The sequence below is a fragment of the Lichenostomus cassidix genome, chromosome 1, assembly GCF_008360975.1.
Source record: "Lichenostomus cassidix isolate B80296 chromosome 1, HeHo_3.0, whole genome shotgun sequence".
NCBI lineage: Eukaryota > Metazoa > Chordata > Aves > Passeriformes > Meliphagidae > Lichenostomus > Lichenostomus cassidix.
In genome coordinates this window covers 62,727,906-62,788,853 of record NC_139479.1, presented here as the reverse complement: position 1 = coordinate 62,788,853, position 60,948 = coordinate 62,727,906, and the positions used below count along the sequence as shown (strand labels likewise).

Here is a 60,948-nt window from a genome sequence, read left to right as displayed (position 1 = left end):
GTAAAAAGTTACACAAATATCACATCATTCTCTTCACCTCCACTCTCCTCATCCCACCATCACTCAGAGATTCACCACCATGTTCATGAAAATTAAAACATCCAGAGTACATAGGCCAACAACTGTACTTACACAGAGGTGAGTTCTCTTTAGAACAACTGTACAGTAAGATCCTCAAGGATTAGCCTAATTGCATCGCTGCCTCTGTCTTAATCAACTTTTATATTTGAATTTATATCAGGATTCATTATTTCCTTCAACTCAGTCCAAGAATTACTGAGTACCCTGTGGAGGGTAACAGCATCAGTAGCCTGACTACACCACATTTTTCTTTGTGTTTCTCTGTGATACTAGTGAAGAAATAATCAACAAATTATTCCAAAGGCATTTATTTCTTTCTTGTACATGAATTAAAAATAAAATCTTACAAAAATATGGAACCACATACTGAAATATATAATCTTAATTCATAAATCAAGCATTTTTTAATGCAAGCTAGAAAAATAGAAATTTCACTTTGGACCCATATAATATTCTTGCAATATTCCTAAAAATGATGTTAAAATAAATATTTTTACTTTAAAAAGGGAAAGTGCACTTTGCTTAATCAGACTAACAAAAATAATTCAGTGCAAATTCCTAAAATAGGCATTCAGATTGCATTTCCTTTCATTTATGATTTCTAGATAGTTAACAGTTCGGGTTTTTCATATTCTGAAACAGCTGAACAGAATCAGCTGAAAAGAAAGTTAAGCTACTGTCTCTGTCTTAGAATTTAGTTTTCAGCAAGGGCTTAATAAACTCTTCTTGGAGCTCTTCTTTACCTGAAGTAGGCAAAATTTGCCAGAGTTGATGTAAAATATTTCTTTACTTTTCACCTGAAACACTTCAAATACATTCAAGCTTTACTGAATATTTTGGTCATTTGCTGTAGGTATCTGTGAACTAGGGTCACAGTTGGAATTTACAGAAGTAAACATTCATTCTGTTCAAAATCCTGTCAATTATTAATTTAAAAAGTTAGCAAAGAGTTACATATTAATGGTAGTTTGATAAACAGGTATTTAAGTTAAGAACATCAGACTGCATCAGACACAAATCACTTCAGGAGCTCATTAGCATCCACTTTCTGCGTAGTTTATGTAGACTCAGGCTGACATCTTGGTTGAAGCTCACTCCACAGAAAGCATCACATTAATAAAAAAAAAGGATAATTAGGCCTTTTTTTTTTTTTTGCCTGAAGGATTACATAGGTTTTGGTTTAGTTCTTAACACAAGATGCACATGTTAATTTATACATATTTGTAAGTTTTCAATCCCTTAGAATAAAAGAAATAAAAAATACAGCTTTTCCATTTGCCCTTGTGAACACACAACCGACCCAAAGCGTCACACTTGTGTCACACTGTCCACACAACCCAAGCAAGATGACAACTTCTGTATAACAGGTCAGCGTTGGACAAAATCATGTAAATCAAACTCAGTGAAATGATTTTGAAAAATGTAAATGTCCTAAAAAGAGTTAATTTTGTTTTTTCATTTTGGTTGATTTTATATCTGGATTTTATATTGGACTTCTAGTCTAAAAAGGCCACTTATCTGAATTTGGATAGATTTTGAAAAAGAAAGAAGGAAATTGCATACAACATATTTTGCTATACAGCTTCTACTACTTGTAATTATGGTCACTAAAAGCATACATCCTATTAAAAAAATGAGTACCAAAAAAAAAAAATTATAGAAAATCAAGAATTTAAGACTTGGTCAAGGATGCAGTTGGTCTGACCTTGCAAAATACTTAGGCAGGTGCTTAATTTTAAGCATATGAGCCATTGTGCCAAGAGAGATTTTATGGTGAACACTAATGCACAAATATTAGACTGGCTCCTCCACTTCAAGATAAGCATGGAAGTAAGTGCTTTGCTGGATATGGATCAGGATGCTCAGCACCTAACAGGACTTCAGGCGCCGATCCAGCAAAGCACTTACCCACACGAACAACACGGCTGACTTTAGGATCACTGCTCATGTGCTTAACATTAGGCATGCTTGTAAGTGCTTTCCTGGAAGGGCCCGATAGACCAATCGTGTGCAAGCTATAAAATTTGAAGCAGTGTATGTTTAACACACCGCATATTTAACAATGTTAATCTGCTGAGATTTGCTTTTTCTTGGAACAGGGCATGTCCAATGTCAAGCATTTATTTTTCAGAAAGTGTGTAAAAAAAGCCTTTAAAAGCAGTTTTGTGATTATGGCAAGTTAAAATAATATTAGTGAGTCTCCTTATGCTCCTTTCATTTCTTCTTTGCACGTCTTTTCTCAGGCATCTACAAAGGAAAGAGAAAACCCTAGTCAAAAATATTACTCTATTCAAATAAGCATCCATGCTTTTAATTTTCCTCCAATAAGCATCACGTCAGATGCAACTGAGCACCTGAAAACAAGCACACTGAACCCTGCCAGATTTCAGATCTGAATGCGAATCCTGCCAACTATGCCACCTTTTCCACTGAAAATATTCAACTGACCAATTGTCACTTCTACAAATAGAACTAAGTTTATTACTCAAGGCTGAAAATGATGTGCCAGCTCAACCCTTACATATCCCTAAGTCAGTGCTTGTATTTCCGTATGTTTTCCATGCCCACTGATGTCAATCCTTTTGCTATGCAAAGTCTAAAAAAGAGAAAATGTGAGAGCTGTTTAATCCCAAATAAACAATTATAACAGCATCACAACTTATCAGATATTTACATGAACATGTAGACGTCATGTTAACCCAGAAAAACAAATAAAGTAAGACCACATTTCTATACTAGTGCTGGCATATTGTTCCATACTATGCTAACCAAGGAAGAAATAGCAAAGCAGCACTTCATAATGACCTACTGCTACTGCCAGCCAGGCAGAGCAACTATATTTAAAACCTTATTGTGGTAGGAAATATTGTTTTATGCACTTGGCACCATATGCTCTTCGTAACTTCTTACAGCTACATGTTGAGGAAGTTTCAAAGTTACTAAATGTATTTCATGCTTTCCTAAAGGGAAAAGAGTTTTTGTTTTCACGTGAAAGCTCTAATGGCTTTTGGAAATGGCTTATTTATTTTTTGTCATGCACGAATTCCTGCTCAACCAAAAGCACAGTCACTACTAAAATTACTATTGTGGTAAGTTACAGCATAGCTGACAGCTGAAGTTGAGATGTGGCACTAAAGCACAATGCATCCCTGCACAGAGGAAGAACTCTAGACTTCGTCCTTGAGCACAACAGCAGATGTAAAAGTCATGTACAGAGCAAGAAAAAATAGCAATTGGTACCCCAGATCAGAAGTCAGCACAAAGGTCTCTCATCTCTAACAGATTTGTTCTCTGTGTGTCCCAAATTCTGACCAGAGAAACTGGGACTTTTTCATAGACGGTTCTTGAACAGTTCAGTCAATGAAAAGGCACATTTGCAAAATTTGTATCACAAAACCTTTGAACTGTTAAAACCCAAACCTCTGCAACTAGCATATTTAAATATCCACAAGAGCTTCTACCATGTATCTGTTCTGCCTCATAGTTCCTGTTTCTAACATAATTCTCTCCCATTCTTGGTTTTCCAGCCAACACTCATCCCATGCTTGTCTACTTCTCAGTATCTTCCAGTCCTCAGAACTGGCTTTCCATTAATAGACACACAACTCCTTTCTTCTACCAAAACACTCCCAAACGTGTTGCTTAGTGCACAAGACTTCTCCGTTAACATGACAGAATGTGCCTGTTCTTTTTCCTTTTCCCCCATAGCATTATCCTGCATTTTTGAGTGGCATTTTTCAAAAGCTACCATCACTTCTGCACCCCTTCTACTCACATGAATTTGGGAGGTTGAATGTTTTCCAAAATTTAACCCTTCCAGTTCACAACCAGAATTGCTCATTCTCAGCTCCCCAAATACTAGTTATTACCAGAGATAATAATTCTACAGATTTTCAAGTATTTTCCTCTGTCTGGGACTCCAGCTATGCTGATCCTCTGCATTTACAAACTACATCCAAAACTTTGTAAAAAACACCAGTCTGAAAGGCATACAAAACCCAACAACCCCTACAAAACTGCACAGAACACACAGCGAGGCTTCTCTTTCATTTCTGGTTGGAAGAGAGTGCCACGAAGCTTTTTAACTTAACAGACACCATTGTAATCCAAGGGTTGTAAATGGCAGCAAGTAAGCCTGAAGTGGAAAAATGTCAAAGCTACTCAAAAAGGGGGAATTCCTAATTTGTCTGAAATTCACATTATCAAGGGATGCAAGCAGATTCTCTACTGAGCTGAAGTAGCAAAGACTGATGTGTTTTAAGAGTGTCTTTCAAAAACACACATTGTAGCTGAGCCACAGTAATGACTCAGTACAACAACTGGTGGGTGACACTGAGTATTGTGCAGAACTGACTAGATCTGTAAAAATAATCCTTGTGACTATCTCGTTTTCAATTCTGTGAATCAGGGAAGCTGCAACATCAGCTATTTCTATAAATATACAGGAACACTCTGTAATGACGAAAGAACACAGAAAAGAGCGGGCAGTGCATTTTAAGTAACAGTCCTACCTGGTGCAAAACTTCATAAAACTAAACCTTATCTAAGACACTCATACTTAAGCTTTTGAATCCAGCTCCAAACAGGCTTCTTAAAAAAAGCCCCACCCATTCTTGCCTTTAAATCAATGTTTCCCTGATTATTTTCCTAAGGACCTCTTGATCTTGGAACTAAACATAAAAATACCCCTATATTGCTATGTGCTAAGAGATTTATCACAAAAGCCAAAGAGACGCCGTAACTCTTTAAGGATTGAAATTTATACACAGGAAAATACCAAAACTGCTTAAAAATGTGCTGAAAGCCAACCTAATTCTCGAAACATACAGCAAATACGGCAAGCACAAGTTTGTTACACAAAGCACTTTATTGCATTACATGTACATTGACATTCATTGCCATTTATTTCCAGCATATTAAAAATAACCCAAATCCCAATACAGACAGTATTTTTGTCTCGATAAAATGCCACCAATGGCAACACTTACATCAGGACTGATACTTGGGTCAAAATAAAAACACAATGATGCCATCCTACTGTCGTGTAATACTGGGTAAAAAAATCTTCAGAAAGTCTCAAAAAATAAGGCTCCTTATGAACTAAAAAAAAAAATCATCAAAGAAGGGCATGTTTTCAGCCCAGAATGAAGTGCAATGGAGAAAACTCTGCAGTGGCCTTGACTGGGAATGCTCTAGACGGAGCCGCAGCACAGTATGGTATCCTGCAAAGCCCTGCTTCTCAGCTCACAGCATCATGTTAATGCAGCTGGGCAATCTTCCCAATCCAGGCTGGAATACCTGATATCATGGTACTCCCTGATCCCATTAAGGCCCAACAGCTCTGTGCCCTGCCAGCTCACAGACCTCTCCATCACACCCCATCACATACCCAGACATGCCCTGCATACACTATACTAACAAAAAACTCAAGGAGACATCTTTAGCTTAACATAAAAATAACCACTGTATAAAATTCTTAAAGAACAAGTCTTTATTTTGATGCTTTAGGTTTGGAACTGAAAAAAGCAGAAATGGATTTCATTCCACTCTTATCAACTTTGGCGAGAGCCTTCTGTGCTGCAGACATCTTGATGTTTGCCTGTGAGTGAAATGATAAACAGAAACAGTTAAGCAGCATCTCCACAGGGGGGAACATATGCTACAAACTCCTAAATACAGAAGAGTCAAGTAATAAGTTGAATTGCTTTTTTAATATACAGCAGTAAAGATAATGATACGTAGGCTTTGAATTGTAGGAGAAAAACCTTAAAAAACAAATTTGAGATTATTCAAATTGAAGAATAATTATCATTAATTACTTAACCTCAAAGATAGAAAACCAACTACAAGAACAAAGAGGTGAAGCATCTTTCCTTTCCGCACAATGAGGCATCCCAAATCAAACGTTTACTTTGGGATAATCCCTGAGTGTACATTAAGAGGAATAATGCATGCAATGTAACAGATGCATTCTGTACCCTCTGATTCAATCTCATGATTATGCTGTCAGCAGGCTGAATTACAGACTTGCATCACAGATGATGAATAATTCACACTGATTTACTATCAAAGACTCTATGCACAGTGAAATAAATGGAAAAGAGATGGAAAAACTAGGAATGAAGAAGGTAACTAAAATTTGCAAAGCACTTTTGAAGCCACTGGGACAACTTTCCAGACTTCTACACCTCAAACACATTTTATGAGCCACATTTTATAGAGCTGACCTATTTTCTTTCTTATATTTTAAAGTGTTATGTTTTACATCTCTAGCTGCTTTCCCTATTAAGAAAACGTTGTATTGACCTTTCTTTATGATACTCCTCAGTCTGCAGGACTTCACAATTACAATACTTGGGATCAGCTAGATAGTTATGGATAGGATGGATATAGGCAAAAACAGTATGATGGTCTGTGTAACTCTACAAACAAAACCACGGCCAAAGTATTTAAAAAATAGTAGTATACTGTACAGAGTCCAAGGGCTATCTTTTCTTTCCCAGATTCTCTCATCAGTGTGCTCCATTATTTCAAAAGTAAATCATATTTAATGTTAAAATGAATAATCTCTCCTCAGTTTATTTCTATCTTAATGCTAAGTTCAAAAGCCATAGATATATAATGGGGGAAAGGAGAGAAACATGCATATTTTAAACTATTTATCACCTTCACTTAGGGAGCAATCCTCTTACTTCAAAACTAGAATGTGCACTTAGTACAAAAAAAATCTGGGGGTTTGGGGGGAGGAAGGAATGCATCTGTCACCAGCTGCTTCTCTTTGCAAAGGATAACGAGTAGTCAGCATTAGACTGAAGGTCACAAGACCAGCACAGCAGGCCTTTTTGGTTCCCCATGGATTGGAAGAAGATTCATTTTCTTTCAATGTTCAGAGAAATAAGCCAGTACAAGCCTCACAACTTTGGCACACACAGAAAGGATCTATTTCTTTTCACATCTCTGTTGCTCTCCCAGGAATAGTACAGTGGCAGGCACCGCTGGACTCAGATTTGGATTGGCCTCCAAACATGCGTTGGAGCTGGCAATCAGTAAGTTCTGTGTTGATTTAACTTCATTAAGTTGACATAAGTAAGTGCACAAGCAATATTTCTAGGTAAAAATAAAGCCTGTCCATACTAGTATCCCTTGGAATTTAAGTAAATGCTGCCATCTTCGTTTCTTTTTCAAGTAACTGAAATTTAACAGTTGCTATCACTAAGCCATAGGATTTCTCATCTAAAGATCTCAAAGAGCTTTGCAAACATTAGCTGAGTGTCTTAACTAGTGTGTCTGAGTCTGCAAAGCTCACTGGGACATTCACTGGTCAAATACAGCCCAGCAGTAACAGCACAGAACAGTTCAGAGTAGGAAATTAAAACTGTCAAAGTCACATTAAACCTGAAAGAAAAGTTCAAGAAGATATAACTACAGATATCATATAATTTTGTATTAGTTTTTGTGATATGTTTTGAAGGAGAAAGTTAAGCACTCTGTGCTAATACTGGATATTAATCTATGCTTTAGCAAAACATGTATGAATGCAAGGCTTGCTTACCTTTTTGGTTTTCAGATTGTCGCTGTTAAATTTAGTATAGTCTTCTTCTGGTTCCACAGGGACATCTGACAATTTCCTTTTCTGAAATGTTAGAGTGAGGAAGTTGCTCTGTCAACCACTTTTACGATGTACACACATGGAAGTTCAAAGCTTTGGCTTTAAAATGTAACCATAGAACCAAAAAAAGGACTGGCAATCAACTGAAGAATCTGCAGCAAGAGTGGAAGATTTCTCTCTGCAATCATCTTCTTTACGTGTGAATATATACCATCTTTACAGCATTCAGAAGAGATCATTCAGTGTCATGGGAAGCATTTTCTTCCTAGACTTCTGAAGAATGACTGTTAGAAACCAGCTATGATTGTGACTTTGGTGTCATTCTATTTAGAGAACTTTATGGAAGCAGCTGTTGGAAGTTAGTGCCTAACAGTCAAGGAACTCTGGTGCTCCTGATATCATGGACCTGTGCAGCAACTCCAGTGTTGCAGCTACCTGCCAACACAAGTGGATCATCATCTAGTCTGTTGTCTGTTCATCCACAGCCTTTAGAATTAATTAGTTTTACAGGCTGGCAATGGAGAAACACTGCCATAGCTCCACTGACTGCTTTGTCACTTGAATCTAACAGTGTATTAAGAAGTTTGACTCTGCATGTGCTGTGTGCCTTCTAACTTCAGAAATAATGCAAGTGAACGGTTCTCGGCTCTTCACATGATCAGGCCATAAAAATGAATATTTCTTTCCATAAACTGTGAGCATGTGTTTAGTTTAAAGGTGAAAACTTTCTGGTATGTTTCCAAAAGAGAAAAAAAGTATGTAGTATTTTACAACACTGTATTTTTATTATTATTATATATCTGATATTACTACCCTGTCCGTAATATCCTGTGAAATCTAGACCGTGGCCTTCCCAGCTTTTTTGCCAAAGAGAGTGATTTTGCAAGCAACTTGGATGGTACCATACATTTTAAGATCCTGTTTTATTCATTTTGTTTATGGTGCTTGTGATATCTCTCTCTTTCCCCTTCCCTCTCTTTCTTTGGCACAGAAGCCAGGTCTGCAGCTTAGATTTCTCAGCTCTTAGAACCAGATCCAACTGCAGCCTTTTCTTTTGATTTCAATGGAATCTGGATCAGCCTCCTTAGGAGGCTGTTTACTGTGCTGTGATTACATTTTCAAATGACAATCTAATGAATAATTACTTTTCTCCTCTTTTTGGAACCTGATAAACAAGTTTTTAAAACTTACAACAAAAATGTTTGCATTTCAGCAAAACATTCACTGTTTAGTTGTAGCAAAGCTTTCATATTCTCTGTAAATGTCTCTCATCATCTGCCAATGGCCAGAGTCCCTGTGCTGACAAACTGGACAGTGCGATGATTACAACACAAGATCAACAGCTTAGAATTAATACAAAGAACATGCAATTTTGATTTAATCATTAAATCACAAAGTCCAAGCTGTACCCACTTTGTTTTTGTTCAAGAGAGAGAATATTTCGTTGCTTTTCTACTAATCGCTGAAGTTTCTACATCTCTCCTCTCTTCAGAGTTTAATGTAATTTCTAAACATGCAATTACTTTTCCAAAACAGGAAATACATGTTAGAACTTTCATATTTTGCAATAATCATCTTATGACTGTTAATACACCTTGCCCTCATGAAGAGAAATGTCAACACAAGTGATTAAAAAGGGTCTGAAGGAGACTCAAAGTTTCTGTGTATAAGCCTACCTTGCTCCTCTGAGATTGTGAAATAAAGGAGTGTTTTAATCTCTGAAGCTGCAAAGACTTAAACACAGAAACACCATACACACCCTGGTCAGTGCTCTGGAAATTAATCAGATCCTCAGCAAGATCTCACTGCCCAACAACTGAACAGCTCTAAGCCTCATTTCCTCCATAACCAAACTGCTGAAATAAAACTGTTTTTAAAAATAGATTCTCAGAACTATCCCAAAGGTATAAAAGCTGTTCGTACACAATATGGAATGTACATCACATGCAGTTTAATACAGTTGTTTTAACATGCTTATATAGCTAATGACTATCAGTTGGCTCCTGATGTGTGCTTAGTATTTCTTACAATGCATAAAGATAATTCTTAACTGAATCAAAGGGCCAAGTAACTGTGCAGCCAGAACAACTATCCAGCCACATGGAAATAACATATCTATGGATATCCATTGGAGAACAAATGCTATTAATAACAGTAGGGCTCAATTATTCCTCTATGTGCTAGCTGACATGCTGCTTAACAGAACAGTCACTGATCCAGCCAGAAATGAGGTTATTTTAGACTTTGTTTCAGTAAGTAGCAGCGACATTGCAGGAAAGGCCAGGGTGGTAAGTAATCTCATTTCAGTAGACATAGGGTGCCTCAGTTCAAAATAAATGGAAAGGATAATCAAAAGTGGGGTTACTGGTTCTAAAAGGGCAAACTTTTCATATCATATGCCTTACTTGTCTAAGGCAAAGCAAAGGGACTTGATGTGTGAGGAAGATACTTGGAATGCAAAAGAAAAAGACCCAAGAAGTGATTTTGGATCTTATACTTTAAACAAGGTGAAAAATCTTGGAGGAAAGATCATCTCAGACTAAACACTATAAATGTGGCTCCTTGCTCACACAGATCCACACATATTCCACCACCCCCCACCCACCCCCCAAAAAATTCAGCTGATACTAGGTGTAAACAGGATTCTGCAATAGATGGGGGAAAAACAGACAGGGGAAAAAATTTAAGGGTCAGGTAATACTGGGATTAAGTGAGAACTGCCAACAAGTCAAACTGAGTTGGACCTTGGAAAGGAAATTAAAACAAACACTGCAAGGTTGTTTAGCCACAAAGGCGAAAAGGGAAGTAAAAAAGAGCAAGTGAAGCTGCTATAGGACTGGATTGCTTCAAGGATTGGATAGATATTAATGTATGTGTGGACAAAAAATGGAAGAAATCTTTTGCCTCGGTAAATATTTTTCAATAAAGATGATGAGGTTAAGCACAGGGGCAGAAAAGAGAACAGAAATCACTCCATTCAAGATACAAGTAAAACTCAATATGCTGACCCAGTTGGAAGACCTCAGCAGAAATCACAGGATGAGAGGCAGAACCTGGCAAATGCTCTGCAGGCACCATATTACTGCAGAATAGCCAAAGGCCCATCTCTGTGTAAGACAAAAGAAAAAGTGATAGTAGGACTCAGAACAACAGAGTGGGGAAAATGTGAAAGAAAGAAGAATAATTAAAGATAAAGAGTAAATGAGTGGTTTGGGTTTGAAGGGACCTTAAAGATCATCTAGTTCCAACCCTCCTGCTAAGGGCAGGGATACCTTCCACTAGACCAGGTGGCTCAGAGCCCCATCCAGCCTGGCCTGGTACACTTACAGGGATAAGGAGTTCACAACATCTCTGGGCAACCTCTTCCAGTGCCTCACCACCCTCACACCTAATTTAAACCTATCCTCTCTTTCAGCTTTCCATAGTCCCTTGTCCTGTCACTACATGCCCTTGTACAAAGTTTCTTGCCTGCTCTCTTGCAGCCCCCTTTAGGCACTGGAAGGTGCTGTAAGATCTCCCTGGAGCCTTCTCTTCTCCAGAATGAGCAACCCCAACTCTCTCAGCATGTCTCAGCCTAAGAACTAAACACAGGTAATGCCTACTAACTGGTCTTTGTTTTCTCAAATACACTTTCTGGTGACATCATGTGAAGGATTGCCAGAGGACTTGACATGGTGCCACTGAAACAGCTGAAATTATAGAAAACAAATATTGCGTAAGAAGTCTAAGGTAGATGAGAAAGTTGGAAAAAGGGAAACAAAGGCAAATAAAGCAGAAAGGGATGTCATTGGATCAGATAGAGGTTACTAGTTAATTGCTAATTAGAGATAATAGAATGTTAACATTTGCTGAATGTACACCACTGAGTAGGATTATGAATACCAAAAGAGCTTTTAACACTGAAAAAAAGCCAGGGAACCTTCAAGACTGGAGACATTAAAACCAGATTAAATGTACAGAAGAAGTAAAAGGTAATGAACACAGCAACTAAGTGCATGAATTTCTTGTATATTTGAGAACTGATCAAGTAAAACTGCAGTGGAAAAGAAAAAGCCAAACCAACTATGTGTCTTAGCCATTCACAGCACAACTGAGAGCTATCTGGTACACCACACATCAAAATAGGCAAATGGGATTCTAATCTGTAATGGGGCAAAGTATTTCTAGTTAAGACAAGAAGGGAAGAATGCCATCATACGAGTAAAGGTTTCATCAGAAATAATTACACATTTTTCTGGTCACCTATATTGAAACAATTGAATTCATCTTGGAATAGGTGTAAAGAAATGTTTCCACAATGAGGGAATGGAGAGCCCATCTCACACAACCAAGTTGTCTTCCCAAAATGAAAACACAAAGCATATATGTTTTCCCTTTACACATTGAAAAAAATAATGTTAGGGAGGGAAAAGAGCCATTTCAATTAAAAAAAAAACCCAATGATAAAGTTAGCACAAAAGGGCAGGGGAATAAACTGGCCATGAATAAATTCAAGGTGGAATTTACAGAAAAGTTTCTGAGAATCAGAGGAATGAGGTTATAGAACACTCTTCCAAGAGAAGTAATGGAAATAAAAAGTCCTAATGAGACTTACAGTAAAGAATGGTCAGTGTATGAGAGATTATCCAATATGGTTGTCTGGGAATCCATGACCCAGGAGGTCCCTTTCAGGGTCCTCATAAATTATATATGAAAGAAAACCTATGAGGTCATATTGTCCCATCAACCTCAATAAAACTAAATAAGCAAAACACGAATGAAAAGACTGCTGACCAAAACCATAAAATATGCCTCTCTTTTTCCCTCCCCTTTTTTAAACAGGAAAACCAACCAAAATATTCCTTATTAAAAAATATGAGTTACCCGGTAAATTTCTTGTGTTGTTTTAGACTGGCTTTTTACAAGGCCACACTACTTATTGTACTGCATTGTACCCAGTGCTTGGTCTGGTCTAGTTTCAATAATAATTCAGAAAAATTAACTTACAACACAATGTATCTATCAATATCTTAATGTTCTCCTACCTTCAGTGGTGGCTCTGGTGCTGGGTTTTTAAGTTCTGGGAGCCTGCAGAACAAAAGATTTTAAATTATAAATTAAGACATGAATTGCACAACCTAAAGTTTGTAATTCCCTCTTCACAAAGGCTGCTTTGGTTTTCAGCTACCTACATGGGGCAAGCACTTGCAAAAAAAAAAAGCAGCTCATGGACTCTGTATTCTGACTTATGGAACTGTTCAGCTGTGGGCTTCAAGCTGCATATTGCACACTTTTCCAGAGGCAACCATAACAGAAGCCTCTGAACAAAACTGAACTGATGAGTAGATGCAGAGTCCCAGTGATGCTCTAAGCCAAGTCTGCTGCTGGCAGGGAACACCAGGATGAAGACATTGGCTCACCTTCCAGATATAAACTAACACAGGTTAGATAAGTAAAGTCAAACCCCAGCAGCACTGAGTGAGTAGTGAAAAGGAAAGAGGACTAGGGATGAGGACTCTACTCCTGGCTCTGCTGTTCGTGCTTGACAGTTCTGGACAAACTGTTTTAACTCTTTGGATTTTCTTCCCGCCTGCTTTAAAATAGGATACATTACTCAGGGTTTCATCATGCAATGGTGCTAACAGACATATCTGACTTTAAAATTACATCTCCCCCAGCTCACAGTCCTTAAAAACATAGGAAAGCCAGAAAGACATTATCTACATTGGAAAAATCCCATTGAAAGTGTGGCAAGTACAATCTCATTGTGTCATTCACTGCAACCTTGATGAACAAATCTCAGTATATAACAGAAATGACCAAACAGACATTAATGCATGCCATGTAAAGCTATCTACAGGCTGATAAAATACTTACCCTAAGTATTTTAACAACTCCTTACTCAGATCTTCAGGAATATATTCTGATATTAACCCATGGGCATACCGTACATAGTCTTCAGGAAGAGGTCAAGGAGTGGGAAGGAGAAGAAAAAGAACATTCATGTTATACAGTCACGTTGCTTCAGCCATGTTGCATATGCTCCCATAAAGCATAAGGTTGAATTAATAGTAAGAGACTTCTAATGGATACACTGTGATGCTTCTCTGTGTAGAGTAGTTTATGTTATATGACACTTGTAGGTTTATTTAAAAAGTAAAGACTTACTACGTTCACTTTGTCAGCACATGTTATTAATATCTGCTGCATGTACTTTACAAAAGCTGTTCACTTTCTGAGAATACTGGATATCATGTATTTTTCCTGAAGAAATGAAATTTTAAAAACCTGCAAAAGTAAAAAGCTGACTCAACAGAACATGCAATCATTAATTTTAAAGCATCTGGATCTTACAATTATTTGGCAAGGGCTTCAGTACTAAAGAACATTTTCTGGCTTCAACTGAAAACAATTAGATGAGACAATGAGTCTATTTCAAAGTCTTGTACTTAATTTTCAGTACTTTATAGAAAATGCCAAGGCCTATCTAAACATCACTGGCAAGACAGGATAATTATCTGTGGAAATATGAACTACTAGAAGCTGTTTTCAGTACAGGGCACTCCTGCTATAAATGTTTTTCTGAGACTGGGAAAAAAAAAGTGACCCTTTTATAACATGAAGTTCTAAAGCAGATCTTTTCCGGTCACGTTCTACACAAGCACTTACTGATCGTGGGCTGGATTTTTGAAATCTGCTGTTGTTGAGGCTGCTAGGGAGTAACTGCACCCATGCACAGGAAGCATTTGCCAGACAGATATTAAGTTAAAATTTCACCTCTGAATTCCAACTCCAACAGGCCAGTTTATCTGCTCTAAGTGTGTATGCCTACACACTTAGAAAATTCAGAAGCACATGGTATATAGCATGTGCTTAAGGTGGCAAAGGCCTATTTCTTTAATTCCAGAGATAAATTTCCCATTTTTTTCCCCTTTTCTTTTTTTGGGCTAAAAACCCCAATGCAAACTGGCATTGAAGGAGAAGGCATTGACAAACTGACACCAGCAGCATACGCATTTCAACTATATTGATAATAAATTCTAACTATTACCTATCTGCACTTCTCCTTCCTCCACTACCTAGATTCATCAAGGCTTTGTCACTCTCTAAGCCCACTTTAGGTTCGGGAAGGAACAAGAAATAATTTCAACCCAAGACAATTTCACCTCAGCACTTAGTATGTTCAATTTATTGCTTAAGAAAAACATTCCCATCATTTCACTCTTTGCATTGTGACACTGAATGGTGAGTCCAAGTCAACTGCTACTATTTCATACTAAATAAAAATCCATTCCTTTTGCATTTCTGACTCAAAGCAATCTTTACTGACTTCTTTTACCAATTTAAAAATACCATTATTTGCCTCCTAGGGAGTCTATGTTCTCACCCTAGCCTAGCTTTGTTATTAACCTTTTGTCAAACATCGGGAACACTTGCACACCTCCCCTCTTTGTCTTCTGAATGAAATATTCAAGTCTCACATGATAAACCTCCCCTACTTCACTATTTGCTCTCCTTATATCCTCCCATATTTTTTGCTCTACAACATCTGTAGATATTAACTACATATATCCACCTATTTTTAAGGGACTGAAATATCCCTGTGAAAGCAATTCTGTACAGAAATAAATGGCACTGTCACAGCAATGAAAGGATCAGACAAGAAAATGAGTCTTATTAGAAATTAGTGTTGGGTAACATCCATTTGACTTCCTGTCATTCACCTTGCCACATATAGTGGGACTACCTCCAAAACTCACCTATACTTTAAACCCCAAGTATTCCCCATTTCAATGCTGCTCTCTTAAATATGAAAACCCAAGGTTTTTAAGAAGACTGTTATAACCATGTCACTGTAAATTAAGAGCAAGGTGGAAAAAAAGCACTGCACATGAAATATTTAATTACAAATTTCAGAGAAGAAATATTTAAGCATAGTCAAGATGGCTGTTTCCAGGGCATTTTTCCATTTCTTTAAACAATAAGAGTTGGGAAAGGATGAAATGCTACTGTAAAGTTAAAATCACAAGTTTTACAACTTTGTCTCTTTTTAGAAACCATATATTACAATCTCTGTTCTATAAAAGTGTCTATTTGCTTCTTATATCTCATCTATGTTGTTTCTGTGATATCATTACTTGGTAGCTCATTTTCCACTTTGTCAGCAAGCTGCTTTGTTTCTCCTTAATTTTCAACAGCGTGAGGACTTCTGAATGTCTTTGTAATAAGAAACAATTTGCTTCGGTTTATGTTGCTCTAAATGTTTCTTAATTTTCATTAACATCTGAAGACTTTATTCTGAGTCCATTTTAAGGTTTCTCTACAGAGTTTCATATCCCAGTAACACTCAGGACATTGCCTGCCCCAGCAAAATACTGCATAGAAGCAAACAGAATCACACCAGACTTTTTGATAACAGAATTGTCCATTTCAAGGCAATTTAATATGCAAATATTAATGAAGTTCTGCCCTTTATAATTACACACTGTATTCTATACATTTGTCACACAAAGTAATGTTTGGACCAGGAGCTTTTTCTCTGTGACTATGACTTCTGAAGATTCCTTCACCATTTTGAAGAATTCTATGAATGCTAATTTGCTAATATTTCATTCATCCTAATAAAAATAATAATAAAAAGAAGCATGTTCTAATGCAGAGACACTTACTGGGGGGGTACTGATATATAATATAAATATGTGTCCTATTGCTTAAGACAGTCTCAGGTCAGTGAAGCACTTCAGCATAAATTTCACTGAGAAAAATGTTTTCTCCTTGAACTATGGAGAAGTTAAGAGAACCCCAGCTGAGACCTACTGTTAATGAAAATGTCATCTGATGAAGATACCAAGGAACTTGGAAAAGCCAAGGCACACAGTCACAACTTAAACGGAATTTTCTGTACAGGGAATAAATTTACTGCAAAGGCCAATTTCAATATATTTTAGTTTCTAATCATGTGTTTTATCTGTACTTATGCGACTTCACAAAAATGGAATTCATTACCATGTTTAATTTTCTTACCTTCCTGAGTATCTGTGATCTGTTTATTGTTGATAAATGTACTTGCAAGCACTCTCTCACCTACCGATATATTGCTGCTTTTAAGTGCTTTCACTGTTTGATTAACCTACAGAAAATCAAAGAAAGAAACGTCTGTGTCAGTATTGTTATGCACATGTTAATGCAGTGACAAAGCTCTTGTAATTTTGTTTCGAGCATATAAAACACTCAAGTTATGGACTGTGGTGAAATTTAATACACATTTGTAATGACTAGCATATGAGCTCAAAAAACCCAAAGAAACTATCATGACTATGAACATGTTGCCTTGGCAACACAGCACCAGTTTTGCAGCACCCCAAGATGAGCTGAGCTGCTTGGATCCAACAGCCACGATTACACAGGTGAGAAATGCACCTGCTCAGAGAACAGAGAATGCCTGAGCTCAGCAGGATGGCAAAGGCAGTCCTGGTGGAAATCAAAGATTAATTTACAGGGCACTGCTGTGCTGGATCCAACAGAGGGAGAGCTGTCAGAAGAAGGTGTTTTAAACGACACAAAGAGATACCTGTTCACATGTAAATATCCAGGTAATCATTGCAAAACAGGTATTCCCATGCCTCATCACTGCAGAAAGCAGACCAGATTTTGTGCTTGTATTGATTAATTTAAATGACAAGACCTCCTCCTCAGGTGATGCATACCATCTTTTTCTACAGAGTGTCATCACATTAAGGACACATGTGCGTGAGTACCATGAAATTCACCTTCTTTATACCAAAACAAAGACCCCATCAAGCTTAGCTTTAACACTAGTTTATTTCTGGCAAATTGTACAGACCTCTTGAACAGCATGATTGGATCAGGATAATAGCAACCAAACCAAGACCATTCTGAGTGAACTCTGCCAAAACTTCAGGAAACACATTTGTAGCACAAAACCAAGGCACTTCTGTCCAGCTTCAAAACGTGGCAGAATTTAAAAGCTGTAACAACCAAAGCTTTCCTCTAGCCCATGTATGAAAGGGAGAAAGCAGAAAGTAAGCCTCTCACCTTATGCAAAGCCTACAGCAATAAGCTGACAGCTTCTGCTTCTGCCTACCCACACCCCACGAGCCCCCTTCATGGCCAGTCCCGTCAAAAAGAGAAATGCAACAAGCTTGTTAATATCTCTAACACCTGATCACATTCCCAAGTCCAGAAACTTTACTGTGATGTCTGTCCTTCTTGGACAGGACATGTACCTTGAACTGAGGCACAGCATATGGCTCAAAACCAGATATGGACAAGCTAATAAGCATTTTCATTTTAAATGTACAGCAATTTTAAAGCAAAAGAGAAACACAATACCTTTTTCTTTAACCACTTCAGTGTCTTCTCTTGGCTGTATTTGTGGAATTTCTGACTGCCAATCTCTGAGAAAAAACAAGCAAGTGGAAAAAAGTCATGTCTGGTTTAGATTGCATTTTCAATATATTTTAAATCTTCTAACTTGTAGATACAATATAAAAGTTAATTTGTGTCTTGCATATGTTTGATATCAGGGCAATAAGTTTCAAAAGTATTGGAAACATAAAAAAATAAACAGACTGAGCTGATATGAACAAGTCTGAACAATCTGACAGTTCTTTAATTAGGACCTAATCCAGCAAAGCACATATTTTTTTTATTTATGTATAATCTTGGGCTGCCTGAATTCACTAAGACTCTTCTCAAGCCCTTGTAGTTTTACTTCACCTTCACTGCCCTGTGTCAACAGACCAGTGATTTTAACTACATAGTTCACAACACAAAATGTTGGTTCCACAATTGCTTTTTTTTTTCTTTTTTTTTTTTAACAACATATTATTTTAAATATTTACGTACTGAATTCTAGCTCTTAGTAAGGGGCTAGGACAAAGAGTTGGTTACTTAAGATAAACCATTCACCTCTTCAGTAAACCCTTTTTCTATCAGTTCTCTCTCATACCACAGAGTGACTAAGGCAGAATTTTTACTTCTATCCCCCTTTTACATAATTCAATATAATGTCAAAAGAAAATACAGAATTCAAAATAGTGAAACACACTCCTTGTGGGAGGAAGTACATGATTCACTCCTGATTTATGGAGCAACACAAATTAACTCGATGATATAAGACTTTGAGAGAGTGCTTCCCCTGTGGCAACGAGGGTATCATGAACACTTGCTATTCACATGTGATTAGTTATCTGGAGTTACGTGAGTTCAAAACACTCAGGCAAAAGAGAGAGAAAATGACAAAGGCTCAGGGAAATTTCAGTATAAAAATTCAGTATTAACTCACAGAAAGCTACATTTGGGAAACAGAATGAGATGCCTAATAAGATTTCACAGGAGATTTTGGAGCCTGCTGCTTCAGTCTTTAACAGGTATTTCAATAAGTTTTAATCTCCTGTATACCATTCCCATAAATACCTACATCTGTTTCATGTCATTTACTGAATACAATGTCATATTCCAACACTCATTTCATGGATTTTCCTTCTCCCCTGGCAAACAACAACATATTATTTATGATTCCTTCAGCATTTCCTTCTTTGGGGTTTATCTTGGCTCTTTCAAATTGCACACAAATAGTGAACTATTATGTGCTCTTTCTGTATGCACGGTTGGGGGTATGGAGAGGTCGAGGAAAGCAGTTTGCAAGATAAAAGTTTAAATCTGTCTCAACAGTTGTACAATAGGAAAATGCAAAAATTCTTCAGAGCAAAAATGTAAAATACACTAATATACACTTTGCTTTATGATGAGTTGCAGGTAAAGTAATTAGCTGTGACATTGTTGGCTGCAGCCTTTAGGACTTAGAGGTCTAAGTGGCTCTAAAAGAAAAGAAGCAGAAAATGGAGAAATGCTCTGGATACATGAACCTGCTTCTCAAAGGGCTAATGTGGTTTAGGTTCAAGTACAGTGAGCACAATTCATGGATTCCTCTCTTATCTAAGCAAGTTCGAGGAAGGGACATCCTCTGAGCACCATCCCCCAGCCCATGCTGAAAAGTAATTCTGGTCTGGATTCCCAGGCAGACGCCCCCACAACAGCATGATTCAGAGTGACTCAGTTAGGGAAAGGAAACGTAGAACTGTGAAGCCATTTTCATTAAAACATGTGAAAAATAATTACACTGAACCCTTCAGAGATCACTTTGTTTGAAAATATTTTGTGTGCTTGACAGTTTTGACTATTAAACTCTAGAAACTGACAATATTTGAGACCTCTTAAGAATTAAAGTGAGTTATGAAAGTCACAAACTGCTGACAAAAGGATTCAATATTGGAACGTGGATTTAACATGTGATGCACATTTGATATTGGTGAGAGTTAGCGACTATGTTTGATAATATGAGTATATATTGGAAAGCCTTTTGTTCCCTAATGTGTCTGGTGCCTATAAAACTGGTCTGAGACATCTGGAAAGATTGGGTTTGAGAAATACAGATGGAATATAAGTGGTTCTACAATTAAATAATATGTTCAGTGATCGGGTAATCGCTATGTAGACTTGGAAGTTTCCCTGATGTATTGTTGAGCAAACTGCCTAAAGCACATTTTAACATCCATTTTCTCAGTGTTTTCCATAACTCTGAAACTCATATGGCCCCTTTTTTCCTACCTTCTGGGAATACAAGCTTGGCAATATTATTTAGTTATTCTAATCAGGTAAGTTTTCTTGGCTCTTCATGTTAATCACATCAGACAAGATCACAGTGCAGCTTTTGCCTTGCAAAATGAAACAAAGAGTAACACTCTAGAACTGGAATTCATAACCCTTTCTTAAACCTTCTCTACTGTACTTTCTATCCAATGTCGGAATTTATTAGCAAACAACCTGCCTCACCCCGATTTAGTGAGCTGTAACACACACTTTCCCCAACTACTAAAGCAGGTTATTCAGAATTTAATTCAGCTAAATGAATTTTCAGTGCCCTTCAACAATGAGGCCAGGGAAGGTGGATTTTCTGCTAATTCAGTAAGTGTAAACTGTGAGTGCTCTGGGGTAAGAATTTGTTAGACAGATGTTAAATGTCTTAAGACTAAATGAAGAGTGAAATAATTATGTTGTTAGGTTCTGTCAAGCAGAACAGAGCTGCAGAAGCCTCAACACAATGGATATTTCTCGCCCTAATGCTCTACTCTTTAAACAAGAAAGGCTACAAAGTGCACAACAGATCTTAAGAGCTAGAAAAGAGTGAGTACCTTAAGTCATAATGCTGGTATTTTTTACAGGCAATAAAAGACATGAGAATATGAAACACATAGAAGTGGATTAAACTGAAAGGTGATGTGTGCACGATAGGCAAGCAAGTGCCAATGGGTTTGTTGCATAACAGTACTCTTGGTGTTCTAAAAAAAGAGAGAAATCCTCTGAACAAGCCCCACTGTTACTGTGAGCCCAATCCAAACCTGAGCAAGAAAAAAAGCAGCATGTACATGCCTGGGAAGATCCAAAAACATCACATAAAGCTGGTGTGTGCATGTGTGTACAGCTTTTATGACAAAAGCAATTTTCACCTTACATTTCAAAACAAAACCGAAGAAGTGAACACAACTTCTTTAACAGCTAATATAATTTGTCGGCAAAATGACACGAATTTATAGTTGTACATAATACATTACTGAAAATGCAAAAAAAACCCCAAGCAGTAAAGCATCTTCACTATTGTCTAACAGAATACAGTCTATGGGAGGATGCTCTGACAGATAACAAATTCAGTATCAGAATGGATACAGAAGTCAGATCAAGACACAAGATCTCATCTATAGCAAATACTTTTTTAAAAATTTTTATTTTGCCTTCCATAAGGGAACATAAATACTCCTCAAAGGCTCTACTGCTGTTGGAGGAAGTGCCCCTTCAAAAAAATAATCCAGATCTTGTCCTAAGGTTCCTATATAGACTTAGGTTTGACAGCCAAAAGGATCTGGCACTGTTTTTCATCTTCTCAGATGAGTGACTAACTTGTCCTCCTTTAAGACAATGTGATCCACTTAATGGATGACGGAAAGGCTGCAGACTTTCTCTATCCACACTTTGGGAAAGCATTTGACACTGTGTCCCACAGCACTGTCCTGGAGAAGCTGGCAGCTCCTGGCTTAGACAGGTGCACTCATCTCTGGATAAGAACCTGTCTGGATGGCCAGGGCCAGAGAGTGGTGGTCAATGGAGTCACACTCAGCAAACCTGTGAAAATTATGTCATGTTCCTTTCCCTTACCTAGGAAGCATATATTGTCCTCAAATAAAATGAAAGCCTCCACACCAAAGGGAATTCTGAGCAAAGGCTGAAGAAACTATGTACAGAATTGATAGCTTGCTAACTTTTTCCATTTGGGCTTTCTCTCATATACTTATGCATCCAAATCAACTTTTGCATTTTGAAACAATTAAGTCTTTAAGCTCAAACTCACAATACTAAATTAGGCAAAGCCAGAAAACTTGTGTTCTCCTTTCTCAGCAGTGTATTTGCTCTTCTGTAGCTTTTTTCTATTTATTGTTTCAATGCTTTGGGACAAAGGGTGAAAAAAAGTCAAATGGACCGACCGCTTCTTCCACACCAGACCATCCTACACTAAATAAAGAATTTAGAGAGATTTAAAATTCTGATCCAAGCCAAAGAAAGTTCACAGCATACACAATAATGTCAAGAAGCCAGCTTTGATCAGTTAATCATTTGTATGACACCTAACAACAAGACTGCATGAGTTTTACAGAGTTTCAGCAGATAATCTGAGATCCACACATTTCACAAGACTGCAACGACAAGCTCTAAGCCTAAGCTTCTGTTTTTAAAGTACAGCTGTGTCAGGCACTTCAGTTGTTTGGTAAAGGAAAAAACAATATTTAAATCTATCTTGTAATGAGGTGACACTAACAAATGGAGTATTTTTTTTTGTTCACCCTCCCCCCTGCCCCTTTTTTTCACCTTTTTCTTCTGTTACATGCTGTATGTACTGTTTAACATCTGCACACTTCAGCAGCAATGGGCAGCTAGGGCATTCTGAGTCTAGCACAACTTGATCAAGTGGCTGGAACTTGCCTTGCTGCTGAAAATACATCAAAGGGATTACAAAAGCATTACTAAAATGTTAAGACACATATACACACACTACACATACATATATAAATATATATGCATGCAATGGCCATAGTTTTAAAATAAAGGACTTAAAGAAGATCGTATTTTGAATGGTAACACATGACACATTCAGAAACTGATTACAAAGCAAGCTATAAATATTTATTTCAGACCAGTAAATACCTGCAAAATGCTGAACTCTTCAAACACTGCACTTTAAAGGCGAAATTTAAAACAACACGGGGAGAAACTAATGTGAAGTACAGCGGGATTTTTTGGAAGATGACATAAGACAGTAGTTAGAGTGTGCCAATAGTGTTTTAGACCAAAACCTGTTGGATTAAACCCAGTGTCATAACTTCCATTCAAATTTTGCCTTTCCTTCCACAAAGATAAATCTCAAAGGAGCAGGGCAGCTTCTGGAACACAGTATTAACCTTTCACCTCTGCAAAGTCAATTCCAGTTTGGCCAGAGCAGGGATATAAAGTGATTTTGGCACAACTTAAATAGCCCCACACATGACAGAACCATCAAACAAATTTTGCCATTGCCAAACAATGCACAATCATTCAGCATGGTTTGGCACAACTGGCAACCTTCCCTTTGGAAAGATCCTTTAGCACATCAGTACAAAGACACTGTGAGCTTCTCATGTTCAGAGAGTGCATGGTCTCTGCAGACAAGGCTGAACTCATTATACTGGTCAGCATGAAAAAACCCACGTGGGTATACTGCTTTCATTATTAATTAATTCTCTTGCTAGACAGTCAGAGGCTTCATAAAAATAACCATCTATTGTTAAATCACAATAAAAACAAGAAAAAATTCCCAAACAAACACACAAAAAACAAAGCCAGAGAGCACTTAGAGGGTTTTTTCTCCTTAAAAAGGAAAAGGTACAATAACTGTGGCAAAAAGAAGATTATGAGAAACAAAAATAAAGCTGCCATAAACTCTTTGTTATTGATAACTTACCTGTTTGTGTCTCAAAGCAAGACAGCTGCATTTACATTGTGCATGGGCACAGAGCCTAAGCCAAGAAAAGTGCTGTATAGGAGAAGGCTCTGCTCAGAGACACACTAAGCAATCCTGCATCACACTATCAAAACCCATGGAGGATGCAAAGGATAATCCTAAATTATCCATTGATAATCCAGTGATATCCATTAGTTCAAGATCAAAGTGACTGTGGTGCATTCAAACTAACCTTATAAACAAGACGTTCTTTTACTGTTAGAATACACTAACTTAGGCAAGGTGCTACAGGAGCGCATTTGCTCTTTTTTAAAACCCAAAGCAGCTCTGTGCATTTATGTGGCATCATGCCTGGCCTAGAAAACCAGAAACTCTAGAAAACAATGTACTGAAAAAGTGAAGGGCAGCACAGGACTCTTCCCATGCACAGAAACAGCAGCAGTAGTTGTACTTTACTCAGGCTACCTCAACACCCCTCCACACAGACAGAGGAGATTACTACTTCCCTAATTTAAGTGTGGTATAAGGCTTTCAAAGGGATGATGAATTCAAATAGAGCACAGTAACCAGGGAACAAGCTAAACTCTTCATTGTGAAATGACTTCTTCTAATGGACCATCCTGACCACAGAAATACAGAATACATCTGCACACCCTATACCATAAATAATTAAAAAAGAATTACAGAACAATAAGTTCCTATTAAAAAGGTGTAGAAAGAGTTTATATCTTCACCATTAAAAAATGGTTCTGTATTTTCCACTTGCACTCTAAAGCAGAAAATAGCAAGCAACCTTGTAAGACATTCTTTTAGAGCAAAAAGCCTTAGGATGCATAAAGTGAAACTATTGTCTCCACAAAAATAACCAACCAACCAAAAAAAAAATCAACATTTCCATTTTATTTTTGCCCTTTTTCTCACAGGCTGTTTATAAAAAATAAATCAGTAAATTTGTCTGTGACTTTTGATATATTTCACAAATTGAAGTAGGTTTTGCTACACCCATGATAAATCAATTAAGCCATTTATTAATTACCCAGCTTTTTGATACTTGATCATCCCATTGCTGTTCTGTGATATGGCATCACTACAAATACTTTAAAAAGTATTTTTAAAAGTGCTTCTAAAGAGGCAATATTTCCTTTCAAGTTCAAACTTCCACAGAAATGTTCCTCCTTCCTCCTCCATAGCATCCAAATTATTCTTCATTCCTTCTTTCCCAAAATAACCATTCTACTGATGCCTCAGAAAGGGCACTAGTTTGTTTTGATTTAATGACATGTCAGCATTTTAAACTCAATAGTTCTGGGTCAGGTTCTCACAAAAGGACAAAAGATATTCTCTTCTTCTCTTAAAACAGGAGGTGATTAGAGCTTGTTGAGATTGAAAGCTGACTCTTGTAACATAATTTACCTACCAAAAAATTTGATGCAAACAAAAATACTTCTGTAATTAAGATAACTCTGCTTTAAATGCAAATTAAATGTCCATTGTTATGGAAGTCACTCTTAGTGAAATTAACATAACTTCTGCAGAACTGAAGTTTGAAATAATGTTTTCTCCTGAGAATTCCAGAGGAAAAAGTAAAGCAGGCTTACCTCCTTGTCTGCCTTTATGAGGTAGTAAAGTATCAGAAATAAGGGGTCCATTGGTGTAACGAACAGCAGGCGCCCATCTAGGTGACAGACAAACAAAAGTAAGCTTATACAATATCTTGACTTTTTTGGGGTTTAGGATGGTTTTCAGGAGTGTGAAGAGCATTTTTTTTTTTTTTGAGTAAGCATCCCAATATTTTAATAAAATGAACAGGAAAATTGTATTTGTAATTTTACATTAAAAATATAGAGATAATTCTCTATCCTGCCAAACCAAAGCACAAGCTCCGCTTCAGGACTTCTGGCTTCATGTACTCTGCATTTTGCCTTTTTTCTGGACTGTATTAAAACCAGCAAAATTGAAGCTGCCCTCTATTGGCAGATTTGGGGGCAACAGAAACTTCGTTTGGGATACCAGAGAGATTCAGCAATACTCCACCTCCACCACTGGGCAAGGCAACCCTGCGCGGGCAGAAGAGATAGGCAGGACAAGAGAGAATTTCAAAAGCTGCTTAAGTTAGAGCTGCCTGTCATCTCCAAAGGCAGAATCTGACGCAGTCTCCTAATGGAACAAAATAAATTTAGAGCAGAGAACATGGCTCAGTGTGTTGCATTCAAGGTTACACACAAAGGAAGAACTTGGTCTCCCATTGAAACAGACACCTCTGCCCATCTGGAGTTCATTGCAGGACAATGGCTTCGTCAGGCTTTTTGTATAATTGTAGATAATTGAAAACAATGTAACATCAAGGAAATTCACTAATCAGACCAAATAATTGATGACAATTTGACAGTAATTAGTAAACCAAAAGCAAATAAATGTAATCTTTTTGTTTTAAATCACATGATTAAGATAATAAAGAAAAGGAAATCCTATTATGATAGGAAACTAACAAAAGATCCGGGTGGGAAGAATGTGGTTTGGGCAAAGCTGATACCTAACATAACATCTGCATTACTAACATGATGCTCTGTGTGAGGCAAAGCAAGCATCAGGACTACTTACAAACACAAAAGCTTTGATATTGAAACCGGAAGGAAAAAAACCCACTAGCCACTTTCTCAAAGCTTCCATTTAAATGCTTTCCACTGAACCTCCAGGAAGAATTGTTTTTTTGTTTTTTGCTTTTTTTGTTCTAAAGATTCAGATTCACTAGAGGTATATAAGGACCACTGCCTTTCTCTGCAGATAACTACATAATTTAACTGCAGACACACAGCTTTTTTGTGTTGTTCTTCTCCTGACCTTTTTAGAGATAAAGCAGCCCTAACATTCAAGAACAATTTTTCCACTGTATCTTTTAAAGAAAACTGACGGCATGATTCCTTAAGGCAACTGTATCCCAAGGGCCAAAATAAAGGATAGAAAGGGAGAGAGAGAATACAATGTGGACATAATTGGGAGCAGGGAGCAGACCCAGTCTGTTGGCTTGCCCCCAAGATGGAGCAAGGAAAACCTCAGAGACATACTGCTTGCACTGCTTTATGTGCCTGCAGAGGATGTTTAAAAGTTAGCACACACTTCGGGATATTACTGTTAAAGAAGGCATATGTCTGGAAAGGTTGCTTTTATTTATTACTATAAATGGACTTTTCTCTAATGAAAAGGAATAAAATAAATGCACCTTAATCTCCTGAATCAATACTTATGGACACACTGGTCTGTGGACATGCTGGCAGAGAAACACTGCTACAATAACATCCCTACTGAAAAGGGAATGTGAAAGCTGTCACAGGCAGTTAAAAAAGTTTCCTCCTTGTTTTCAGAACGGCGAGCAGGATCAGAGAATGTCCAGGATGGTACAGACCAGCTCATCCAGACAGAACACTGAAATGACAGCTTCAGACTGCAGGACTCTCCTGAGCACCCAGCACTCAGGCTGGGGACTACAGAGGTAATGAAAAGAATGCACAACCATACATTTCAATGCTTGGAGCTCTAACACACAACTTTGCTCAGCTAGCTAAGGCCTTCCAGCACTTTCTTTTCCTTCCCATAGGATAATACATATTAACTTACACAGAAGACTCACTGGTGTGATTGACAAAGAAAGCTAAGTATTTTATGGCACTTCAGTGTAAATAAAATTGAATTACTTACCCCTCAAAAAATGACAAATGAACATCTGTCTAATTGAGGCTGCCAAAGGCAACCTTTTAAAGAGAAATGACAAAGCCCCAGCCCTGGTTAAATCCACATGGTTAACGAGTCTATCATCAGGTGGGGACATGATACAGCATGTCTCAAGCAACTAGGAAAAACACCTGTAAATTTGCTAGAAGATAGAGGGACAAACATGAACAAACATTAGTTACAGTGGGGGGAAAGATACATTATGCAACTCACCTTGTTGAACAGTCTGACCTATAAACCAGGAACGACGTTCCTCATGAAAAGCTTTTACTTCAAACAGCTGCTGTGCACCACTATTAAATAAGTAAAGGGTTGCTTCCCCTGTTGAAAAGAAATCTGGTTTGTGTTTATAAGCTTTCACAAAAATCAAAAGAATACCCAATATGTTTGAAGAATGTGCCTTATATACATACAGACACACAAACATACACACATTCTACATAAACTCACTACAAAGAGAGCTCAGACAAAAACCACTATTATATACAGATGTTCGTTTACCAGCTCTATAAATGAAACTGAATTTGAATCAATAAATAAGATGTGTGAATAGTTCATCGTACAACACAAAGCCTTTGATCCAAACCCAAATCAAAATCACTCAAGAAATCAGCTTTTTTCTGTAGTGAAGGGGGAAGGTGGAAAACAAGAGAACTCCCTCTCCTTCTATATGTTTGTCTTGAAGATATCAGACTCTGGGTTAGGGGAACAAAAGTCTCAAACCTTTCATGGACAATTTGAAATACTTTTTTTTTTGTGTACCAGAACTGATTGCAATAACTCAGTATGAGTAGAGGTACAAAGTAAACAAGGAAGCTAGAAGAAGTTGAAGTGCCCATCAGAACCTTAACAGTTTGGAAAAGGAAAGGAAATCTTTATTTTAGGTCATCCCATAGCACAGCTCTACCATTTCACATTAGTTTTGGGTTACAATGGAAGGGTGACAAACACACTGCAAACAGGACTGGCATTTTCCATATCTGAAATGGGAAGTTGCCATGACTACAGAAGGGACCACTGAAATGTGGTCAGCTAAGTCTGTTGGCTGGACTGCCTCTATCTTGATTATCAATCCCTCTTCAAGAAACAAGAGCAACTATAGCATAGCTGTCCTGCTTAAAACACATAAATTGCAAAGCTGCACTGACTTGCAGATCATGGGCTGGCTCCAAAAAGGCTCAGTGTAAGCCCTGAAAGCTGACATCAGCACTGCTCTTCTCAGTCTGCAGACACCCCCAGGTGCGGAGGGAGGTCAGCTAAAATGGGCAGACACATGAATTCCCAAAAAATGACTGATAATGCATTTTTTCCCCCTTTATCCAAAAAGCTGACCAGATGTTTAACCTCACTTAAGGATATAATTTCAGTTCTCTGATAATTTTTCTTTTGGGTAGGGGAGGAGAGGAGCAACAAGTAGTTATAAGGGGGAGCAGAGGTTTCAATCATTACCATGTGCACCCTCAACAAGGGTCTACACCACCGTTTGATCAGCACCACATCAAACTACTCACACAAGTGCTGACTGAACAACTTAAGACTCCTACCAGCGAGCATGCTAGCCAAATCCAGTGGTGAGCTACAAAATATTGGGAAAGGGACCCTTCTTATTACTTAAGTACAGCTCCTTAATTTATGTCATTATGTTAAAAGGACAGTCACCACAGGTTCCCCACAGTACTGTTGGACAGAAACTCTAGGGGATAGAGAGAGAACCTGGGCAGCTTTGCTCACGACTTCACCCATGTTCCTCGTGGTACTTTGGAATTGCAGTCTGGTCCTACTTTATAGGTCTTTGTAAGAGATAGAGTTTTGTCGTTTTTACCTGTCTGTATAAAGGACAAGGCATGCTTTTATTTAATAAAGTGGTTACCATGAATTCTACAGTGTGCTGAGTCTTTCAGTGCCTATTTATACAATATCTGGCATCAACAATTCATCTGCTAGACCCAAAGGTAAGGAAAATACATTAATAGTGTGTTCTCAGTTCTTCCATTTTCAGACCTTGTATTTATAATCAGCTACATAACTGAAAGTTTATGCAGGCCTATAAATAAGGTCCTGTAAATTCTGAAGGAACACACCCAGGCAATCATTGCACTTTAGGTTTTTCCCAGAAACCTTTCCCAAGATCTCTGATTCTACAAGGTAAACAGATCTCTTTTTACACAGAGAAAAACAAATTAACATCTATGTATTTAAAAACATAACAAACTACAAAGCCAATATGCTACAGCAGGAAATAATAACACAGGTGGAAAATAGATGTGGCTTTATATTTCCACTGTAAATCTGAGCAATCAAGAAACAGACAACATGATGAGTAAGTGATTTTATATTCTGTATTACTATTTTGGACAATTTTCCTCTTTCAAGAACAAGTATGCTTCCTAAAGTGTGACACTAAAATGCATCTCAAGACTTTAGCTACGCACATATATGTAAATACATATGAATAAAAGCAGTCCATTTCAGACCAAAACAATAAAATTTTAATCTACAGAAAACAAATGAGCTTAAGCAAAGAAAAAGACCCCAGCATGAAACATGTTTTTCAGACAAAATGTTAACCCTACGAAGGCTTACTGCAAGTTTCTCTTGCAGTATCTCATACTCCAATCATTAATCAATCATAGAATGACAAAAAAATCCTTGACAAAAAGAACAATCTGACTAGCAGGAACGGTGGGATGGTGATGTCATTGTATTGCCTGCATTTGCTGGTCTTTCCAATGCATTTTGAATTCAAAGTGCCTCATCCCCTGCTAAGGAGAAAAGAGACACCATGACCTGGACCAGGAAAAGAAAATTAAATCTAAAAATGAAAAGACCCAAAAAGCTTGGTAAGTACAACTGAATCACTTCTTCTAACTGTATTTATTTTACAGTATAGGATGAATGCTAAGAAGCCTAAATTTGGATTTAAAAAAAAGCCCAGACTCAACACCCAACACTGTAAGGTCCCCAAAATTAATGTACCTAAAAACAGAACTTAAATTACACCCCTTTTTTGTGATTCCAATATTTCTCATGAATAAACAGTTCAACCAATTAAAATTATAAAAGAAATCCTAAATGTTTGCACAGCATTAACTGTCTGGCATAACCAGCAGTATCTTTGGCACATAAGACTTGTACTATCATCATTATTCCAGCTTTGTGAAATATGAATCTTTCAGTGGTGGAGAGAATCAACCAGAATTTTAACAGGCTCATGTCACAATTCCAGAACTTGCCTGTGCTTGGATTGCGCAGTTTTGTAAACAAGGGTTCGCTGTCAGGTGTCTTAGGGGGGTCAATAGCAGCCTCTGTAGGGGGAGAGGAAAAAGTTATGAACTTGTAAATTGTGAGGTATTTCACATCTGCTTCTCCAAGACATTCAGAATTAATTGGATTGACACTTTTCGAAAACACACACACACATCTGCCTTAAAGTTATATGCCTCAACCCAAATTCATCCTACCTGATCGAGGCACTTAAATTATGATTCCAGACTTCCTGGCACTCTCTGTCTGTCACAGGAAAGATACGCACCTGGGGATGATTTAGATTTTGAAAACCACTTCCCCCTAGAGAGCCTTCAGGCAAGAGAGCTCCTAAATTTGACATCCCAGTTAAGTAAGATGAACTCATATGCTGCCTTGATTAGTCACAAAGACAATGAGAATGCTTTGGTTAGTTATGCCAAGCACAATGTGGACACTAAAAAAGTGCAAAAGGTAAAATACACATGGGAAGAAACTGTGATCCTTTAAAGCTTTCAGGAAGTCATCTTATGCAGGAATTATCTTATTCTAGCTGTTACTTCTGTGGAAAACATGCACACTTATTTATCCGTTATGTATAAACTTGAAATATAAAGAGTGCGTTTAATTCCCCCCAGAAGAAAAAGAAGCTGAGAGAATACAGCACCTCTGGCTTAAACCCCTTACAGTTGTTATCTTTTCTGTATCTTTGAACAAATAGCAGACAAAAAGCAGAGCCACAAAAGTATAATCTTTCTGTGAAACTGAAAAAAGAAGGAAACAGCTACCACAAGGATGCTGACTCAAGTACAAAAAAACACATCTATAAGTATCCCCAGTTAATTATATTCTATCCAAGTTCTCTTTGTAAGGAAAGTCTAACTTATATTTATGAAAACAACTTCCCACATCTCAGTAAAGAGCACCATGACAGCATCATCTTTCTTAGCCTGCACACTGCCAGTTCTGTCCCAATTCCCTTCATACAGGCATTCATCAGAGCAAGGAAAATTACTAAAACATTTCACATATATAACTAGTATCCAGACCCCAGAGAATGGACTGACAGGGATCAGGCTGATGTTTGTGTTATGGTGCTGCTGAGGAAAGCAGAGAGGAGCAGTAGAGGCAGACTGCACTACTATTTAAAGGAACAGAAGTGCCACATTGTCCTTCCCCTTTCAGTAACATCGAGCAGGTTTGGGGAGAGGGTTTGGTGCAGCTGTTGGCCAACAGGGAAGTAGGAACAACCAAAAGTAGCTGTTCTCCCTCCTGGCTGAAAGCCCAAACATCTGAAAAGGCCAAGCGGACTTCTCAGACTTGGCTGTTCACTGACACCTCAGGGGCAACAAAAAAAAAAGTCCAAAATAACTCTCAACCTTCACATCCACTCCTTGTTATTCAGTTGTGTCACCAACAGCAGTTGCCCAGATAAAGACATATGCAGGACACAAAAAGCAACTGTGTTCAGTGATAAAAGTGTTGGAGGCTAATAGTTCTCAGAGTGGTTCAGAGAATTTAGAGTAATTTTCTTCCCTTCAGTATTGAACTGAGTCTTCAGGTGGCTTGAAAAAGGGCTTCAAAAAGTTTCAGTATAAGTTGAGAGCTTTTAATGGAAAAAGTCTGTATTTGCTAACCAGACTTGCTTCATATGCTGATACATAAACACACGGTTGTCAAGCTACATTTGCCCTGGCAAAGGTGACCTTCCAATTTCTAGAGCTGTGTATATTTCAATTCTTGACCACAGTTTAACATTAGTGTATTTTTTGTTACTTTTTAAAACACTGAAGTGATTAATGATAGTGAAAGAAACACACTGCATGTGTTTACTTTGATGTGTTTCACATGAACATGTTAAAATATACACAGTAAATGTGAGTTTCAAAATTTAAAACAAAAAGCAAAACAAAAAAAACCCCAAAGGAACTTTTAGTGCTCCCTTGCTCTGCTTTCTTCATGCATAGATTGACTCACTGGGAATGAGTCCAGCTGAGCCTGATGTTGCATCTTGTGAACAATTAAGTTGACAATCCTTCCTAATTTACTGGTTTTAATGAAGTTCACATCTTTACTAGGTTGAGATGTTCTCTTCCTAGCCTGCTACTAACACACTGAATTAATCCATCTCTGCTAAGGCTGGGAGACACCTGTAGGTAGGGAGCACTCAGTGAAACAAACCCAAGGGATACACTGTCCCTTCTCTCCCTCATCAATCCTCCACCTCCCCAACCCAGATAACTGCCCTCCATCATCCAGGCCTGCCCTATGCTATCCCAGGCTCAGCAGCCTCTGCTTTGCCCCTCTGGCCCTGCCAGGAGCTCTTCCCCACAGGCAGAGCAGCACAGCTCTGCCCATTGAGTTCTCTGGTGCTCCCCAGGCTCCAAGGGGTTCACCACTGCACAGAGGACAGCAGGGATCAAGCCTTAACAAATAGTCTGTGTTGCAGGCTTCTGTCCCAGTATCTCATCCTGATGGGAACAGAGTGTATGTCACATTCTCCACACAGCTGCCATAGAAAACAGCTTACCTGAAGGGACCTGCACATGAGTACACACACACAAAGAGAAGGGAAGCACTGGGCAAAGGCAAAAACAGTTAGTTTGAGTTTCTTTAACATTCAATTTCCTCAAAATGTAGGCAATATTCCACTCCATTTCCAGGGGCATCTGAAGTATATTTTTGTTATAGATTGGCTTTACTATGTGTCAAGTTGGCAGACAAAAAAAAGAGGCAATTGGGAGAATGCCTGCTTGGAAAACTGGATGCAATATTAACATGGCCTTAAGGGCAAAGAAGGCCCTATTTATCTGAATTTAAATACTTCATGACTAGGAAAATGCTGAGCAAGGGACTTTGGATGTTAGGTGTCCAAACCTAACTTATTTGTGTTCTGGCCTTTAGCCAGGAAAGGTAACTGGATTTCTTTAATGTCATTACATTTATCAGTCCTTGTATTTCAGCAAGGATCTCTTATAGCTAAGAAAACACAGACTTCTTAAAAAGCAGTACTGTAGCCATGTCCCAACAAAACTGAGAGTTAAACCAGGTTGGGAATTTTTTTCAGTTTTAAGGTTCATATCCAGATAAGAAATTATCTTACAGAAAATAAACAGAATGAAGTAACATTACAGAAAGAGCTTTTTTGTTAAATTCTAAAGGAAAACATCAGATGATTGCTACTATGTTTATTATAACAATTCCGATAGCTCAGCCCAGAGAAACTTGCTCATCTACAAGAACACTTAGGGAGAGAGGTCAGACCTTTCTGCACAGTACACTCTCTACCAACAGTGACACACAGTCAGGTCAGCTTACTAACGTGTCATTACAGCATGATTTTCTCCTAGGACAACATACATTAGAATGATATAAAAAAACTGATAGAAGAGGACAGAGGGGCTGAATTAATCCTGCTTCAAGGAGGTATCCCAGCAGCAAGCCACTCTTTAAATTGCCTGGGAAGACAGATGGCAGACACTTCCAGGAGGCAGCTAAACTCACCTACAGCCTAATTCCACCAGTATCATCCCCTGCAAGTGCATGGCTCTGTCTCCTTGAGCTTACAGACACCTCTGGCACTGCAGTGTGAATCCAGATGCAGTACCACCACAGCTACACCAGAGGAAGAAGTTCTGAGGTAAGCACAGGGCAGGACAATTACAGCACTGTATTAGTAAGTCAGTCTCCTTTGCTCAAGTTATTGTGTAGTGTTTTTCACTATTAATGAGAAAATACAAAGTCCGCCTAAAAATGTGTGTGATGTATCCATCAGTTTGGAGCCTACAAACAGATCCTCAGAATCCTGAAGCTGTGCAAAAGAGACTATGGAAGCTTAAATGAAGCTTTCCATTACAGAAAAAAAGACTATTGTATTTCATGGATGTCAGTCACGCAACCAGGCAAATTCTATAAAATACATAAACAGAACAAAGTGAAAATGAACCAGCTGTCAAAGGATTTCTGGCAATAATTTCTTCCACAATGGATAGATATGAGGCACTAATGAATCTGGTCATTAAAAGTGTTAGCTGGTACAGTGACATAAATAAACTGAAAAACAACATAAAACTCCCACTAAGTTCCATGAAACTGTTATGGATGATGCAGTCTATTCACCTTCTTTAAAAAAAAAAAGCTTACAGAATACTATATATAACAGACTAATATGAAGTTATATGGAATTCCCATGCAAAAAGCTGCCAGCCAAGCAAGCAAAAAGGCTGTAAATATCTGTCAATTGCGTAAGAGGAAAAAACCCTCTGAGAGCACAAATTTCCCAACCACCACCACCCTGCAAAGAAAAAGGACTATTTAAGTCTGGAAATATAAAGTTAAGATTTCATTTAAAAACAGATATTAAACCATACGTCACCTACACAAGTCTTTTCCATTCCCTTTGTAACTTCTAACTGTGCATGAAAGGTGTGTCAGATGGAGACATTATGATGAAGCCCATTAAATAGACATTTTATGGAAGACTTTAAACCATGTAGCCTAAGGATACAGATAGGTTAGATCTAATAAACATTTTATTTGTGTTCCTCTTGGAATCTCAAGCCTGAAGAAAATGGCTTTAATTCGCTGCCCATGTCCTTTGTCATGCAGCATAGCCTGAAAAAAGCCTGAAAATTAGTAAATAAATCTAGTACTTTGTACCATCCAAATTTTTGGTAATTTTTCTAAGTTACAAGGTAATTAACCATAAGCATAATAAATGAATTCAGGTATGACAGGCTGAGGATACTGTTTCATTAATGGCTTCAAAATCACCAAAGACCCCATGCCATTGAAAAGTGCAGTCCTGGGGACCCCAGCTTTGCTCCCTTCTTGTGCATCTCTGCTGCTCTTTTCCACCAAAACTAGCAACCTCATGGCCCCACAGCAAGTGAGCTCAGTTCACTGATCCATCTGAGAAATAACCAGTCACAATGAAAAAGTAAATAATTTTCAACCCTATCAGTAAGTTCACGAACAAGGGACAAAACCCATGGCAGAAGCAGACAGTATAGAATATAACGTACTCCACCTGTAACACAGGTGTCTTTGACCAGTGTACACTAATTAAAAAACCATATCATACATGAATTTACAGAGGTGAGAAGGCAGGAGATGAGCCACAGGACTACATTGTTGCTTCCTTGGCTCACAATACCCTCAGGGGACCATTTAACAGCACACAGCTCGATTCACCTCTGCAAACAGCCTGTATTTTGCAGGTGCTTACATAGAGGGTATGGGTTTGCACTTACACACATGTGATTTTTCAAAATATCTTAAATGTTACTCATTTAGGTACACTTGATGTTACCTCATCACCTTACTCCTTTGACTGTGTACAGTACTAGCTAAAGAGTAAGAGGACTTTCGCCATGCCTATTGCAAAAGACAGAACGATTATCAGTTTGGTAATCATGGTGTTTATTATTTGGTACCCTAAGGAAATAATGTTTCATGGGACATAATTTAGAACATTCTACAATAAAACACAGTATCTAAAAATGGCACTGCTTTCTATCTTGACCACAACTCCACAAAGAAATGTTACCAGACAGTTTGAATAGTTTTTTGCTCCACAACACAGCCATGCAATACAGCTAAATTTTAAGACTTATGTCAGAGAACATCTTTTGGCTTCCTGTTATGCTGGCACAGTTCACTTCTTAGGCCAAAAAAAGCCCAAAACATGTTCATGGACTCACTGGCAGCAGTGGACAGTACTAATTAATAACTGAACCCTAGATGCTTGGCAGAATGTGCAGAGCTTCAGCTGAATAAAGGAGAAGTCAATCTTGAGAAGTTCAAGAACTGGTTATCACTTGAAAGCACAAAAACTACAGACTTCCCTTCTCAATATTTATAGGGTCAGCACTGGTGCAGCTGTATTACTGGCTGAATCAGCCCTATTCCCATGTGCAGAGAGGCCTAAGTTGGCATAAGTTGGTCTCTTCCAAGCCAGATGGCAGAAAGCAGAAGTGGGAGATGGTGTTACACATTAAAACATCTCTTTTCAGTTATTTTATTTGCTGTGCTTCCTTCTGGCTCCTTAGCTTGCCAGTTATATCTGCTTTATTCACAGCAGAGCTCAGTGTGCCTTTTAGGAGATGACATGTAAGAAATAGTGCAAATTACCTGCAGGCAAAAGGCTTTGTTCAGGAGATGCAAATGCCAGTTTAGGGGGAGGTTTAGCAAAATACACCCACACAATGCTAACGTCCAAAATAAGCATATCCACATTCACCTTATTTAAAAGGTATATAAACAAGTGCACATATTTTTATAGGCTTTCTCATGTTTTGACTCAGCTATTAAAAAATACATATTTGTTTATTGTAAAGATTATTTTCAAGTTATTTACCTAAATTATTCTGGAAAGTATTAATGTCTTTAATTTTAACACTCATTACAACTTTTGATTCAAGCACCCGAACAGCCCAGCAGTGTGATCTATTTCACAGCAGATAAATTGAATTGTTTTTTAAACACTAAGTGAAAGCACGTATCAAAGTGCAAGGATAAAAAAAAATTAATGGAAAACCTGTCTACTTCTGTTTTTTAGGCAAACTACTTTCATGAATTAAGTATTACACAGCTTCTTTTGCTATGACACCTTCTCTCACTACGACCCAAAATTTTCAAGTCAAATGTTTCTTCAGTTACCGCATGGAGACAAAAGTTCCTTAGTCTCAATTGAAAGGATGGAGGATTAATTTAATGTGTGCTGATGCCCTGTGGTTTGGCATCACAGCCCATTTATTTCTGCCTCCATTTGACTTTTGGCATATATGAGATTTGTTCAAACAATTTGCCAAGTCTAATGTGAAACTGCTCCTTTTATTTTTGAATAAGTAATTCCTAAAAATAATAGGATTGTTAAATTTCCCTCCCCCGTTGCAACCCTTCCAGTTCTATTCATATGGCAGTTCCCATAAAACAATAAAAGAGCTAATCAATTTACTGGTTAAGAAAACAGCAGACTGAAAAAATGTGCTCAGCTTAACTTGTCTAGTTCAGAAAAATAAAGGTTGAAAATAATTTTCAGCATGCAGCTAACCCCTACTTATTTTCCTAACACAGACAAAGACAGGACATATTAAATACATCAGTCTTAACTTTAGGTGTAGAGCGGAACACCAGACTTAGCAAACTGCCTTCAATTCCTGACCTCTTTCCTAAAACCAGTGAAGAATATAAATAGTTCCAGTTCTGACATAACACCTATCCCTGAGGAATACTGAAAAACAGACTGTCCTTCACACCAATCCTGTTAAGCAGCTAGTGTGATTCTGGTAAGACCGGTTTGAAGCCATTATATAAGAATGTTTATTTGTTATACCGAGCCCAGATCAGATCTATGTCACACACAGTGACTTTACCACATTATTTGAGAGTTTTCCAGATCCCTGCCCTTAGTTTAAGATAGCTCTAAAATTAGATGGGATCTCAGCAGTATTTCTCAGTTTAGAAAATAACTTCTAGCTCTTTATGATTTTCACAGAACACATTAAAAATGCTAGTTCCATGGGCCCAGCTCAAACAGCAAGTAATTTGCTCTATTGACACAAAAAAGTAGCAGGATTTTTTTTTTTTAAGTACCTGGATACTCAGTAGATACAGACAACATCTGCTCTACTAAAGCACATCATTAGTAACTTTGTAGCTGTGAGAGAGCCAAGTTTTAAACCCCAGGGGCTACTACTTTTCCCTTGTACCTGTTCAGTAGCTAGACCAACAACAGAAAGCGTGCACAGGAATTTCTACATCCTCAGGGGTAAAGGAGAGTTTGGATACATGGGTAATCTAACAGCCTTGATTATGCAGCTACCACAAGAAACCCAGAAAAGCAGTATCTGGAAACTCAGCCATCCACCAATGAAGCCCATGTAGGTCCTTCAGGACTCATTAGCACTTTGGTGTCTCTGTACCATGACTCCTCCAGAACTCCAGATTCGGGAGGTCTTCTCAACCATCAACGTCAACTACTCTGCACAAAGCAAGCTCCGACCCAGATTTCCAGCCAAGCTAATAAAATCTCCTGGAACATGGAGCACACCACAGAAACACCCAAGTGGGTCTACGCAGAGCCAGCTTGGTCCATCAGGACTTATTAGTTCAGACACTGCTTGAAAGCAGCTGCACTGCAAAGCTGGTTCTGGAAACAGCAGAGATGTGTTAACATGGCACAGCACTTGAACTAATAAACTGCTAGCTCTGAGCCGAGCCTGCCCCAGGCTAAATCTGGTGCCTGTATATCCACCACACAGTTAATCTCAACTGCAGAAATGGCCCAGAGAATTCACTCTATTTCAAGCCCAGCATGCACAGCTCCACTGCCACCAAAGTGCCCAAGTTTTCTGTCCTTGTTACCTCCCTCCACATGACCAATCCCTCCATCTACCCTCTTCCTGTTTGTTCATTGTTTTCTCTCTTGGCCATTCCCATCTATTGCTCAACTTTGCACATCTCTGATAAGGCTGCAACAATGTACATCAGCAGCTTCCAGACTTTCCAGAGTGATGGTTACCACCCTATTCTCAGCCAACTTTCCCAACCAGATCAACACTACCTAACTCCTCTCCCACCACTCCTGGCTTCCCTCTTTGTCCTGTCCTTGATGGTTCAACCCCTAACCAAGGAACCATCATGCTTATAAAAACAAAAATGTGGTTGTATTTGCATGTCAAATTGTCCCATCTTCATGGACAAAAAGCAAGTATCAGAAACACCATCACAAGAGCTCTCACCAGGCCAAGGGCAGGCTACCATTTCTAAAGGTAAAATTTGCTACCTCACCTAGAAGTTGCTCAGCAGTCAGCTCACATATGACTGCCTGAGGCCCTCCTTTTGCCTTCCTCCTTGGACTTCCCTGTGTGCGACTCTCCCATGCCAAACAGCCTGAGTGTGGCAAAAGGGCTGGTGAGGACAAAGACTGCCACCAGGCTGCTGCTAACAGCAGTGGACAAGGAAAGAATGAAGGCAGGCAAAGACTGATTGAAATGGAGCCCAGGGCGACTGGCCTGCGGATGGAATATCAGCTCTGTCTCTCAGCTCAGTCAACCGTGCTTCCCCTCCCCACCTTCACCCATCTCTACAGACCATGCAAAATAACTGCTGAGTATATGGTTTGTAGCTCTGTCCTGTGATAGGTGGGCATGAGACGGCCACTAATTATCACACTTCTACAGTACTGGAAATATGACAGAATTAAATTACTGGCTACAGAAAGTGGCAATCTATCCCTCTAAAAACAGTTCACACCATAGGTACAACAACCACTCCGACTGCATTACTCCTCCAGCCTGAATCATGACTTCAACAAAGAACATTGGCAGTTCTACCTGACAGAAAAGATTCCTTGCTTCTTAACAGTTTCCAGAATACTGAAACCAATATGAAAACTACGAAATCAGAAATGAAACTGAAATTTATCTCCTCAGTCATCATACATGCTCTGAATGGCAGAGCAGCAATTTATCGTCCATGCAATCTAGCAGCATATAGTTGTTCACTGAAACAAGGAAATTAATAGTAATTTCATAACCTTCAATACTAAAGCAGACAAGCACACTCTTGTGTACTTGTACAAGTACTTGTGTACTTGTACAAGTACACTACTTTCTATGGCAATTAGGAAATTAAATCTGCCTGTTTTCTAGCTGTATTTGATATCAATCCAATGTTGTCAGTTGCTGAAAGCCAAGCAAGAAAGGCTCTCACATTTGTCTACATGGTGTTTTTCACAGCTAAGTATTTCTTCGTGTCACATCAGTGGTAAAACCAGAGTCAGACAGATTCTCACAACACAATAACTAAAGAATCAGAGCAACACATGCACCATCGCTCAGAACTCCAGCCATATCTTTGCCTTGTCCTAGGAAGCTACAGTGGAACTTCTAAGTCTGAATGATTGACAAATCCTGATACTTAAGAAGGCAAGTTTCAGTTCCCACTGTTTTACTTCCATAGTCCTTACCGACCTCATTCTTTTTTAGAGTACAATATCTAGTCTGTTTGTAGAGCTAGTCACCATCTCCATCCATGGAGGACCTTTTAAGACGTCACAGTCAAAGCAAAATGAATGGCATTTGTCCAAGTGGAGATGCTATTAGGTCGGGCAAGATGGTATATATTATGAACCTTTCAAGCTGTTCTAGGAGACAGGCTACCCAGGTGACTAGCTCAAACTAACTTAAGCACTTGAAACCAGGACCTTAGAAAGTGCCTTTATTTCATGAAAAGTTTGGGAGCTTCCTGCACAGAAGGAAACTACACCTTGTCTCTTCCACCCACTATGCATAGGATAATGGGCACAGACACAAGAACATAAACTGGCTGTTTATAACCAGAAGATGCTGGTAGACTCAGTAACCAAATGGCATTGACTTCACATCCAGAAAAAAATCCTGTACTTATTTACACCAGTTTTTTAATGTATATATGTAGCATGCAATAAAGGTATTATGAAGATACAGATTGTCATATGAATAGAATTTTACTGTCAAAGAAAGGATATTTTTGTTTTAAATTCAACTACAGCCATCTTCATTCCTGAAAGTAATCAGGTATTCCTACCACACATTCTGCTAAATAGCCAATGAAAAAAGTCTGAGATTCATTCAACAAAGCATTTAAGAAATAAAAAACTCTGAAAATTATAGCAACTTAAAATAACTACTTTTCTGAAAGTAATGCTAAAACCAAACTAAAATCATTAAATGTTTCATTTCAGCAGTCTCATTCATATGGCTGGCAAGTCTCATCAATTGTGGAGTTCTGAATTTATCAGCCACAGATTTTTTAAAAAAATCACTACGAGCCTTGAAGTTCGACTAAGGCTTAATAAACTTTCTTACAGGTCTGGAGTACTATATAAATTTTGTCAGAGCTGTGCTGGCATAATTGGTAATACAAACTGTCTGGCTTCATGAAAGTTACAAGCTCTGGCTCCAATCCTGCAAACACTTACTAAAGAATTTAACTTACTGCACAGAACTGACTACTCATGCATAAGCTAAGCATATTTGTAAATATTTGCACAGTATGGACATCTGTTGGCATAGCCAGTCATCTGATACAAGATTCAGCTTTAAATCCTAGTCTGCATAGAGTCAGTATTAAAAAAAAGGAATTCCACACTTTATAAATTCCTTTCTTAGCATCAAGCATGTCAGATACCAAAGGGTGGAATCAAAAAGTTAAAACCAGAGGAAGATAGGAATCACTGAAATCCTAACACTTGGTTCTGTTTCACACGTAACTAGAGAAGCCTGGGTTTTTTTTATGGGTGCATGTCACAAGACTGAGCTCCTGCCTTATTTTCAACCTTTGTTGAACTAAGCCCTTGCTATACCTTTCCTTCAGTGGTGCCATTTATAGCATTTCTCACATCATCACAGGCAAAGCTCATAAAATTACTCCAAAAAACTCCTCCTCTTTATCAGGTTTGGTTATTAACACTTTTAAGTTATGGGTGGGCTAAGAAATAGCCACAGTACAAAGCTGGCTCACAGATAACCATGGAAATCACTTAAAAAACCAAACTAGAAAATGTCTCCTTCCTCTTAATGCCTTGGCGTTTGAACACATCCTGTTTCACTCATCGTCTTTAACAGCAGAACACTTTGTGATCTGTTTGATTAAACCTGACACCAGGCAGAAACACATGTGAAGCAGCAGAGGCATTCTCCCACCGATGCAGCACTAGGTGGGAGAGAGTAAGCCTACACAGTGCTTAAGGCCTTGGTGGATATCGCACCTGCAGAGCTGCCATGTGGAGCTCTGCTTCTGCAGAATGAAGAGCTGAGATCTCACTCTGCCTTAGGACTGAAGTCAGTTTGAGAGCTGTGGCTTAGGGCACTAATCTGCCTCCTTTAAAACACGCAGGAATGGACTGAGAGGATGGAGACAAGGCGGGCCGCCAGCGCCAGGGAGGGGACAGCGAGAGCCCATCAGGGACACCGCTGACAGGAGCCCTTGGCAAAACCTACTGACACACACAATGGAAACGCACTGCTCCAGGGAGGGAACCCGGCTCCCCGGAGAGGGGCGGGCGGCTACCCTGCGGGGCCTCGTGGAGAGGCTGTGTCTCCAGTCGTCCTAAGCGCACCCGGGCGGGGGCTGGCCGCACGCAGCAGCCCCAGGACAAGCCCCAGCCCCCGGGGAAGGGCTCCCGCCTCCTGCCCGAGCCGGCCGGGGCAGGACAGGGCAGGGCAGGCCAGGGCAGGGCAGAGCTCGGCGCTGGGCAGAGCTCGGCGCTGGGCAGAGCTGCCGCTCCGCGGAGCGACCCCGCCGGGTTACCTGGGGCAATGAGCACCCACTGGGCGGGCTGCCGCTCCGCGCCCGGCGCGCTCCGTGCGCCCCGCATGCTCCGTGCGCCCCGCCAGCCCGCGATCCCGCCGCTAGCGCTCCCGCCGCCGCCGCAACATGGCGGCCGGCAGGGCGGGCCGGGAAGAGGCCGGGCGGCAGCCGGGCACGGCAAGGCTCGGGCCGCTCCGCCCCTTCCCCTTCCCCTTCCCCCGGCACACGCTGGGTGGGTGGGGCAGCCGGGGGACCGGAGCCGATCCTCTCCGCCGCCCCGCGGGGCTCGGGCAGGCGTGATGCCCCAGCCGCAAGGGAGGGGAGCGCCTCAGGTTCCTGAACGCTCGTGGTCCGAAGGAGCCACACAAGTCAGACAAACAATCAGAGAGTTGTGTTAGGAAAATTGCACGCTTGGCGTGGAGGTTGGTTTGTTAGTCCCTGACCTACCGTGTAAGCACACGGCAGTGGGTTTTGGATATAGGGGTAGGGTGAAAGGGAAGAGAGAAAGGAAGAGATTACTTATAAAGGGGGAGGGAGAGAGAAAGAAGGAGAAAAAGGGAGGGGAAAAGAGATTAGCGGTCCTGATTCCAGCTTTGATCCAGCTCATGGTCCTGGGGGCCGCAGCCCAGGCTTGGGAGGGGTACCTTTTTATGGATAGGTTTCCTCCACCCTGAAGACAGGTTTCTCACTTTCCATGTGTATTACCAAGCACTGTCTGACCTTTCAGACATTTCTGGAAATGGCTCAGAGGGATTTGGGGAGCTTGGGTTGTCTCGATCCCCGCCCCACAGTCCATGTTCATTTCTTGGCCTCATCATTCCTGTGCTTACACTGTACCGTGTTGTACTCATCTCCAGGAATTAGAACAAGGGTGTTTGTCCAGGGAAAATGCTGCCCCACCTCCACATGGTCTTCCAGCAACCCCTTGTTCTATCTCATGACTTGTCAGTACTGTAGTAGTTACTTCTTACAGTGTGACAGGGCTTGACACAAAGGGCACAAACTGAAATGAAGGAAATTCCATTTAAACATAAGAAAAAGTGTCTTTAGTGGAGCAGGTCGTCCTGAACAACCATGGCATCTCCATCAATGGAGGTATTAAAAACCAGACAGGGTACCCTGAGCAGGGGGCTGGACTTGACCTCTGCAGAAGTGCCTGCCAGCCCTCACCATTCAGTGGAACTTCAGTCCTGCAAGGCTGGTCATGGGCAGAGCCACAGTTCTCTCATAGCAGTCATCTTACCCAGTGTACAACATGATCCTGGAAAATAGGTTCTGTATCTCCAGATCGCACTGAGGAGCAATAGCCACAACACAAAATGCGTATTTTCCTGCACATGTGTATATTTGTACGTGAACTTGGCTTTACCCAGACAAGACTGTATTGATGGCCACCTTCCCAGAGATTTAGGAATAAATATTATGTTATCAAGAGTATTAAAGTATATGTATCAATTGTAAATCTCAGAGATATGAAACAAATATTAAAAACATACTAACATGTATTCCCCAAAACAGAGCAGAACTAACCCAGGCCAGCATATGCAAAACAGCTGAGTTGATGTAAGGCTGAAAAAAATAATTTCCTGAAGTTTGAGCCTATACCTTCATCACTGAGATTACATTAATCTAAATTTGTTTCATTTTAATTTTTCTGACTTTTTTTTCCACTGATTGCAGTAAGGCAAGATTTAAGTGCCAAAGACCACACTGCACCATGTGTTTTGAAGAGGTCCCCAGAGAAATCACTTGCTCTCAGAGTGATTGCAATTTGCCATGGTGTATGCCTGGATTGCAACACTCACTGATGGCTCTTGTAAAACTCTCCTTGGTACTTGCGAAAGTGAGAAAGAAGCTCACCACTGTTCCACTGCAATCTGTACAAGGCCACTGGAAGAGCAGAACAGAGCTGGTTGCCATGTTTGAAACCTTCCTAGAAGGAAAGCCTTCCACATGGAAAAAAGAGTTCTCCATAAAAATTGGCTTCTAGTCCTGAAAATGACTATGAGTCTTAGGATGTTGTACACCACTGAGTGTAACAAAAGCTCTGGAAAAGCCAGCAATGCAAGCCTTCCAGCCTCCAGATGCAGTGTGTGTCAGGGTCAAGTCTAGAAGCACAAGCTGCAGTGGTTCCAGACATCCTATTTCCTCCCTGACTGTAGTGTATGATGGAAATGTTGTAGCCAACATTGCTGTATGTTTACAAAACTGACTTATTAAGCTCACATTTTTCAAAGCACCAATCCATCCTTATTTAGGCACCTGGTAAGCAAGCTAATTTTCAGAGGTGCTGAGTACTCCTAACATCAATTGAGCTGAATGGACATTTCAGCTGTTCATTTCTTTTGATTTATGAGCATCTCCCACAATCTCTAGATGTATATTGGCCCTATATACATTGGGGCCAATATATATATATGGGGATCTATAATGTCCTTTTCCAGGAACTTTCAGATAGAAATGTTTTTCTCAGATACTTTGAAATGCCCCACATGGAAATTCTCAAATAGGTCTGGACAAGGCTCTAGAATGACATCAGTTTTGGAATAAAAATAATGCAGTCATTTATACATATTAAATATTTTAAACGTTCTGTTGTTACTCATGCTCGCTTGATATATACTGTTCCCCTTTATAAACAGAGGATATACTATATCATTGTAAGCAAAAGATAAACTAATTAGGGATTTCTGTCAGGAGCTGATGCTACTAAAATCTTATTTGCTTAAGAATTAAATACTTTACCTTCAGGCTTGCCAACACTTTTAAACTGTAGTGGTGTCTCCCTGAAAGAAAATGCTAAAGTTTAAAACACTAGACTGATCTGAACTGCTGTGGGTGATATCATTTTAAATACTCAAATCTTAATTTCATGCACATGGGTATTCTCATTTGGGTCTGTATGACTCATTAAATCCAGAAAGTTAAAAGCATCCAGTATGGGACTGCATCCAATCTGAGGACAATGGTTTTCCACATTTCAGAGCCATTTGATTTGCATTTAGACTTCACCTGCGTGCTGTCTGTCCATTCATTTCTGCTAGGGCTGCTTCTTATAATCCAAATATCTGTGCAAATGCAAGCATCCCTTTTTGCCAAACAAAATTTACTTGGTTTTGCTGCCAAAGAAATGCTACCTCTGTCCACCTTCCTTCTCCCCTACACTAAGTTTAAGTGAAGGCACTTTTAAATTTTGCTCGGAGCAAGAAACAAAAGAATGTATAGAAAGAAGTGATTCGTTGTTAATTCAATGTTGTCATTTAAAAGACAAAAATATTTCCACATGATTATGTTTCATTTTACACTGTTTCAACAAATATGGGCCAAGTTTATCTATTTTATGCTTCAGTGGTTCAAGCATTTACATGCATAACTTTAAATCCATTGCTCTGCACATTTAAGGGTCAGCTGTATGCGTGGATACAAGGGTTACATTTAATCCCAGGAAAAGGCCTAGTGATACATGTAGCTTTAGCTGATGTACCAGGATAATTATGATTCATTTAAAGTTATCTATTTGAAGATACTGTTCTAAGTTCATCACAGGTCAAATTATGTCTTTGTTTTATTTTATTCAAAACAAAGCACGTGTGGCATTGAAAGGAATTGAAAATATGGAGGCCAAACACAGAGATGGCATTGACCTGAAAAAACACATTGCAAACCTATAAAACACTTGAATTTCTAACTGAAATTTCAAGTCAATCTGTCAAGCTGAAAAAGAATTATTTTAAATTGTTTTTCATGACAGTATTAATCTAAGCAAGTACTTCTCTTATTGAAAATGGTCCATTTTAAGGAGAATTTAAAAGCACTCAAGCAATGGTGAAAAGCATTTTAATGAGCTCTGAGCAGAAGTCACTTTGTGTTTTGCACTAAACAAGGTTGTATCACCTTGTGCACCTATACGTAACAATTAAATTCGTTTGCCTTAATAGAAATAGAAATAACCTACTGAGTTCCAAAGTTTGCCAGTATGTCAGATCAAATAGCAGGTAAGAGAAAGAAAATGAAAGAAAGCAGAATTAGATGAGAAAATATTGGCACACCCACATAAACCATAGGATTCATATTGCCCAATTTTATATTGTAAATGTGTAGTTTCAATCTGATTATTTAGTGTATTTTTATAGTTAATGGAGAGAAACAGAGTAGCATTCAGCTGGCCTAGTTAATAAGTTTATGTCAGAGTTAGCCCACCTGTCTAGATGTAGATATCCAAATTGCAGGTACCTCAGATGAAAGGTGAGATCTTTTCTCCACTATCCTTTTCTTTTCTTTTCTTTTCTTTTCTTTTCTTTTCTTTTCTTTTCTCTTTTCTTTTCTTTTCTTTTCTTTTCTTTTCTTTTCTTTTCTTTTCTTTTCTTTTTTCCTTTCCTTTCCTTTCCTTTCCTTTCCTTTCCTTTCCTTTCCTTTCCTTTCCTTTCCTTTCCTTTCCTTTCCTTTCCTTTTTTCTCTTTTCTTTTCTTTTCTTTTTTCTTTTCTTTTTTCTTTTTTCTTTTCTTCTTTTTTCTTCTCTTTTCTTTTCTTTTCTTTTCTTTTCTTTTCTTTTCTTTTCTTTTCTTTTCTTTTTTCTTTTCTTTTCTTCTCTTTTCTTTTCTTTTCTTTTCTTTTCTTTTTTCTTTTCTTTTCTTTTCTTTTCTTTTCTTTTCTTTTCTTTTCTTTTCTTTTCTTTTCTTCTTTTTTCTTCTCTTCTCTTCTCTTCTCTTCTCTTTTCTTTTCTTCCCCCCCCCCCCCCCCCCCCCCCCCCCCCTCTCCCTCTCCTCTCCTCTCCTCTCCTCTCCTCTCCTCTCCTCTCCTCTCCTCTCCTCTCCTCTCCTCTCCTCTCCTCTCCTCTCCTCTCCTCTCCTCTCTTCTCTTCTCTTCTCTTCTCTTCTCTTCTCTTCTCTTCTCTTTTTTCTTTCTTTCTTTTCGCCTCTTCCTCTTCCTCTTCCTCTTCCTCTTTCTCTTCATCCTTCTCCTTCTTTTTTTGTCTGTACTGAGAGACACCCCAGTTTACATACAGTTGTTATCATTCTCCCTTTCCCCTGTTTTTTTTGTGCATCCATCACACCCTAAGAATGGATGAGGACCTTGTTGTGGGGTTAGCAGAAGCAGATATTTATTGACCTAAGCATGCTGGATCTAAGAAATGTTATTTTTCCTCTGTTTAATCAACCAGAAAATTCACTTATTGGAGGTGTATTGCTATAGCAAGCAGACCTTGGTCTGTTTGTAGAATCTGCTCAGAATGATGTATACTGTTTGGAGAAAAAAGTTGAATCAGTATACAAATTGTGAGCTGGCTTGAAATGAACAGTAGCAACACTTGTTTAATGTGCTTGATACATTTATCTTCAGCAGTAAGTTACTGCAAAATATCCTCATTATGACTCAGTCACTGGTTAAAAAAAACTAAAACCAAAAAAACAACAAAAAACCCAAAAAACCCCCTAACCCCAAACAACAACCAAATCCCCGAAAAACCCCCCACAAAACCCCAGAAATAATTGAAAAAAACCTCCAAAACATATGAGACTTTTCTAATATTTTCAGATTAAAAGTTGTTGCATCAAAAGTGTTGTAGCAGCCATATTAACCCTGCCTTCCTTTACTGTGTATTTCAACAAATTTCTCAGAGCCATTAGGATGCTCTCAGAAAGCTCACTTGAAAAAGAGAGCATGAAAAAAGCTTTGAAACAAACTGTCCAGGTTGGTAAGAAAGACAACACTTCAGATTGAATGTTACAGTGAACCTTGTACAGGCTGTGTGAGGTATTATTATTGTTATTTTTGCTGGTATTATCATTGTTGTTGTTGTTGTTGTTGTTGTTCTTGGTAGTAGTAGTAGTAGTAGCCAAAAGTACTTTGACAATCTTGATGCTGCCAGTTTCCTACCAGAGTATCAATGGCTAGAAATGTAATATCTGTAAGGTAAAAAGAGTTAACAGTACCTTTCAATACTTTCCTGCAGTATAAAACCACAGTTTATATACATGGATACATATACTGTACCAGTATCTGTGTAGACTGACACAACCATTTAAATATATATATATATATTTATATCTTCCAAATAAAATATGTATATGCATATGTCTGCCTGTGTGTTGTTCTATTGAAGCTTCATTCCTTTGATATTGAGGAACAAAAGTCTAAATTTTTCAGCTGTTTGTGAGAATACTATTTATCCTAGACTATCCTATGGTATTCTAAAGTATTATTTATCCTGGAATATTATCCACATAGTTCAGAAAATGCCATTTATTCTTCTCCTCAAACATCTTTAAAATAATTATAATTTCTGTTGATTTTCTGTGTTCCTATTTCTCCTCTATGAGGAATTCTCTCTGAACAACTGCTGTGTGATTAATGGGTTTGTTTCTGCCATTTTTTCCCTCCCTGTTGTATGCTAACACCAATTCTGTTATTAAAGCAGCACATTCATAATTCTATTATCCAGCAACAACACAGCATTACAGAGGTCCTTTATGGTTAATTGAGAAACCTAAATAGTTAACTTCTGATTTCAGACATACAAGTCAACCAACACACTTATGCTCTTGCAGAAAACCCACCAGGTGGAATCTCAAGAACAGAACTGTTTATAGTGCTGTCTTCAGAGAGATAATTCCATGCAGACTTAGTTTCTTCCCTAGCAAATACTGTGTGCCAATCTGTGAAGCACAACTGTCACCAATGACAGTCATTTGTACACTTCAAACCCAGACTTAGTCTTGCAGCAAACCCACTGAATATCTGTTACTGGGGCTGCCACAAAGGTCCTCTAGATCAGGTAGAAGGTCTCTGTCTTCTGCCATCAATAGAGTGGGAGAGGGAACCAACAGCAACAGTAAAATATTATGGAAACTCTGAGTGGTGTTTATAGCCCAGTCTCCTAATGAAGCAGGGCTTAGGGAGCATATTGTGTATTTATATGCATGTCTGAGTCCTCCCTCAATAAGCCACTGACCTCAGATACCTTTGATGCAGGTTCATATTTTACGAGAACACACACCTAGGCAGAGGAAAGAAACACCCTTCAGGTGACATTCAGCTCCCCCTAAAAGAGATGCCCATCTCTGGACAGCCCATCAGCTCTCTAAAATCCATGGCATTTATTGACTGCAGGCTCAGTTGGGTTGCAGATGGGCTACACCTGGCCACTCACTTCTGGTCCAGCACAGGCTCCCATAGGTCTCTTGTCATATCCTCTTATTGCATATACATGTGTCACAAAGCTTAGGGTGTCTTAGGTGACATTAGTGACTTTTGTAGGGAAGAAAAGGATTGTGAGATAAAGAAAAACAAGTTCTAAATGCCTTAGTCATGAGTATTTCGATGTTCAAATGCCATAAGGCAGTGGAGTATCAACATCATAGCCAAGATTTCTCTCTTTTAATTATTCTTTCTTGTTATCATGCTTTCAGCTGGGATAGAGTTAATTTTCTTCTGAGTAGCTGGTACAGTGATGTGTTTTGAAGTTGGTATGAGAATATATCTTAATGTTGATAACACACTGACGTTTTGGTTGTTGCTAAGTAGTGCTGAATATGAATCAAGGGCTTTTCAGTTTCCCATGCTCTGCCAGCCAGCAGATGCACAAGAATCTGGGAGGAAACTTCGTCAGGACATCTGACCCAAACTGGCCAAAGGGATGTTCCATACCACAGAACATCATGGCCAGTATTTAGACCATGGGGAGTTGGCCAGAAGAGACTGATCACTGCTTGGGGACCAGCTGGGCATCAGTCAATGTGTGGTGAGCAAATTCATTGAGCATTGCTTGTTTTTCTTGGGGTTTATTTCTCTCCTTTTTCATTATGACTATTGTTATACTATTATTAATATTAGTAGTATTATGAATATATTTTATTTTGTTTGAATTGTTAAACTGTTTCTACCTTAACCTGTGAGGCTGAAGCTTCTCCAATTCTCCTCTCCACAACAGGGGGTGGGAAGTGAGTGAACAGCTGCAATGGTGCTCAGCTGCCAGCTGGGGTTAAACCACAACATGTGTAGGTGTGAATATTCCTGAAGGCTTCCCAGCTTTGAATAATAGCATTTGTAAAATGGCTAACATGTGCGTGGAATGTGTGATGTGTAAAAACAACTTGAGTTTATGGCACAGTTCAAAGGAAAATTCAATCACCTACGGAACTCAAATTCATTAGAATATGAGCATCACTGGTGATTTTGGACCTGTTGTTTTGTTGTTGTTATTCTAAAAACAAACATATTAGAAGGGGTTATCTGCCTATGCCCATCTGTGGTTATGCATAGAAATCCCCCCACAGGGCCAGAAATGTGGGCTGCATGGTGGTTGTGTGAGAACTGAACTTTGCCTACATGGGAAAGCAGGTGAGCTGTAAGCAGAAGGCACATGCCTGTGTAGGTTTGGAAAGAACAGGCAGGTCTATTGCAGTTTGAGACACCTGAGTTTTAAGTTATTGGTTCTTCTGCTGTTAGAGTGGCCAAGTCCCACAGAACACAGATAGCTTCGTCTACCTCTTCTATAATTCCTGTTTGTGCCTTCTTCACTGTAACTGTGAGTGATATCAGGAGCAGTAAAATTAACAGGGTGAGAGCATGGCCTCAAACACTGTCCAGAAACAATCTGCACTGTGCCAGCTAATAAACTTCCCAGACACTGCACCAGCGCAATGCCAGGGACAAGAAGACTTTGCCCAATAATTAGTAAGAGCAGTGTGAGTTGGGTTTGCATGGCAAGATTTTGTTAGCAGGGGGCTACAGGGGTGGCTTTTGTGAGAATCTGCCAGAAGCGTCCCCCAGGTCTGAGAGATCTAATGCCAGCCAGCTCCAGGACAGACTCTCTGCTGGCCAAGGCTGAGCCCAGCGGTGACAGTGGTAGTGGCTCTGGGATAGCAGAGTTGAGAAGGAGGAAAAAACCTGCACCATTACAGACAGAAAGAGGAGTGAGAATATGCGAGAGCAACAGTACTACAGACACCCAGATCAGTGCAGAAGGAGGGGCAGGAGGTGCTTCTGGTGCCAGAGCAGAGATTCCCTGCAGTCCCTGGTCCAGCCCATGGTGAGGCAGCTGTGCCCCACAGCCCATGAGGGTCCAAGGGGGAGTAGAGATCCACCTGCAGCCTGTGAAGGACCCCAGCCAGAGCAGGTGGATGTTCCCAAAGGAAGCTGTCACCCCTCAGGATGCCTGTGCTGGAGCAGGCTCCTGGCAGGATCTGTGCCCCCACGAAGAGAAGAGCCCACACTGGAGCAGGCTCCTGTTAGGAGCTGTGGCTCTGTGGGGGCTCACGCTGGAGCAGCCTGTTCCTGAAGGACTGCACCCTATGAAAAGGATCCACACAAGAACATTTTGTGAAGAACTGCAGCCTGTGGGAAGGATTCATGTTGGAGAAGTTTTTGAAGGACTGTTTGCTGTGGGAGGGACACTACACTGGAGCAGGGAAAGAGTGAGTCATCCTGCTGAGGATGTGTGATGACAACGTGTGACGAACTGACCGCAGCCCCCATTCACCATCCCCCCCTGCGCCACTGGCAGGGAAGAGGTAGAGAAATTGTGGGTGAAGTTGAGCCCTGGAATAAGAGAAGGTGAGGGGAGGGTTCTTTAAGATTTTGGTTTATTTCTCATTGCCCTGATCTATTTTTGATTTGCGATAAATTAATTTCCCCAAATTGAGTCTGTTTTACCCATGACCATAATTGTTGAGTTATCTTTCCCTGCCCTTATCTCTACCCACAAGCCTCTCCTTAGATTTTCTTTGCCCTGCCCAACTGACATGGGGAGTGTCAGAGCAGATTTGGTGGGCACCTGGCACCCAACCAAGGGCAACCCACCACACAGGGCCGCTGTGTTTCGGGGAAAGACTACAGCATCAGTACCATGCTTCTTCCCTGGGGTCCATGGTAAGCACCCTGGCTTGATTTATTTACTAGTTTAAACACAGTCATGCTTCAGTATTTCTCCTAGCATGCCCAGTGAGATTTTTTGCCAAATAAGTCTACTGCAAGTAGGCACAACAGGTCAATAGTCAAATAAATCTTGTAAGGCTCACCTGTTTCTAGGACTTGTGGGTGAGGATTGCATGGGGATGGCCACTTCATGCACTATGACATCTCTGGAAGTGTAAGACTTACTGCAAATGAAAAAAACTTACTGTACATCTGCATCTGTACTGTGTGAAATCGACTGTGTAACAACTGCAGATGAGTGCAGGTACTGGTGCATGCACAGTGTCCATTTGCCCAGAACTGCCCAAAGTGATTGCCATGGCTTCAGATGGACAGCCAGGCATGCAGGAATCCTTGACCATATTCTTCTTTTTTTAACAGTGGAAATGTTGAGGAAGAAAAAAGGCTGTTTTCTGTGGAAATCTGAAGATAAACCCAAGATTTTAAGATTTTTAGTTGTTTCTGAGTTAATGGTTTCAGCTCCAATACCATATAAAACTTTTCACTTCACAACATCTTTTAAAATTCTCCTGAACTCACGTGCAAAATGAATCTTACTGGTAATTAGGTATTTGGTGAATTCTTAGCTTGCTGTGTGTGTTAATCATACTGAAACTAGCTATACTCTAAGGTTACTTTTAATTCAGACTGAAAATCAGTATTCTCAGTTGAATTATGTATTGGCTTATGAAGTGTTGTGTATTCACTAATGCAAGTAAGTCTTATTTTGTGAGCATTGCAAAAAGATTATATTGTTAATATGCATAAAATTTGATTTCAGCCAAGTACATTCTCAAGGGGAGTTCTAGGAGGCAAAGGGTCCTTGTTACTTGGAACATCATTGACAGTATTTTTTGACCTTCAAGGCAGATAATTAGAAGAATGACTTGTTAAGGTTTATGTACCATCTATAGCTTTATTGAAACAAAGGACCTGTGTGAGATGTTTCAAAAACTCTGTACGGATCAAGAATTGTTGTCTTTGACATAACCTTTATCAAGAACACCATAGCAGAAATGAAGAATTGGCAATAAAACATCCCCTGTACTGGATTTGGGAAGTACCCAAACTGATTACAAAGAAAGACTGTAAATTGATTTAAAATGTGAAAGGGTTGTATTAAACTTAAAGACTGCTGTACTTGTTCCATATCTTTAGAAGTGACTGGCTAAAGACTGACTTGCCCATAGTCTGAAACAGACCTTTTATCATCTGTCTGCTGGATGGAACAATATAGGCATGTTTCATTTATTTAGAATATGGCCAAGAGCCAAAGAAAGATTAAAAATATAAGCAAGAGTCAGTGCAATGGTTGTTCCTGTAAGAGTTAGGCATTTGGACTGCAATATCAGCAAATCTGCCCACAAAAGATATATTCCTACAACAGAGGATTTTCATTTGATGTCCTGGAAAAGCAATTGGTACGGTAAGGACTGGCTTACCCATTACTCCAGCAGTTGAATTTGGAATGCATTTGGCATTTATGAGAGCAAACAAAAGCAATTGACATACTTGAATAAGTTGTTTTGTGAGCAGCAGAACTAATGAATGCAAACAAATTCTAAAAGGAACAAATTGTTCCTTATGGAATTCTGTCTTTGTTCTTCAGCTTCCCTCATCATAACCCCAGCTCCCCTGCCCAGGTCCTCTGCACTTTTTGAGCCAGCTGAGACTCATCACATGCTGCAGCTTACTCAGAGCTGTGGTGTGCTGTTGGCCCCCTGGCCCTGCAATGGCTGAACTCACTGTGTCTCTGTCTCAGTGAGGGCAACTTGTCTGAGGACCTCTGTCCTCCAGAAAAACGTCATTGTTTTATGGATGCCTGAAAGGGGCTCAAGCCTGCCTAACAGAGGGACCTGACTTGAACTTAAATTTGAGAAAGCCAGAGAGCCAGCCTTATTTCAGTGTTTCTGCTCTACCAAAAGCAAAAATAGATCATTGATGCCTTTCTGAGGGTAGGCATCTAATTTTCGCAGACAGGATCTGCCTTCAGAGAGATCCAAAGGTCTGATCCAAAGTTGCCTGTCTCCACTGACTGTAGAGGGAAACTTTGCTCTAGGAGAGCTTATTCTTCAGTTTCCTGAAATGTTTGGTCAAGTTAAAAACCTAAAATAAGACTACAATTTGAGCCTTATTCTTTCTAATTTGATTGAAACTGGACATGGAGGTCAGGAGAGGAGGACAGACAGATTGCCACATGGTGGGAATTATGGGAAACTATGCTAAAAATAATAGTAATTAAGAAACACATGTATTTAATGTAGTGGTTTATCTGCTTTACTATTGCTCTAGATAATGTAGAAAAATACTGCAAAAAATAGCATAAATTTTCATTTAGTTTCTTTTTTTTGGTTTTTTGGGTTTTTTTCGTAGTTGAATACAAGTCCAAATCTTGTGTGTATTTGGAACATTTAATTCAAAAATGTAGAAAAGTTCAGTCCAAGATTTCATTAGCGGTTAGGGAATTGATTCTGCTACATATATTGTTAGTGAGTTGAACAGAAGACTAAAACTTAAATGCAAACTTCTGTAGAAAAGCCATGCATCACCAGTTGAACTCAGCTTTATTAATATACCTGTTGTCTTCTGAAAGTACCCAGATCTGTGGCTGATGTGATTCCTTAATCTTTCTTCAAAATATGTTTTTAATTTTTCCTTGACACTCAGGTGGACCAGAGATCTACTGTTTTATGATTTAATTCTCTTCAACTGTTTTGGAACATGTACAGCTCATTACACAAAAAGAGCAGGAGAACTGCTGGTTCAAAGGGATAGTAACAGAACTTGAAATAAGTCTATTTGAATAAAAGAAGAAACCAATAAAAAGACGCTGAGCCTGTATTCAAAAAATCTGACTGATTACAAGCTGAAATCTTTTGCATATTTGGATAACAAAGAACATACTATAAAATGAAGGTTTGTGCCTTCTCGCCCTCTTGGGATGAAGCTGGAGTGAGAACATACTCTGATGGCAGTTCCACTGTGCTAGCTCAACCACAAATGTGACTGTGAAGTGGATGAGGGCTCACAGGAAGATTGTTTCAAGCTAAATTGCACAAAAGAAGAAATTAGATGTTTAGGAGTAAGAATACCTAGTTTTCCTTTCTGAATGTCTGAAGACTTTACTATAAGAGCTTGACATTCACAGTATGGAATGCTGGTCTATTTTTCCAGCCATGCTCTTTTTTTGTTTTTTTGTTTTTTTTTTTCTTTTTAAGTGAAGTGCCAATTTGGCCAGGGTATGTATTCATGAAAAGTGCTAATGAATCTTTAATCACCTGGGCTGGCTTTGTTTCAGAGACAGCACCCACAGGAGTGCTGTGTCTTCTTCTGTGAGCAGTGACATTGGCACAAGGAATAGTTCTCCTTGCTGCCAACAACCAATCTGCCATCAGAGGTGAGTTCCTTCAGTGAAGCCATGCTTCTTCTCCATCATGCAAATACTCTCTAAACCTTCTATGGTCTGGCTCTAGACCCATTTGCAGTCACATATTTCTTCACGGAGCTGAAATGAAAAATTTTACAAGTCAGTTTTGCTTAAGCAGCAGAATGCTTGGGGAACCATCCTGGACTCAGGGAGAAGTATTTCCGCTGAGGTATTAAAAATACTAAAGTACTAAAACTGTTATCTGAATGTTACTGAAGAAGAAAGCCTAAGAAATATGGAAAAACCCACTGGATTTATTTGTGCAATATATAATTTGTGAATTACATAGAACACATTTGGGCAGTATCAGTCCTTAGGGAGGATATCTTAGTTCTGCCTCGCAGGATTTCCAATTTTAATACACTTAGGAGTAGGGTGGTAAACCAAAGCTAACACCTTTATTTTTGTTAAACTAAGACTTCTATGCTCAGCTCTTGAGTGATTTAATGTGGAAATTCTGAGGGACAAAAAGCAGAAAAAGGAAAAAGCATTTGTAAATAAACCCACAAGACATGAGAAAGATTTTGGTAAAGGAGGATAAAAAGATAGGGAAAGAAATAGAGAAGTTAAATATGTCTAGTGAGAGAGAAAGAGGGAGGAACTGCAAGGAACACCAGAAATTTCCTACCCTTGGGATGGTATCAGTGGCTCAGACAGAAGCAGCTGTACCCAGCAGAGACCCCGATTTGTCCGAGACCCTAGGGCTGTCTTGACAGAAACTAGACCCAACATCCAAAGCAAAACAGAGGTAGAGCTGAAAAAAGCTTTTTACCTTAAATAAGAAGCTTTGCCTTACATAAAAACATTTGAAGGACTGACTGCCTTTCATTTCTACTGCATGAAAAACAGAAAACTTCAGCAATCAATGGCTGTTGGGCTCTGTTGTCAAGAACTTGGTTATAATGGAGCTTGGACAGCCACGGTGGATGAGGCCAAAGGGGGATACAAACAGAATGACCTTCTTTTGTTACATTTTGGTTTTCAGTTTTTATTAAAAAAAGCTCTTTAACTTAGGTTTCTACCTATGCTTTTTTTGTAACCAAGATATAAAACAGTTTGGCTCCATCTTAACTGGCCAGCCAAACTGTGTTACAAGGTCAGGCCATAAACAAATTTAACAACTGTTGTTAATTAAATAGTTATTGTAGTATAGATGGGGTCAAACAAAGGGTATGTGTGGGAGGGGAGGGAAAGAGAGGGCCTAAGTGGCAAAAGGTGGGGAATCTTGGCTCCTGACTTAGAAGGCGTGAACAAGCAAGAACTCTGTGGAAAAGACCTCTGGGACATAACAATAACAGTTAGCATCTCAAATTTTGAGGCAAATATTAAGAAATTAGTAGCAAAAAAACTCAGCTCATGTTCTCTTATTTATACTTTCCTATTATGTGAAACCATCTTGGTGAGATTTGGCTTTTCTCAAGCAGAAATCCTGTATCTGCCTCTATCAGTGGTATCACTTCAATGACATATTAATGCCTCTCCATGCCAGGATGTTGTCTAAGTTCCAGCTGTATGAAAGAGTTGTTACAGAATAGGAATTCCAGCAGGAGATTTATAGAAGAACAACAGGGAAAAAAATGAGGATTACACTTAATTTTAATACTCAGAAATGTGCTTTCCTTGTCATAAAAGTGGACCCCTGCCTGCATGTTTGCAGCCTGCCTTGCATACTGATTTTGTGTGTGCCTAGCTAAAACCAATGCCTGTGATATGATCTGACTTTGACTCTACAGAGGAAGGTAGGAGGAGCAAAATTTATGTTTCAGGTCTGTAAGGCATTTTAAAGTTAATCGGGTCCTTTGGGTCTGATATAATTTGTGTAAGATTGCTGTTGATGATTAGAATAGCTATTTAAGATTTTTGTTAATAGTCTGTTACATGGACCCAGTGGAAAGATTCCAATAGCAGTCTGTTAGTTTTTCCCTGTCACATTCAGGTTACAGACCCTTCACAGATGTTGTAAATAGACATCAATACTAAAAGGGAATATTACACAAATTAAAATCATAAGTGTGCTCGAACTGCCAACACAGACATTTTGTTAAAAACATCTGTCACATAAAAGCAAACATTTAAGGCCATTATATTTATAACAATTGTTTTCATTTTTAATATGTACTACATATTTTTCTTTTCTTCTGTTATTATTGACTTGAATATTTTTTCTTAGAGTTTAATACTTATTTTTTTCCAAAATTACTTATGTTCTTGACCATATAAATAATATTGTTGAGTTTTAATGAAAAGAAATAAATCTCAGTGGTTGGAAATCTAGTGGATACTTGCACAATGAATGAGTCAACTGAGAATCCAACACCATGTTCTCAAAAAAAATATAGTTATCAAATGTTACAAACACAAGTATTAAGCTGGATGTCTATTCAATTGCATCCAGTTATTTAATTCTGTTCTGAAATTAATTTCTTAGGTGAAAACAAAAAATGACACATAAATATCCTATTCTGGGTCTTTTTGTTGCATCACTGCTGATGCAGCTGTTCTAATTGTACAAGTATTTATCATAACACTGTGCAATAGACTTCGCAAAGCTGGACAGCCCTGCAGTGCTTTCTAACTAGCACACCTACTGCACTGGTATTATCTACCCTTCCCTTCTCCCTTTCCACAGCTGCCTGCAGTTTCTGGGTAAATCTGTGACATTTCTCAGCCCAAGCTCCTCTAGGCTTGTCTCACCAGTGCTGTTTTTACTACAAAATAAAAGAGGGTTAGAAACCATCAGTGCCCTCACTGACCTTGCCTACAGCTCCTCTTTCTCTTATATTTGCTTTGGGGAGAACCATTTGGAGCTAAGGCAGAAAAGGAGCTAACAGTGAAGAAGTGGGGACAACTGGACCTTGTGCATCTTCTTCCATTTGTAGCAGCACACCTTCACACTTCCTAACAGCTCGAATTTGTCATAAGATTATATAAATACAATTAATTGTCACAATCAGAAAGAATTTCCTGCTCATGCAACAACAGTCTTGGTCTGGTTAAAATCAATACTTGCTATTTTCTTGATTACCTGTGTTCTGAAAACCACCTAAATATATGATCAGCTTTAAGGTCATACTTAGCTTCTCCTTAAGTTGGAGACACATTTCTTGATGTAAGGCCTCCATATAATTAGATCCAGTTGAAGAACAGTTGCACTCTCTTGAGACACTGTTACTTGCATGGCACAGAGGGTGTGCTGGACCCTTTACAAATATAGAAACACAGCCCACGGACAGAGGAATTGTTGAACCAACTCAGGTTCAAAAAAATGTCTGTGAAAAATGTAAATACTGGCTTCAGGTTCCACTCAAGAATGGAACAGATCTCATGAAGAGATTATGAAGGTGTTCTGTTGTGTAGGACTGAGTAAGCCAGGCCTGTAGCATCACAGAAATGTCAGTTGGTAGAGATACCTAGAGATTTCCCAGTCATCCAGTGTGACAGGATTGTCACCAGTGCTAGAGCAGCCCTTAGTCTGAAAGAACATTGAGATTTTTTTTCATTGCTGTGAATCATAGAGTACCATTACCCTTTGAAAGTGTTGTATACAGAATTACAGAATTAAGAACTCTTCAGAATTGTCCTGCATGTCAAGATCAGGCCCAGGCCACTCAATAAAGGCACTATATGTTAAAAAGTGCAATTATTAAGATCACAATAAAGCCAAAATCAGAAGTCACCAGGCTTCACTGACTTGTTGAAACACAGTCAAGAGTCAGATGGTAAAGGGTATCCTCATAGCATCCTGCTGCTGCTGCAGCAGGGTTCTGGTTTGCCATGAGTCCTATCCTAACTCTCTGTCGTATCTGCCAGCCTGTATAGATGCCTCTTTATGGAACCAGGGAACCTCAACTAGACACTGGTATTTAGGAACTCCATTGACAGTAATAAATAGATTTCAGCTGATTTCAACAGGAGCTTCACAACATGCTCCCAGATAAATATCTGCATACAGACATCTGTAGGATCCAGATCCTACCTGGAGTGGCAAAGCAGGAGGTTTCTGGAAGAAAAGTTTCGAACACTGTTTTGAAGAACATTATGTTAATCACCCATCTTTATTGTGGAGGTACATACCCCATATCCCTAATGTTTCAAATGAAATATTGAGGAGGTCATGCTGTATAAGTATATGCACTAAGCAGCCTTGCTTCTATAATATGTTCTACGGGGTTTCTATGCTAAGTAACACTTAACTGTATAATCACTGTAATTTTTTTATTTGAGTATTTAATAGTAAGTATTTGATAGTATTTGTTCAATTGTATTATGTTGTTATTTTTCATTTAACAAAAGATCCCTGAGATAAACAATAAGAAAAGAGAGTGAACATTCATAAAAAGGATGAGCTACTACAGTTTCACCCTCAGAAAATGACATAATGTATTTTTAGGTCTTTTCAGTGGGAAAATGGAAACACAGTGGGTCACAAATAAAAGGTTGCTGTCAGAATAACTGCTTTTATTAACTGCAAACCAGAACCACCAGACATCTGTGCAGTGTGTAGATAAGAACCATCAGCATGAAGGCACTAAACTGACAGATTCCTGTAAAACACATAGCTCCTAGGTACATGACCTGCCTGGGATCCTGCACTGG

General features: G+C 39.1%; 1 protein-coding gene across 6 annotated transcripts; it reads right to left on the bottom strand.

The window, feature by feature from the left end:
• Positions 1 to 373: 373 nt before the first annotated feature.
• On the bottom strand, positions 374 to 43,171 carry RNASEH2B (ribonuclease H2 subunit B). 6 transcript variants are annotated; one of them, XM_085060478.1, is made up of 11 exons: positions 43,011 to 43,171; positions 30,704 to 30,775; positions 27,684 to 27,791; positions 25,340 to 25,416; positions 22,613 to 22,733; positions 18,023 to 18,087; positions 16,694 to 16,799; positions 13,547 to 13,625; positions 12,715 to 12,757; positions 7,634 to 7,714; positions 4,930 to 5,680 (listed from the first exon to the last, which is right to left on the bottom strand). In XM_085060478.1, the coding sequence occupies exons 1-11, from the start codon at positions 43,075 to 43,077 to the stop codon at positions 5,573 to 5,575; spliced, it is 927 nt and encodes a 308-aa protein (XP_084916604.1). In that variant the 5' UTR covers positions 43,078 to 43,171; the 3' UTR covers positions 4,930 to 5,572. The 6 variants fall into 6 exon arrangements, 4 of the variants coding, with proteins under 4 accessions (XP_084916641.1, XP_084916604.1, XP_084916613.1 ...); XM_085060487.1 differs by having other exon boundaries at positions 22,613 to 22,730; XR_014852244.1 differs by having other exon boundaries at positions 5,550 to 5,680; positions 7,634 to 7,963.
• Between the last annotated feature and the right edge of the window lie 17,777 nt (positions 43,172 to 60,948).

Excerpts from the sequence above, each read along its gene's own strand:
- RNASEH2B (XM_085060478.1), bottom strand. The coding sequence starts at position 43,077 with ATGCGGGGCGCACGGAGCGCGCCGGGCGCGGAGCGGCAGCCCGCCCAG. Across the intron at positions 25,417-27,683 it reads AGGTCAGACTGTTCAACAAG|ATGGGCGCCTGCTGTTCGTT; the intron begins GTGAGTTGCATA and ends TCTGTCACCTAG. Across the intron at positions 7,715-12,714 it reads CACCAGAGCCACCACTGAAG|AAAAGGAAATTGTCAGATGT; the intron begins GTAGGAGAACAT and ends CTAACATTTCAG.